Here is a 54,517-nt window from a genome sequence, read left to right on the forward strand (position 1 = left end):
AATTATGAACATTTGCAGAGATTTTTCCATCCAGTAATCAACGTTTAGGATTGCTTTGACAAAATATGCCTTTTCAACCATGAACATTTGCGGAGATTTTTCCAATTGGTGCATGGGGTCTGCTAACTAGGGCACACTTAGAATGTATAAACTACGGACTATGGGGGACTCTTCATGTCTGGCTTAGATCCCAACATATATATATATATATATATATATATGGGAAAAGCTACTATGCGCTCGACCTTACGATAAGCTTCCGTGAGGTCGAGCTATGTGGGCCCCACCGTGATACGTGTCGACCATCAACACCGTGCATTTGATGGGTCCCCTCTAAATTATAGGATATCCCAAAAATCAGCCGTATGCGGAACTCAGGTGGGCCATACCATCTAAAATCATGTGAAGACATGCCAAAAACATATAAAAGCACTTGGTGGGGCCCACCTGAGTTTTGAATGCCGCTGAAACTTGGTCTGAACCCTCATCCAAGTGGGACACACATAATGGATGGGCTGGATTTTCAAACCACATCTCGGTGGGCCCAAAAAATGATTATGAATGTTTTAATGGTGCACGGCCCCTCCCCACTTCTGTATGTGGTGTGGCCAACACAAGTCACGGATTGACTTGATTTTTGAGACCTAGGCCCATGATGAAATGGTGCATCTGACGGATGGGGTAGATGTTCGAAACGCATCACTGTGGGCCCCACACAACTCAACCTCATGAGACAGTCTTGTGAGGTTGAGCGCATATTACCTTTTCCCTATATATATACCTTTTCCCTATATATATATATATGAATATGAATATGAAAAATCCCCCCTGTGGTCGAGCTCATGGGAACTTTCCATGAGGTCAAGCTGTGTGGGCCCCACCATGATATGTGTCGAACATCAACACCGTGCATTTGATGGGTCCCCTTTAAATTATGGGATATCCCAAAAATCAGTCGTACACAGAACTCAGGTAGGTCATTCGATCTAAAATCATATGAAGACATGCCTAAAACATATAAAAGCACTTGGTGAGGCCCACTTGAAATTTAGATGCATCTGAAACTTAGTCTGACCCCTCATCCAAGTGGGACACACATAATGGATGGGATGGATTTGTGTACAACATCTCGGTGGGCCCAAAAAACGATTATGAATGTTTTAATGGGAGGATAACCTCTCAACTTTTGCATGTGGTGTGGCCCACAAAAGTCATGGATTGACTTGATTTTTAAGCCCGAGGCCCACCATAGAATGGTGCATCTGACTGATGGGGTATTATTCGACATGCATCACGGTGGGGCCCACACAGCTGGACCTCATGGGAAGTTCCCATGAGCTCGACCACATAGAAATATATATATATATATATATATATATATATATATATATATATAGAGAGAGAGAGAGAGAGAGAGAGAGAGAGAGAGAGAGAGAGAGAGAGAGAGAAATGGTCTCTTGTGAACCATACTGCAAGGAATTTATGTGCGAGCCTTCATGTAAGCCGTAAGATGAGAACAGCGGCTGGGATTTAGCTGCATTGAGAGAGGGAGAGTCTTTAAAAAATGGAAGAGTTTTCAAAAGACGACGCTCCTATACTCACGGAGACACTCTTCAAATTGCAAGCGAATTTCACGCAAAAGCCTTTCGTTGTAAGATCTTGTGCAAGGATTCTGTGTGGGGCCTACTATGATGTTTGTGATAAATCCAACCCGTCCATCTGTTTTTCGAAATCATTTTAGGACATGCGACCAAAAATGAGGAGGATCTAAAAATTAAATGGGCCACATGAGAGGAAACGGTGGGGATTTAGTGATTTCATTTCATCTAAGTGAACATGACCTTTTAAACAGTTTGGATGGAATATAAACAACAAGGTGGAGCCTACGAAGGTTTCAACGATAAGCATTCCTTTCCCCACTATTTCATCTCGTATGGCCCACTTGAATTTTAGATCCTCTTCATTTTTAGTATAATGTCCTAAAATGATATCTAAAAACAAATGGACGGGTTGGATTTCACACAAAGATCACAACAGGCCCCACACAGAATCCTTTGGCAGGATCTTCATGGGAAAGACTTTAGCAAGAAATCCGTGTCCCCTGGTTTGGGAAACGGACTGGCTACTCCCCTACCACTGGCCACTAGCGGGTGGTCGGTGCTATGTGGGCCCCCCATGATGTATGTGTTTATCTATGCCGTTTATTTATTTTTCTAGATCATTTTATGATATGAGACCAAAAATGGAGTGTATCCCAATCTCAAGTGGACCACATTACAGGAAACAGTGTTGAATGGATGTTAACCATTAAAAAAATTTTGGGGGCCATAAAAGTTTTGGATCAAGCTGATCTTTGTTTTTTCCCTTCATATGGGTCTATATGAGCTAATTAATAGATTGGATGTCAAATAAATAGTACAATGGGCCTTAGGATGATTTTAATCGTGGGCATCACTCTCCCCACTTTTTATTTTTGGTGGTGAGATCTACTAGAGCTTTTGATCTGCCTCATTCTTTGGATAAAGTTATAATATGATCCCTCAAAATGGATGGACGGTATGGATATAATACATATATCATGGTGGGAACCACAAAACTTGGTAACATCACTTCAGCTATTCAACCTCTCATTAGGTAATCCACGCCCCACTTTGAGATGGAAGCGGATTGGCTGGGGTACAACACACCAGCTATATAGCTGGTGTATTAAAGTCAACAAGTTCTATGGGTCCGTCATGAGGCATGTGTTATATCCAAAACATCCATCCATTTGGCAAGCTCGTCTTGAGGCTTGAGCCCAAAGATAAGACAGATATAAAGATCAAGTGGATCACACTGCAAAAAGCAGTTAGGGATTGAACGTCTACCATTGAAACCCTTTTGGGGGTCACAAAAGTTGAAATTTGTTTTTCCTCTTCATTTATGTATTTGTGATCTTATTAATAAACGTTATGGTAGGCCCTATGAATATTTTAACAATGAAAATCATTGTCCTTGCTGCTATTTTTGGTGTGGTCCATTTGAGCTTTAGATACAATTCATTTTTTGTTTAATGGTCTAAATTAATCTTAAAAAATGAATTAATGGTGTGGATATAATTAATAATTCATTGTGGGGCATGTAACTTTCTCCTTTGACCTGTTAGTACAACTCGGAGCTCAAGGAGCATTGGCGCTGACACGTATCTACACCAGCTGTATAGCTGGTGTGTGGTACACCAGCCAATCTGCTTCCCTCCTAGACAGAAAGGGATTGCTTATCTTACAGGTTAAAATGTGTGAGGTCCATCATGATTTATGTATTTTATCTTCTCCGTCCATTTATTTTCCCAGATAATTTTATGGCTTGATCCCAAAAATAAAGTATATACAATGTTCAAATGGACCACACCAAACAGTTGAATTGAACTTCTACTGTTGAAAATTTCTTGGGAGCCACGTAAGTTTTGGATAAGCTTATATTTTTGTTTTCTGTTCATCCATGTCTGTATGATCTTATAAACAGGTTGGATGACAAATAAACATCACTATGGAGCCTAACAAGTTTTCAATGGTGGAAATCATTATCCTCACTTTTTCCCTCGGCATGATCCACTTGATCTTTGGATATGCTTCAATTTTGGGCTCAACCCATTAAATTATATGGAAAAACGGATGGACGACATAGATGAAACACATACATCATGGTGGGGCCCACATAGAACTGACTACCCCCAATTGGCCGGTGGGGGGGGAGCAGCCAGTCTATTTCCCAAACCCAGGGACGAAGATTTCTTGGTAAAGCCTTTCCCACAAAGATCTGCAGAAGGAATCTGTGTGGGGCTCACTATGATCTTTTTTTGAAATTCAACCCGTTCATTTGTTTTTAGATATCATCTTAAGACATTATTTCAAAAATGAGGAGGATCCAAAATTCAAGTGGGCCACTACGAAAGGAATACTTACCGTTGAAACCTTCGTAGGCTCCACCTTGATGTTTATATTCCATCCAAACCGTTTATAATGTCATTTTCAGTGAGATGAAATGAAAACACCGGGAACATAAACCCATACAAAACTTTTGTAGCCACATGAATGTTTCAATAGTGGTCACTAAATCCTCACTGTTTCCTCTCATGTGGCCTATTTAATTTTTGGATACTCCTCATTTTTTGTCGCATGTCCAAAAATGATTTCGAAAAACAAATGGGGTTGGATTTATCACAAACATTATAGTGGGCCCCACACAGAATCCTTGTACAAAATCTTCCAACGACGGGCTTTGTGTAAAATCCACTTGCAATTCCAAGAGTGTCTCCATGAGTGCAGGAGATAGTCTCTTTTTGAAGACTCCCTCTATCAATACAGTTGAATCCCAGCCACTTTTCTCATCTTATGGCTTACATAAAGGCCCGCTTTCCTCATCTTATGGCTTACATAAAGGCTCGCACATAAATTCCTTGCGGTATGGTTCGCAGGAGATGTTACTATATATGAGTGTGTGTGCGCGCGCGCCATGAGGTCGACACTTCCCATGAGGTCGAGCTGTGTGGGCCCCACTGTGATGTGTTTCAGTCATCAACGCCATCAGTCAGACGCACCATTCAATGGTAGGCTACGGCTTAAAAATCAGGTCAATCCATGACTTAGGTGGGCCACACCACATACAAAGATGACAGGGGTGACTCATCCAGTAAACTCGGATTTGGTACTGGCCAATTCAATTCGATACCAAACCCTTGATTCGACGAGTTGGGATGATACTCCCCAACTTAGGATGAGTCGCAACTCAACTTGGGACCAAGCGAGTCAGAAAACCATTATCAAAGTTACCTCATGTGTCTATGGAAACTGAAAAAAACAAGAGAAGAAATGCAGCTGGGGCCATCTCAAAAACAACCAAAATCTCAGTCGATATATCAGGAGTCCTAAGCTCAGACATGCCTACATATTTCCTCCAATGTATGTGTGCTAGGCGCCCAACAAAAGCTAAAATCGCAAAACTTTCTCAAACAAGCTAAAATAAGTACTTGCAGACATTTGAAAACCAACATCTCCCTGGAAACTGGAAACTGGAAAGCGGAAGAATAGCATCATTTCTCTCTGGATACTTTTAAAAGTGGCGTTCCTATCTCTCTTCTATTTCTTCTCTTCCTTCTCGGCTTCAGCAGCCTTCTTCAGCCTTACTCCCACGTGACGCTCATTTGTCCGTTCCAGGCGAAGCTTCTGATATGCATTGAATGACATCATTGCCTCGGTCACCTTCACAAACTCAACTGTTGGCTTCTCAAGAGTGATGGGCATGTATGGACCCTGGACCTGGGTAGCTGAGGCCAGCTCCTCTGCACTAGAATCTCCATTCTGCACATTAAAATAAAAAAATAAAAAAATAAATTAATTTTTTTTTTAAAAAAGGAAACACACACCATTCTTTTTAGTCCATTCTGAGGCAATTGGATGATTATGATCATGTAAATGATGTGTGCCCATGGTTCCCACAGCTCAACATTCATGGCCTGAAAAAGAAAACTAGTTTTTTTTTTTAAGGTGACACTACCATGGATTGAACCGTGGATCACTCACACACTACGCTGACTCCACCAGCTCATCCAACAAGCGGGAGACAAAACTAGCTAATTTTGCAACTGCAATTTCGAAAAAAAAAAGTCTTGGACCCTCCAAATACAAGGGGACTGCATTCCATGATCAGTATGGTAATAGTCTGTAGCCCTGACAGAGGATGGTCCACGATCTGATAGTCCCACAGATTGGATAATCCATGAATGGGATCATCCACGGGAATGGACCCAACCATCTAACAACTAAAATTTTGAGCTGACCCACAGGCTACTGAATTGGTCTTCATCTTCTAATAATGAGCAAAACAACTGACACGTAAAATGAGAGCACGTGTAACACCTTCTGAATTCATGCAGCATGTGGCTTTTGCACCACCCTGACATTGATGCTAATTTTGACAGGTACCAGCCAGTGAAGTAGTGAAACAAATTAACACAAATGCCCTCAGACAGGATGCTCTAGACGAGACTAGTGCCAGAGATCTGGGCGACAGCACATGTCAGAGATCCCAGACGTTCATCAGGTAGGGTATACTGAACATGCTATGGACCAGTTTGCTAATCACATAGGTCCAACTTGCATGAGAAGTTGAGGGGGGAAAAAGGTCAACAGACTTAATTCATAATACATGTTTGGCGGCTCAAAGAGTGCTACCCTGATTTTTGGTATTTGGCATGTTCACTTCACTGTGAACATTATCTGATGAGTGGCCCAGATCTTTGACACATGCACCTCTCATTCAGATCTCTGACACATGTTTGCCCCTCACATGAGGGGCCCCTCGTTGAATCACTACCCAATTACAAACCCAAGTTCCAAAGCCCTTCCTTTCTCACTTTCAGTTTTATGCAGAAGGGAAAAAACATCTTTTCTGAAAGTTGGTCAACAGCATTGCCTTTTCCATCACAAAAAAAAAAAAAAAAGGACCTATTAAAAGGGAGGGGATTATTTACTGACCAAAAAAAAAGGGAAAAGGGAGGGAGTTCTTTATATATATATATATATTGTGTTAAACAATTTCTCCTCCTGAGCCAACATCAGCAAAAATCAAGGTATGACTATTCATCCATCAGGCTCTATCACAGATGAACAGTGACCTAAAAACAACGACATTCAGATGATCTTAGGCCAACAGTCTACATCAATTGACTAAAGACCTCCAACAGAACAGTTAGAATTATTCCACTGGTTTAGTTTTGCACTATAATGCAGCCACAGTTGATCTGTCGATGAAGGGACTGAATATCATGTGTATTTGTATTGCCACATGATTAGAGTAGCGAGAAGAAAAAAGAAGTGTTTTAACATGGCACCCTAGGAATTAGTATGGATGGTATTTGATATATGAGATAGTTCGAGGGCATGGGTGTCACAAACAGCATCAATTTTATTCAGTTTGTGCACCAACATAGTGTTTGTCATTTTGTCAACCAAAACTACAAGCTTTACAAATCAAAACTCACATTTTATTCAGCTCCAAAAAACAAAGGCAATAACATGGTTTCTTGGGTTTAGCTTACCTTGAATTTGCCAGGTCGCCTTGGGAAAATAACCAGCTTGGCCTTATATTCTTTCAATCTTTGAACATTGGCTTGAAGCCCTTCCAATGATCGATTCTTACGACGGTGATCAACAGCAATGCCTATTGTCATGGCCAACTTCTTTGGAATGCCAGCAGCCTGCAAGCACAGACAAGGAGATGGAGATAAACAGAGATTATCACAGCCATCAAGCTGAAAAGAAAAGGGAATCATTCAGCTGAATGAATGTTTTATACACATAAGAGTGTGTCAGTGTGTGTTGAAGAATAATGTTATAAATTTTATTTCATGCTCGAATTAAAAGAAAGGAACTATCCAGCTGCATAAAATTAAACAATTTGAGCAAAATAATCTTGAGGCAACTAATTTACATTTTTTATGTTACTCTAAGCATTGTAAGAAAATATTTGAAATATAATGAATGGCACCCCCCAAAAAAACTGGTCAAATTTACAGAATTTTCTCATTTTCAGAGAGTAACAGTAAAATAATTGAAAAATTTTACGTTAAGAAAAGAAAATAGCACAAATATATATATATATATATATAGAGAGAGAGAGAGAGAGAGAGAGAGAGAGAGAGAGAGAGAGAGAGAGGATGTATTGTATGATCTGATACATATCAACCAGTACCATCATTTTTTTAAAGGAAAAAAAAAACATCATTTATTGTTTGATACACAATGTGCCATCTGATATGAACTCACCCAGTAATTTTTGCTGCACATCATATGGTTCAATACAGAAATTCTTTGGTAAAGTGGTGGGAAGGATGGAGTAGAAATTATCTGGGAAGAAAGGTTGGCTTATTATTTAGGGGTAGAAAATGTTTGATCAAAGCTGCTATTGCTAATATGCTGATGTACTTACCGTCATTATTCACTGTTCAGCCGGCCATCACTCAAAGTCCAGAAGGGATTCGAAGGGACTTTCTATTGCAAGGAGCAGAGAACAAAAACAAGTTCATTTGGTTAGTGGGGAATAGGATTGTAAACCAAAGGAGCTTGACAGCCTTGGGTTAGAAGTCCCAAATTAATGAATTTCACTCTTTTTTGGGTAAGTGGCAAGGAGGCTTAGGAAGGAGGAAGGTAGTGTGTGGGCAGCTGGGCTTAAGTTGGAGATTGTTTAGGAAGGAAACATCTTTCAACCCAAGTGATGGTACTTGAATCACTTTTCGTTTGACCCATGATGTGGAATATGCTTCTACACTCTACATTTCCTAAAATATTCACAGTTGTGATCAAGGAAGATGTTCTTACCTCCCATTATGCCTCGATGGCCCTGTTTGGATACAATGCAAACATTTTGCATGGGCAAGACATTTGCATTTGCTTGGGAAGCAGCAGATGCAAAGGCAAAGCGTTTGCATTTGCTTTCCCCTCAATAGGGGAGTATAACCTTTTTTTCCCTCAAAAAGTCAAATGGAGGTAAAAGAGTTTGCATCTAATGTGTGGTTTTGAATGGCAATTTTGGAGGGAAAAAAGGTTTCCCTTTGTGGTTGCAATCCAAAGGGTTTCAAATGCAAAGAAAATGCATTTTGCACGACTTTTCTGACAAGACAGTTGCATTTGCTTGGGAAGCCGTGGGATGCCAAGGCAAAGTGTTTGCATTTGCTTCCTCCTCGTCAACAAGGGAGCAGAACCTTCTTCTTTTTTTTTTTTCAAAAAGACAAATGGAGATAAAAGAGGTTGCCTCTAATGTGGGGTTTTTAATGGCAATTTTGGACAGAAAAAAGGTTTCCCTTTTGTGGTTGCAATCCAAACAGTTCAAATGCAAGAAAATGCATTTTACATGACTTTTCTATAGCAAACAAACAGGCACAGAGGGTTTGTTTTCCCTAGCGTTGATGTCAATTTACTTCCTGCTTATACATTTTTTGTTTTCCCTTGCATTCTCCGAGTTTACCTTCAATCCAAATAGGACCCAAGGTGGATGATTGTGTTGGACCCCTCGGTTTCACATGAATTTCGCTGACAATGATAGCGCTGATGTTCTTCAACTCATGCTTCTTTTGCAAGACAAAGGTGTATTGTTGATGGACCAGGACAAATGGGTGCAGAGACAACAAGCTCGTACCAAGGGTTTTTTTTTTGGTGGCAAGTCATTTTATGAGTCTATTGCTTCTCCTCCTCACCCCATTCACCATGCCTGGAGTTATGGGGACCCCTTGTGTTTTTGGGTTTGCTTGGCTCATTAGCAAAAATGAGGTCAGGGGGGCCGGGAGGCAAGAGAGCAGTCCTCTCCCCCACCAATCGCGTGTATGAGACCCTCCAATAAAACCCAAAATCTCCTCCAAATTACACCCCTTGAACTGAGGAACCCCCAAAGCTGATAGAATCACCCTCCCTCCAGCACTGAGGAAGGTCATCTCATTATTATTTTAATATCTCACAATTAATTCACTTAGCATAGGGCTTAACATAAATTCTTAAAATTATATTTTATTTTAAAAAAAAAAAAGGAATAACAACATTTGGAGCAATTCAATTAGAGAACTGAAACTTTGTACTAGTAGTAGAAATCAGGAAAATAGAGAATGGCAAAGGAACATGGCACAGTCCCAGATTTCAAACCTTGAGCTCCTCTAGAGAGAAACCTCTGCCTTTCCTGGTCTTCATGTTGTATTTAAGAGTTTGGCAGTGCACGATGGGACGAATAAGTCCTTCTGTTGGCTTGGGGAAATTTTTCACAGCTTTCTTCTGCCGAGCTGCACAGTTTGTTAAATGATCATATGTTTCAAGGTGTCTTTGCTCTACACACTCATCCGACCTGAATAGTAGAAAAACCCAAGAAAAAAATAAAAAAGCTTCAAATGAAGCATGTAAATTTAAGAGAGAGCCACAGCGGGTGAATTCCTTACCAATACGACGCCTTGTCTTCCTTGCAGGTTGATTGAACCATGTCCTAACATAGTTCTGCCAGTGTTTCTTGAAATGCCCATTAGGAATGACATTGTTATGCTTCACCATACTTCACCTGAAGACAAGCAAACTATGAATTGGAATCGGCACAATCCACAGAACTCAGGGAAGAGGGACAAGAATCCAAATTTCTCAAACCCACCCAAAGGAAACCATTCATAGTTAGTTCCTAAAATATGATTCCTGGAAACATTTTATCCAACTACTAATTTTGAAGCTGAATAGCCCCATACCGTCTCCACATGTAGCATGCTTGCCACCACATCTGGGTGGCGGCCCCCACCACCACCATATGCAAAAGCAAGCTCGTCCACTCATCAGGCAATGTGAAAGATTGGATGGTTAAAGAACCAGCCAACAAACTGCATTTAATGCACATGTGACCCACAAATGCAAACCGGACTAATTTTCCAAATTTCCATCATCATGGTATGGCCCGCTTTATACATAACTCAGATGCCGCACATACTTGGCAAGTTCAAATGTGCCGATCAGATCATCTGGAGGGGTAATTGTGTTGCTAGAAAACCTCATTTAGTTGTGCTAAAAGGATGAAAGATTTTAGGGTTCCAAAAAAGCTGAATACTATTAATACAGTTCCTTCATCCTTGCAAGTATGGCCCCTAAACATACAACTACTGTACAGATGTCATGAGATTTCCTCCATTCGTCTCATACAAGTGCAACCAATCCGAATAGTGGACCATCATGATTTACGGGTCGGGCCACATCCACTGTGGTCCAACTTGATGAACGTAGCGGATCTCACACAGATTGCTGCATCAGCACGTGCAGCACATCCTGATTTCAGACTGCTATGAGATCAGGAACATCTATGTAAAACAATACTACCAACAGAGTCTTATTTCGAATTTTTTTCCATCCATGTGACTTACTTCCAAATACACCTCTGAGGACGATAACGTCACCATTCACCTTGTGCATATGGCTGATCAACATGAGTCATGCATACAGCATCTAAGCCGTTGAAAAGGTGGCCCCACTATGGAGATCATCTAGCACTACAAGCAGGCGGATCACAACTTATTAAGGTAGACCACACGTTTGAAAAATGATAAACAGCCAACACTATATAAATGATTGTCGACGAAGATCCGTGTGGCCCACCTAATCTTCGTTCAAGGTGGGGAGAACCTTTTGGACAGCCCAGATTCCGTCCCACGCGACACGTATTTCATGGTCCATTGAGGTGTATTTGAAACGCTCTTCTTTGCAATTTGCTCAAAACAAAATCCAATCCTAATGGCATCAAATCTACCAAACGACGAATTAAAATTTAAAAAAAAAACCTAGCGAAAATGATTTCCACGGAGATTCAAAGCAGCATACGAATTCCAAAACATCAAAACAAGATCTCTCCTTCCAGAAACAAAACCCTAAGATGGAATCCAATTCCTGAAAAAATGAAGACTGAATTCAAAGAATGAAAAGAAAATTAGAGATTTTTTTTTTTTTTTTGGGGGGGGTGAATAAAGTACCTTGTGTTTTTTGGAGAAGGAATGGAAAGGAGAAAGGATCTCGACGCCGCCCAACAGAGAGAACGGGTTTGTGCTCTTATGAGCGGACTCCTATGTCAGTTTTACGGAAGCGAACTGCGTACTGAGTAAATTCCGTGGGTCCAAAGTGATTTGTGTATTTTATCCGCTCCGTCCATCCATTTTACCAGATAATTTTTGTTCCTAAGCCTAAAAATGAAGTATATCCAAATGTAAAGTGGACCACACCACAGGAAACAGTGAGAATTGAACATTAACCGTTGAAAATTTCTTAGGGGTCACAGAACTGTTGGATCAAGCTTGTATTTGCTTTTTTTTTTTCCCTCCGTCTATCTCTTTGTGATCCTACGAACGGTTTGGATGAGAAATAAACATCATTGAGGACCCTATAAAGGTTTCAACGGTGGAGATCATTATCCCAACTGTTTTGTATGGTATGGTCCCCTTGATCTTTTGGTATGCTTATATCTTCGGCTCAACCACTAAAATTGGATGGACAGCATGGATAAATCACATACATTCACGGTGGGCCCAACACAGTTTAGTCAGTACGATGAGAGCCTACTGATTAACTCAGTAAGCAATCCGATTTCCAGTTTTACGCCGATTACGGAGCGAGTAACTCACTACGCTAGCGTACTTAGTAAGCTATGTGAGGTCCAACATGATTTATGTAATTTATCCGCTCTGTCCATTCATTTTATCAGATAATTATAGGCTTGAGCTCAAAAAAAAAAGTGGCTACACACCACAGAAAATAATTGAATTGAATGTCTACTGTTGAAAAATTCTTGGGGGCCACAGAAGTTTTGAATCAAGGTAATGCTTTTTTTTTTTTTTTACGATCTTATGAACAAGTTGGATGACAAATAAACATCACTGTGGGGCTGGAAAGGTTTCAATGGTGGAAATCATTATCCCCACCGTTTCCAGTGATATGATCCACTTGATCTTTTGATATGCTTCAATTTTGGGCTCAACCCGTTAAATCAAATGGAAAAATGGATGGACGGAGTGGATAGAACACATACATTCGAGGTGGGCCCAAATGAGTTTACTCAGTCCGAGAAGAGCATACTGAGTAACTCAGTACGCAATCCGATTTCGCTTTTTAAAAAATGGTTGTGACGCTTCAAATGCACACGTGGCAGAGTATGAGGCAATCCGGACGGTTAAAATCGATGATCCAATCATAAACGAAAATATCAATGAGAAGATACCATTTATTGGTTTTTCTGGATTTTCTTTATCAGTATGCTTTTAGAGATATACCAATCGGCTGACGTTTTGGATGGTCCGGGTAGCTGTAAGTCAGCATCAAATGAGTCACCCCCATTTTTTAAAATGCTACAAAACTAACAGAGAAATCCCGGATGAAATCAAAAGTCGGGGTCATAGGCTCGGACATTGCGCATTGCACGTGTGTTTACATGGAATTCGTGTTTAATATCAGAGCTATTCATCATGTGCCAATCAATCTGAGAACGCCCTGGCCCAGTCCACACATCATGTGGTTAAGCTTGTTTGTGCAATGGACGGTTAGATAGAGAGCAATGGTCGGTATTTAACTTATAACTTTGCTAGGCGCGCTGCGTGTGCAACAAAGCTCATGTACACACCACACGTGTGCCAGCTTGGTACATGACTGGGAGATCTAATCCATCCATGACGTTGGTCCGACCTTGCATATGTTTTCCCCAAAATAAATATAGTCTATCAGAATGTGGGCCTAATATTGGATACAGGTTATCAGGTGGAAAACTTCCCAAGTTTTTCAGTGGCTAACATCTGTTTTGCTGACTGTGGCCCACCTAACGAGTCGATCAGCCTGATTCTTAGGCTAGGGTTCTGATGGATGGATTTGATTCGAACCTATTCTACCATGGTGGCACATGTGTGGTTACCAATACAAGCGTGTCAGCTCGAACCTATTCTAGACTGTGGCCCACTTCACCACCCCCTCTAGGGAATCGATACCACATCTGGGTCTTGGTGTAACTTTCCAAAGTTTACCAATACACGCGTGGCAGCTCGGATGCGGTGCCCTCCAATGTAGCAAGCTTCCGGGGATGCAGATTTCCTCTCAGAGCCTTTTGCATAAGTTCCTGCGCTAGGATGCTAGGTGGGGGCCACCGTAATGTTTGTGAGAAATTTAATCCGTCCATCCATTTTGCTAGATCATGTCATGCTATGTGACCAAAACTTAAGCGGATTCAAAACCGAAGTGAGCCGGGAAATGTGGGGAACAAGTGTCTTACTGTTGAAACTTTCCTGATCAGTCCTAATCTTGATCACCTTTGATTAAATGGTTTAAATATCAGTCCTAATAGATCTCAAAGGCTAAGGGTTTGTTACGCACCATATACTTGAGGGGATTTCAAATCCTCTAGTATGTTTGGCACATAAAGTAAATTGAGCTTTCAAATCTATGGGGTTTCAAATCCCCTTAAAGAGGGGTTTGAAATCCAGGATGAATGCTTGAATCACATGATCTAAAATCCTTTCAAGAGTTACATATGTAACATGTGTATCACTAACCTATTAATATATTGGACACATGGCCCACTAATGATATCCCAAAACAATCAAAATTATCAATCGCATCACTATAATTACTTTAATATGATGATCTCTGTCATCCAAACATTGTTTATGTCAAACAACGGTTAAAAATCATTGGTCAGTCACTCAGACGTGATATTGTGCTTGTTGCCCATCCGATACTTAGAATTTCATCATTTTCGAGTAAAGTATATATTTCAATGGGCTTATTACAAAAATTGTGTCAAACATTACATACTTACACTAATTATGGACATTAAAGTTGATTTAGTTATTAAAATTAAATTCCCTTTACATACACTATACACCTTACTTTTGAATTATAAGGTATTTTGAACCCAAGATGCCAAACACAATAAGAGAATTTCAAATCCAAAAGGTTCCAAATCAGCACTCCCAAACAAGCCCTAAGAACTTCTCTCCTATATTGTAAATTTAAACAGCCAAACAACAAATCTAGAAACCCTCAGTGAGGTTTTCCTTCCAAAATTCATGATTCCAAATGCAGTGAAACCAAACGCCTATATAAAATCATTTACCACTGATATTGTAAGATTGCAATCTTCTCTCTCTCTACTCATAAAGATCAGAGCGAAGGCGTGGACTGAGTAAGACTTCCACCGCTGTTGATTTGGGGTTGCCAACGGTTAAGCTCTCAATATCCATAGCTGCATCCGAAGGGCGAGCTGGTTCGAAGCCATGAAGCACGCGTGCAAGTGTCAAATGCATGACTTGCATTGCAAAGGAAACTCCCGAGCAAGATCGTCTACCAGACCCAAATGGAATGTATTCAAATTGCTGGCCTCTAACGTCTACGTTCACATGGCTAGTGAGAAACCGCTCCGGTCGAAACACCAAAGGGTCCGGCCACACACGTGGGTCCCGATGCACCTTCCAAGAATTCACCAGCACCCGCGTACCGGCCGGGACATGGAAGCCTCCGAGCTGGCAATCTTCCATGGCCTCGTGCAATGGTAAGAATGTACTCACAGGGCTTAACCGTAGCGTTTCTTTGAGGATAGCTTGGAGGTATACTAGGTTCCTGATGTCCGACTCGTCCACATGTCTGTCCTTGCCAACGTGGATGTCCAGCTCATCTTGGGCCTTTTTTAACACGTGTGGATTGTTGAGTATGAAGGAGAGGGCTACTGCTAAGTTGACTGCTGAGGTGTCTGTCCCACCTATGATGAGTGACTACAAATAGAAGTTATATTAGTAGAATGAAACGCAAAAACCATCCCAATTGATTTGATCAAATTACAATTGACAAAAAACCCAATCTCTTTTTTTTTTTGGCCTTGTTCGCAAAAATCTGATTCAACAAAAAGGTGGGCCATCCCATGATATTGGAACCTCTAAATTCACAAATTAGTTTTGGAATATTATAATTTATTCTTTCATATCCTGATGAGGCAAATCAGATGAATGGATTGGATGGCATAAAAACAGTACATTTGGCCTTACACAAGGCTAATTGTGGGGTCTCATTCCAACTGTTTCCCATGGTGTGACCTATCTGAGTGTTGGGTCATCGTAATTTTTGGGTTTTATGATGAAAATGAGGCAATATACCCGATTGACGGAGTGGATTTTAACAGAGTAAAGTAGATGTGGCTTATCATCGTCCAAACGCCATCCATTAGATGATGGTGCATGGTTAGCTAACGATGTCAGAAATTTGCGGTCGGTGGCAATTTGGACCACTGTTTGGCTAGTGACGCTGCCAGTAGCCAGGTGGCTAGTGGTAGGTGGTATGTGGGCCCACCATGATCTATGTGTTTTATCCACACCGTACATCCATTTTTTGCACGTAATTTTAATAATTTATTCCATAAATGAGGCAGATCAAAATCTCAGGTCGACCACACCATGGGAAAATAGTATTGATTGAACATCTACCATTAAAAACCTCCTAGGGCCCACTGTAATGTTTATTTGACATCCAACCTGTAGATTAGGTCATACAGGCCTGAACGAAGGCAAAAAACAAATATCAGCTTGATCCATTACTTTCGTAGCCCCAAGAAGTTTTTAACGGTGAGAGTTCAATCAACACTGCGTGGCTCACTTGAGATTTTGATCTACCTCAGTTTTGGGTTCATATCATAAAATTATCTGGAAAAATGGATGGACCGCATGGATGAGACACATACATCGTGTTGGGGTCCACAGAGCACTGACCACTAGCCATTGGCTAGTGGCAGGGGAGTACCCAATCCGCTTCGGATTGATTGAAACTTTCCACCTAATACTCTCTGACTTTTCTGCAGTGACCAAAATGCACATTTTGAACAGTCATTTGTGGCCGTTGATTGTCCTAAATGGCCATCTGGGCACCCTTCCCTAACAAAAACTTAAAAAGTCACATACCAAGGTAGTTGCCTTGATGGTGGTATCAGGATCGTAGGAAGAGAATTCATCATCATCGATGATCGACAACATCACGTCCATGAAATCCTGATCACTGTGGGCCCCATCAGACAATCTCTTCCGACGGTGCTCCTCCAGATACACTGAGATGATCGAATCCAGCTCCTCAGCAACTCTCTTCATCCCTCTCTTGTGGCCCTTCCAATCCATCCACTCAGTGAAAGGAAGCAAATCCGATGCAATGAACATCAAGATATATTGCAAGAACCGATCGATCACATTCCGGAACCGTCTCGACTCACCATCCGCACCGTCCGTGCCGAATCGCTTCCCGACCACCATCGTCACAACCACATCAAACGTCAGGTCTCCAAACCAGTTCCTCATCCCAACCAAAACCGGTCCCCCATCATTCTTCGCCCATAGACCATACAACATTTTTACATGTGCGTCGATCTCTCTGTCCTGAATATGCTTGAGCGCATCCAGCCGTGCATTTGATAGAAGGTGGACCGTGGTAATCTTGCGCATGCTACGCCAGTAGGGTCCATAAGGAGCCATGCCGAACATGGAATTGTCATAACACATGTACTTCCCAGCTGCGGTATTTGGACGGGTGGCGAGAACCTTGTCGTTGGTAGTAAAGCACTCTTTCACAACCTCCCAACTGCTCACTACAAGTGTTGGGTGGATGCCGAGCCGGAGCATGAAGATGGGCCCGTACTTATCGGCCATAGCCGCGGCCGTTTGATGGAATGGCTGTGGCCCACCTAACAAACGAAGGTGTCCGATCACAGGCCAGGCGGATGGCGGCTCAGGTGGCTCTATTCTCCTAGTCTTCTTACTCTTGCTCCTTGCAATACATAGCTTGTATGAAAATAGCAAGGCAAACAGTGCAAGGAGTGCTTGGAGAAGCATAGCTGGGTTGGTTTTTGAGGTCTATGAGATTTCTAGATGGGTTCTTGTGTATATATAGATCATCTTAAGAATGCTAGGTGTATCGCCGAGATTTTGAAAATATCGAGTTTATGTCACAAGGAATATAAATATCTGAGGATTTTAGAATATTACATTTTTATTACAATATTAATTTCATAGGACGCGGATTGCCTACTGACAGCCTTAGCAACGAGGTGGCTACTTACATTGCTCCACGGGCCCACCATAATGTGTGTTCTATACATGTCATCCATTCATTTTTCATGATCATTATAAAGCATGAGTTCAAAAATAAGGGTGATCGATCCAAATTTGGAGTAGACCAGATCACAAAAAGAAAATAGTGACAATTGAATAGTCGTAATGGTTACCCGGGCTCATTGTAATGGTTATTTGATTATGCCATGCACACCTGAAAAAGCTCATGCAATAAAGTAGTATGAAAAAATGTATAGATGGTATGGATAGGACACATAGATGATGGCGGGGCTCACAGAGCAGGAAGCAGGTTGGGTGATGTACCACACACCAGCTATATACATATAGTGGGTGTATTGACCATAGCAAGTTTTGTGAGTCCCATCATAAGGTATGTATTATATCCAAACCGATCATTCATTTGGCGAGCTCATCCTAAGGCTTGAACAGAAATATAAGACAGATCTAAGGATCAAGTGAACCACACAGGAAAAACCAGTGGGGATTGAATGTTTACCATTGAAACCCTTTTTAGGGTCACATAAGTTTCAGATCAATATGAAATTTGTTTTTCCTCTTCATCCATGTATTTGCGACCTTAATAATAGATTGGATGGAAAATAAATGTTATGGCGGGCTTTACAAATTTTTTAACAGTGAAAATTATTATCCTCGCTGTTATTTTTGGTGTGGTCCATTTGAGATTTGGATATGATTTCATTGTTTTTGTAATGCTCTAAAACAGTATCGAAAAATGGATGAACAGTATGGATATAATAAATACATAGGCCATGTAACTTTGATATCGTTTGAACTGTTTGTACAGCAAGTGTACGTCCACAATTGTCTTCGCATGGCACGTATCTCTATAGGTGTGGTACACCAACCAATGGAAACGGATTGGCTACTCCCCGTGACACCAGCCCCGGAGCTGGTGGTCGGTGCTCTGTGGGCCCACCATGATGTATGTGTTTCATCCATTCCGTCATCTATTTTTGCTAGATCAATTTATGCATAATACCCAAAAATGAGGTATATACCAGTCTCAAGTGGAACACATTACAGGAAACTGTGTTGAATGAACTTCGACCGTTAAAAACTTTTTGAGAGCCATAAAAGTATTGGATCAAGTTGATCTTCGTTTTCTCCCTTCATCTGGGTCTTTATGACCTAATCAACGGATTGGATGTCAAATAAACAGTACAGAGGGCCTTAGGAGGATTTAAATGATGGATATCCAATCACTATTGTTTTCCTGTGGTGTGATCCACTTGAGATTTATATCCCTCTCATTTTTGAGATAAAAACATAAAATGATATTTTAAAATGGATGAACTGAATAGATGAAACGTATACATTATGATAGGGCCCACAGAGCACCGACCACCAGCTCCGGGGCTGGTGTCAGGGGGAGTAGCCAATCCGTTTCCCCAACCAATACGCTTCCCCTGGATGCGGATTGGCTAGTGTACTACACATCAGCTATAGCTGGTGTAGGTACGTGTCCTAAGAAGACGAAGCTGCAGAGACGAGCACTAACGCGTCTTCCAAACCCAAGTTGTGCGAACAGCTCAAAGGAGATCAAAGTTACATGCCCTGCAGCCATGTATTTATTATATTTACACTGTTTATCTATTTTAAATAATTATTTTAGAGCGTTATTTAAAAAATGAATCATGTTCAAAGATTATTTGGACAACATCACAAATAGTAACAGAAATAATGATTTTCACTATTAAACCATTCATAGAGCCCAGAATAACATTTGTTTTCCATCCAATCTATTCATAAGGTCACAAAGGCTGGAAGGAAGAGAAAAAACAAATTTTATATTGATTCAAAACTCCAGTAACTCTAAAAAGAGTTTCAACTGTGGACGTTCAATCCCCCACTTCTTGTTGCAGTGTGGTCCACTTGATAATTAGATATGTCTTATTTTTCATGCCAAGCCTCAAGATCAGCTCGCCAAATGGATTGGTGATTTGGATATAACACATACCTCGTGAACCACGTGATCAGACCCATGGATCTCGATGACGTAGATACAGCAGCTATGCAGCTGGTGTGAGGTACACCAGAAAATCCGCTTCTGCTTCCCCGTGGCAGTGTCAGTAGCGGAAAACGGATTGGCTACTCTCCCTGCCATCAGCCAATGGCCAGTAGTCTGTACTTTGTGGGCCCCACCATCATGTATGTGTTTCATCAATACCGTTCATTTATTTTTTTAGATCATTTTATAGTATTACACAAAAAATGAGGTATATCTCAACTCAAGTGTACCACATTATAAGAAATAATGTTGAATGAACGTCCACTATTAAAAACTTTTTGGGGCCCGTAAAAGTATTGGATCAAGCTGATCTTTGTTTTTTTTCCTTAATCTGGGTCTTTATAACCTAATCAACATATTGGATGTCAAATAAACAGTACAGTGGGCCTTAGTAGGATTTAAATGATGGATATCCAATTAGTATTGTTTTCCTGTGGTGTGGTCCACGTGAGATTTATATCCATCTCATTTTTGGGATAACGCAGTAAAATCATCTTTAAAAATGGATGAATAGAATGGATGAAAAACATACATCATGGTGGGGTCCACAGATCACCGACCACCAGCCCCATGGGAGTAGCCAATCCGTTCCCGTCAGTAGCTACCTCGTTGGTTACGCTGTCGGTTTGCAAATGCACGTCAACCCCAATGTAAAGAAATTTGTTCATTGCGTGACTGTTTATTTATTTATTGAATAATTTATAATAAAATATTTTTAATAAGATTTTTCCCAAAATATATTAAGGAAAACCTCAAATCTTAAATTTCTCCCGAGAAATTGCCGAGAAGGAGATTTGTCAATATGATATAGACATTTTAAAGAATGCTATGTGTGTTCTGCCGCTTGAGATGGACGGACGGATTAGGCATGTGCCGATGTGGCAGACATGTGCTAGATCTGGTACATTCATCAAGTCTGATCCACAATGAACATGCCCTGATCAGAAAATCAAGATGGTGCGATGGTTGGGCTGTCAACATGTGTACGTTTAACATGCTATCTTAACCGCCCTTTTTTTTTTGTACATATTTTTGCTCAAACAATCTCGGAATGGCCTGATTTTTGGGTTATAGAATTTATACGGTGGGACTCACTTGATTAACGGATTGGATCTCAATAACAAATTCAACGTTTCCGTACGTGAGAGGCGAGGTCAGTAAAAGTGTACTCGCTCGAGTTCACATGGGCTGTCATGTAAGTTCGAAGTGGCAGACGTAGGTCCTGACGCCCGCCGAAGCGGATGATTGACACACCTACCGGGCGCGGATGAGATACTTCGTGATGTATGGATGGTGTGGATGAAAGTCATACGTCATGGTGACTCCACAGTGGCCCTCAGGTCCTCCGCCTTTCCCGCGAACAGGCGGGGTAGTACCAAATCAGCGCCCCCACCTAGCTGGCTGGTGGGAAACGGATTGGCCCCTCCCCTTCCTCCAGCCAATGGCTGATGGTTGGTACTACGTGAGCCCCACCATGATGTACGTGTTTCATCAATCCCTCCTATCTATTTTTCTAAATTATTTTATAGTACAAGGCCAGAAACTAGTTATATCCCAATCTTAAGTGGACCACATTACAGGAAACAGTGTTGAATGAACGTCAATCGTTAAAAACTTTTTAGGGCCATGAAAGTTTTGGATCAATCTGATATTTGTTTTTTTACTTCATATGAGTCTTATGACCTAATAAATAGATTGAATGTCAAATAAACAGCAATGTGCCTTAGGAGGATTTTAATGGCATATATTCAATCACTATTGTTTTCCTGTAGTACGGTCCACCTGAGATTTATATACCTCTCATTTTTTTTTCTCAAGTCTTAAATTAATATGTAAAAATGAATGAAATATATACATCATGGATGAGCCCACGGAGCACTGACCACCAACCACCAGCCACATGGCTAGTAGCAGGGGGAGTAGCCAATCCCTTCTTTGGCTTGTGTGGGTACGTGTCGTGGGATGATGGGAAGCAGAATGGAAATGGATTGGCTACTCCTCCGCCATCGTCCTTGTGGCTGGTGGTCAGTGTTCCGTGGGCCTCACCATGATGTATGTGTTTCATCCATTCTGTTCATCTAATTTTAAAGATCATTTTAGGTCTTGATCCCAAAAATTAGAGGTATATAAATCTCAGGTGGTTCACACCACATGAAAACAATAGTGATTAGATATCCACCATTAAAATCCTCCCAAGGCCCACTGTAATGTTTATTTGATATCCAATCCATTGATTAGGTCATACAGGCCCAAATGAAGGTTAAAAAACAAAAATCAACTTGATCCAAAACTTTTATGGCCCCAAAATGTTTTTAATGGTTGACACTCATTCAACAATGTTTCTTGTAACATGATCCACTTGAGATTGAGATATACCTCATTTTTAGTATCATACTATAAAATGATCTATAAAAATAAATGGATAACATGGATGAAACACGTACATTATGGTGGGGCCCAGAGACCACCAGCCATTGGCTGGTATTAGGAGGAGTAGCCCATCCGTTCCCAAGCAGGTTCGCTGGTGCACCTCACACTGGCTATATATCTGCTGTAGGTACGGGTCCTGTGAAGATGGGCACTGACGCTCCTCCATCTCGAAGTTGTACAAATGGTTCAAAGGAGATTAAAGTTACATGGGCCGAATAGTGATGTATTTATTATATCTACACCCTTCATCTATTTTTAGATATCATTTTAGAGCATTATTCAAAAATGAATCATATCTAAAGATCAACTAAACCACACCACAAACAAAAGCGGAGATCATGATTTTCACCATTAAAATATTCGTAGGGCCCACCATAACGTTTATTTTCCATCCAATTTGTTCATAAGGTCACAAAGACCTGAATGAAGAGGAAAAATAAATTTCATATTGATTCAAAACTTTTGTGATCCCAAAAAAGGTTTCAATGGTAGACGTTCAATCCCCCACTGCTTTTTTTAGTGTGGTCCACTTGATAGTTATATCTTTCTTATTTTTCATCTCAAGCCTTAAGACTAGCTCGGCAAATGGATGAATGGTTTAGATATAACACATACCTCATGATTAGACCCACAAAACTTGCTGACAATAATAAAGCAGTTATATAGCTTGTGTGAGTTACACCAGCCGATCTGCTGCGGGGAAGGCGCGCTTACGCTCCTCGAGCTCCTGCTCTCTACTAGCTCTTGCTCTAGCCTTTGTCCGGTTCAAATGAGATCAAAGTTACGTGGCCTCGAACTGAGGCATTTATTATATTCATACGGTTCAGCCATTTGGAGAGATCATTTCATATCATCAGCCCAAAAATAAGTCGTATCAAAATCTCAAGTCGACCACGCTACAAATAGTAGTGGTACAATGATTCTCACCCGTGAAACATCCATAGGGCTTATTATAACGTTTATTTTTCATCCAATCTATCCCTAAGGTCACATAGATATGGATAAGGTCACATAGATATGGATGAAGATGAAAAATAAATATCATTTTGATAAAAAAAACTTATGTGACTATTAGAAGGATTTCAATGGTAGACGCATTCGATCTCCCACTGATTTTTTCCGTATCGTCCAATACGATCTCTAAAAAAGTACAGACGGTTTGCATATAACAGATGCCTCGTGTTAAGACCCACAAAACTTGGTGACGTCAACACATTAGTGAGGTTGGTGGTGTGTGGTACATCAGCCAATCACTTCCAAAGCCGGCTCTGCGGCGAGATTCTTTTCATGTCTGATGTGTCTCGTTTTTTCTTTAATGGATAATGTGACCGTCCGGCCCGGCTTTGGACCGTTGGTTTTCGTTTTTTTTTTTTAATACCTATTTTGTTTTCAACCGATGGATCAGGGTCATTCACCTAGGAAATATGGATCAGGTGGGCCATGTCATCCGGGTCGGGCTCAGCCCCATTAATTTTTTAGCCGGGTTGGGCCATGGCCTTGTAGTGTTGGGTCAGTCCAAATTCGACCCACTGCCATCCCCATGTGTTTTATGCATTCACTTGTGATTGAGAACCTATCCATGATAGATCCATGGTCCCAGGATTGGATTATTCATCAGGTGGGCCACAATGGATGTTCTACAATAAGGAAAAATTGCTATTTTATGGGATACTTGAAGGGGCTCACCTTCCTGACGGATTGGATGTGTGCCCCACATCTCTACGGACCCCACACATTCTTGCAGAACAAGCTTGTTCTACAATGCTGTGGAAGAACCGGCCTCAATATCAAGTTGATGACTATTTATCAGTAGAAAGAGACATCTCCAAGCGAACATGAAAATAACCGCCGTACGGTGGGACCCACTACCTCCAACCTGTCTTTTGCGACCTGTTTGGTTCGATAATCAATCATAGTCATCATCGCACTTTGTCATCTTAGACTAGATCTGGTCGTTGGTTCCCAGTGCCTCAACGGACAGGGATGTAACATCTGTCTTTCCTGGGATAACAAGAGGTTGGGATCAACGGCGAATTTGTCCTGCCGATTACCAAATGTTCGGCTTACTCAGCCCGGGGATTCCATGTTTGTGAGACCATGCCTCGGAGATCCAGACCGTTGATTTGATAAGACCCGTGGATAAAGGATGCCCCATGAAATCTCCTTAATCGTAAGATCTGTTGGATAGTTGAACATTTTCTTTTTTACTGATCAGTGAGGTTCGAACGGTTGGAACCTTCGAAGCTGGAAAGTTTTCAAGGCATGGCCTATGCATGGTGAGGCCCATTTCAGATCAATGGTTTGGATCACAGAACATGGTCCCACGTGTAAAGAATCCTGTGCATCAACAATCTATAAAGTCCATGGTGGATAGCATTCCATACTGTGGTATGGCCTACCTAAGCTTTGGATGATCATGATTTTTGGGTTCAAACCCAAGGCAGTGACCTGTTGGACTGGGCAAATCTAATGAAAGTTCCACCCACTTAGCTTTCAGTTCGAACTGCTCGCGAGTTGACCTGACGCACATGGATCTATAATAATAGGACTGATTGTACAATTTATTTAAGGTTGTCAAGTGAGGATTAACTTAGGTACTGATCATAGGCAAGGCGTCCTTGACTGGTCACTTAGGGGAGTGAAGCTATGTATTTTTTATTTTTTTAGGATTTAGGATTTTAGGTTTAACATTTATATATCATTAACTACTTAGTTGGCCATTGAAAAAATTGGAGATGCATTTATAACTGATTATTTAGTCATTAGACATACAGCCACGTTGTTGTCATAAAATACATTACCTGGCCCCTTTTTAATAAATAGTGGTTAGGACTTTCTAAAGATATTTATCAAATGTAGATTCAGGTGGGTTTGATTTGAATCCATTCAGGCATGTGTCTAGCTTGCTTTGTGATGTAGAGCGGGTCGCGGACAATTTCATGGCCAAGATGGAACAGAAAAGGCACAGTCGACGACAGGAGTGATCCGGACCGTCGGACTTTAGATCGGGCATATCTCACAATTTGGAATGAGTTATCAAGTGTAAAATATATGATTTTGGGGTAGAACGTGCTACTTTAGCCAACCAACTCGGCTATGCTGGGTTATGCAAGCCGAATTTGCGAAATACCTCTGGATGGACGATCATTTCCCTGCTTTAATTTCGTTTTTACTATAAATAGTAAGTTTTAGTTTGATTTTAACTCTTCATCCGTTGGGCTTTAGGAGTTGCATCAAATATGAAAAGATCTTAAAATAATTAGGAGAACAGTTTGGTGAAGAAAAATAGGACACTTACTATTTTTGGCCGAAAACCTTGCGCACTAGTAGACATCACGACCATATATTAAGTTTACTATTTATAGTAAGTCATGGATTTTAGGAGTTTTAGTTATAGTTTGAATCTGATTTTTTTCTCATTGCTTGGAACCCCTATTTAAAGGGTTGTGAACTCGTTTTTATGGATTAATTAATCAATTTTGAATTTACTAGAATTTAAATATATTTTTTACTTTTTTTCCTCGTGGATTTGAGAAGTCTCTGTGAGGAGTCCAAAGAAGCTCCGTAGAATCAGAGTAGTTATCCTCATCACGTTCATCCCTGCGTCACTTTGGGATGAACCTTGAGGCCTGTGAGTTCAATCTCGGATCAAGGTATACACTTGATAAATAACCAAGGGGGCTCCATGTAAAGGTGGAAAATGGGCCTAGATTGACAGATTTTAGCTATCAATGGAAACTCTGGACCTTCAAATGAATAGGACTCGCCACAATGAAAGTTTGCCTTTGAGTACTGAATCCTAAGGGGTCGTTTGGCACCATGGATTTGGGGGAATTTCAAATCCCCTAACCGTTTGGCAGCATAAAGTAACTTTTCAAATGCATGGGGTTTCAAATAGCTCGAAAAGGGTTTGAAATCCACAGTAAGAGCTTCAATTACACGGAAAATCCTTTCAATAATTGCATGTGTAATATGTGTTTCACCGTACTATTATATTATTGGGTACATGGCCCACTAATGATATCCAAAAACAATTAGATTATCAATTGCATCACTATAATTACTTTAATATGATGATCAACACTGTCCAAACATTGTCTGTGTAAATCAATGGCTGAAAATTGTTGGTTAATCACTCGGACGCAATCTTATGCTTGTGGCCTATCCGAGACTTGGAGTTTCATCATTTTTAGGGAAAGCATATATTTCAAGGGGCTTATTACAACCATTGTATCAAACATTACAAGCGTCTCTAATTAAATATATTAAAGTTGATTTAGTAATTAAATTCAAACAGCTGTAAATACATCATGCATAGCTACTTTTGGATTAAAGTTGATTACTAATCCAAGGTGCACAATAGGAGGATTTGAAATCCAGGGGTTTCAAATCCGAGTGTTCCGAATCCAAGGGTTCCAAATCCACGCTCCCAAACAGGCCTGATTGTGTTTGGATTCCACCCATTTTTTTTACCAACATGCATATATGCGATATTTCGACGATCTGAGCCGTTCATCAAGCATGGAATCACCGAAAAACAATTACGCTTAAATTTCAAGCCTACTGGACTGCTGAATAGGCCATAATCCTATCATTGGTATGCTTCAGTCAGCAAGCTCCTGCTGGGAGAAAAAGGCGTTAAAACTCATTCTCAGTGGCACCCAAACACACTTAGGGACACCCACCCGGGCATTTTTTAGGCTCAGACACATCTATCAGACAATCTTAGTAGATGGGTCTTCCAATTGGACGGTTGAGATGGTTGATACTCTGAGTTTGGGATTATAGCTTATCCAGCTTATCCATGTGTTAAGTGGTATTAGACTTGTCTAATTTGTTTATGAAACACTTGACTTTCAGCCAATATACAAATAATAGTACTTTAATCCTTCCTAAAATACCCAACTGCAAAAGTCTATCTAGACATTTTGTTATTATTACAGAACATCTAGTAGTCCACGTGACCATACCAAATTTGTACTCCTTCAGGCCCCAACACTGTATATGGGGCCTGCCTTTGTGATCGGAACCATTCATATGGTGAAAATCTCCATGGATGGCCCACCATTAAAAAATTCTTAACAAATTGTGGCAATCTGATGAGGATTTTTGCGTGTAGAGAAAGAACCATTGATCTTTTAGTTTTAATTGTTTGTTTTCTAGAAACACCTGGACCCACTGGACCACCATCTAGTCCATGGGATTTTCCTGTACAATGGATTGATCTGTTCCAATCATAGAGTAGGGTCCACATGTATGGTCGAGGCGCTGAGACTAGAGGTGACCATCTGTCCTTTTCTTGTTATGGGACTTCCCATGATAAAATATCATACCATGAGGACTGCCGCTCACCTCATGTGGACCCAGCATTATATATATATATATATATATATATATATATATATATATATATATATATATATAATAATATATTATATATAATATTATATGCATTTTATATATATATATATATATATATATAGAGAGAGAGAGAGAGAGAGAGAGAGAGAGAGAGAGAGAGAGAGAGAGAGTGTGAGTGTGTGTGTTTTTGGGAAATGGTACTATGTGTTCTAACATCTACTCCATCAGCTAGATGGACCATTACATGGTGGGAGACAGGCTTAAAAATCAAGTCAGTCCAAGACTTGGGTGGTCCACACCACATACAACAGTTGAAAGGGGTTATCCTCCCATTAAAACATTCATAAGCATTTATTAGGTCCACTGAGATGTGATTCACAAATCCAGCCCATCCATTATGTGTGTCCCACTTGGATGATGGGTCAGGCCAAGTTTCAACCGCATACAAAACTCAAGTGGGCCCCACCAAGTGCTTTATATGTTTTAGGCATGTATTTACATGGTTTTAGATGGTATGGCCCACTTGAGTTTCCTATATGGATTATTTTTGGGATATCAAATAACCTAAAGGGGACCCATCAAATACACGGTGTTGATGTTCGATGCACATCACAGTGGGGCCCACATAGCTCGACCTCATGGAAGTTCCAATGAGGTGGACCGTTATGTGCATCTAACATCAACACCGTGCATTTGATGGGTCCTCTTTGTTATGGGATATCCCAAAAATAAGCCCGTATAGGAAACTTGGGTGGGCCATACCATCTAAAACCATGTGAAGACATGCCTAAAACATATGAAAGTACTCGGTGGGGCCCATCTGAGTTTTGAATGCGGCTGAAACTTGGTATGACCCCTCATCCTAGTGGGACACACACAATGGATGGGTTGGATTTGTGAACTACATCTTGGTGGGCCCAACAAATGATTATCAATATTTTAATGGGAAGATAACTCCTCTCAACTATTGTATGTGACGTGGCCCACCTAAGTCATGGATTGACATTATTTTTAAGCACGTGGGCCACCATGGAATGGTGCATCTTAATGATGGTGTTGATGCTCAACACAAATCAGGTGGGGCCCATACAGCTCGACCTCACTGGGAGTTCCCATGATGTCGACCTCATAGTACCATTTCCCATATATATATATATAAAAACACACGCACACACGTGTTGAGCCATATTTATATATATACACATGTATGTGTGTGTGGTGGGCCCAATACAGATGGATAATAACCCAAAAGCACTTTCTAAGGGACAATCCTAACACTTCCTATGGCAACTTGCAAGTGGGATGATCAAGAGAAGGAATACAACAATGGTCCAAATCCGCTCCTAAGATAATCCAATCTAAAATAAAAAATAAAATTGGCCCATCATCTATCCACAACAGGCCTATCTTACCAGTGATTTAGATGAGTGAACCAGGGGCCCCACATGAAAAAAGCCAAAAATCTAAACCTAACCTAACCCTAAGCGCTTCAACTGTTTGTATCTAATCGAAAGATTGCAAGTTCCATAGATAGTGAGGGAGTTATTTGATACTCTGGCTGTGCATGCATGCGTGATTCTTCAACTGTTTGTATCTAATCGAAAGATTGCAAGTTCCATAGATAGTGAGGGACTTATTTGATACTCTGGCTGTGCATGCATGCGTGATTCTTGTTAGGTAGGCACTTAGAAATTATTTGCATTAACATTAACTAACACAAATTAAACAGATTAAATTGGGGAAATCATTGCGCATAAGGGCCTATTTATTAAATCTGAACCCTGAAGCCTGAATATGTAATCTGAGCCTGAAGTCTAAAGCTGAAGTTGGAAAACCTGTCTGGTAAGTTTGAAAATTAAGTATTGAATCTTAAACGACTTGTTTGTTAATAAACATTTGAAATGTCTAAAATATGTTAATTTGTCAGGTTTAGCCCTGTCTCCACCAGAAGTAACCATGATTGAATTCCAACAACTAAAAACTTCATGGATTCCACTTGAATGTTTATTTGTCATCTGAACTACTAATATGTCATAAAGACCTAGATGAAGAGCACACAAATATCATCTTGATCCAAATTTATGTGGCCCATGAGAAATTTTTAATGGTCAAGTACCATTGTTTTTTGTACTATGTTCCATATGAGATTTAGATCTACTTCAATTTTTGGAACATGCATTAAAATGAGCTTTCAATACACATGTACGGCATGGATGTAGTCGCATACATCATGGTGGACCCCACATTTAGGGGTCTCACCAACCTCATTGGATCGAAGGACGTGGATTGCATGCTGAGGATGTCAGAGTGGGTGTGTATGGGGGTATGAGGTCCGTGTGTGAAGAAAAAAGAAAAAAGCCCATAGCTACTTAGGAGTTGTGTGGTCCTACCATAATGTATCCATTTTATCCATACAGTACAACCATTTTCTCGGAATGATCCCAAAAATGAGGATGATCCAAATCTCATGTGGACCACACCCGAGGAAACGATGGTGACTGAATGCCCACCATTAAAAGCTTCTTGGGAACTTTGAAAGTTTTGGATGAAGCTAATATTTGTGTTTTTCCTTCGTCCAAGTCTACTTGACCTAATCAACAGGTTAGATGGTAAATAGACATTACAGTGGGCCTATAAAGTTTTTAATAGTGGGCGTTCAATTACCATTGTTTTCTTGTAGTGTGTTCCACTTGAGACTTAGATGTCTTATTTTTGGGCTCATGCCATAAAATGATCTATAAAAATAGGCGGACGATGTGGATAAAACACATGCATTATGGTGGGCCCACAAAACACCATTGAGTCGAATCCAGGGAAGCGGATTGCGTGGAGTGCTCGGTGGTGTGTTAACATCATCAAGTTATGTGGACCCATTATAATTTATGTTGTTTCTACACCGGGCATCCATTTGGCGACATCACTTTAGGTCATGAGCTAAAAATATTCAAAGCTCAAGTAGACCACAAAATAGAAAGCATTGGGGACAATGATTTGGTTGAAACCTTCTTAGGGCCCACCATGATGTTTATTTGTCGTGAAATGTGTTCATGAGGTCACAAGACCTGAATGAAGGGAAAAAACAAATATCATATTGATTCAAAACTTCTATGCCCCAAAGAAGTTTTCAATGGTAGACGTTCAATCCCCCTTGCTTTATGCGGTGCATTAGAACTTAGGATCTGCCTCATTTTTGGGCCCATGCCCTAAAAATAGCTCAAAAAATGGGTCGACGGTATGGATAAAATACACATATCATTGTGGGGCCCACATAACTGGGTGACGTCAACACACCTGGAAGGTCGGTGGTATGCAACAATATTCCAGCAGGGATTGGGTACTACCCCACGAGCAGCCAGCAAGACAGATGGTGTTGTCAGGGGTTCTGTGGAGCCTACCATGATGTATATGTTTTATCTATACCGTCCATCCATTTTTCCATACCATTTTAGGCTATAAGATAAAATGTAATGCAAATCTAAGGCCCAAGTGAGCCACGCTATAGGAAACAATGGGAATTGGGCACCTATTGAAAACTTTTTGAGGCCACCGAAGGCTCTGATCAAGTTGATATTTGTTTTTTCCCTTCATCTAGATTCGTGTGACCTTATGAGGAGGTTAGATGGCAAACAAACCTCATAGTGGACCCTAGAAAGGTTTCATAAGTAGTTGTTCAATTCCCACTGCTTTCGGTGGTGTGGTCTAGTTGAGCTTTGGATGTGCCTTATTTTTTGGGCTTATGCAATAGAATGATCTGGAAAAGTTGATGGACAGTGTTGATCTAAGACATAAATTATGGTGGAGCTAGAGAAGTTTCACACATTAAAAGTTGGGTAGTGTGTTAGGGAGAGAATATTCATGGCAACATGCATAGTAGCAATTTTGGCATTAACAAACATGCCAAGCGCTTTCCAAATTCCACATTAATAGATTTTTTCTAACATTAACAAACTGGCCCTAAGTCAAAGTTTCAAAATCAAATTTGATGAACGACACTAACCTATGATTCTTGGATAGTTATTTTTTAAAATATGACCATTTTTTTCATTTATAACCAACCGATAATCGTTCACGAATTCGAATCATCGAATGATAAAATAGGACCATCAGAGTTCTTACCATGCAGAAATTCTCATAATTGAGAGCTACCTCTAACTAGGAAATGTGATTAGCCCATCCCATCTTTAAATGAAGAATACAATGCTCCATTTCAAATGTATTGCATAACTAGGAAAAGAATCAAGAGTATGAGATTCAGAATGCTCTAGAATGACGGGGTAAAGAATGGTGTTGGCAATCATTTAGATGCTCAATTCAACTAAAATACAACAATCTAATTCGGACCAAAGTTGAGCAACACCCACTACATTCAAAATGAGGGACTCGCCCCCAAATGTGCAATTACTATAGTTTCAAGTTCAACGTGAAAGTTGAAACATAAAAATTTATAATTGCAAGTTTGGTTGTCATTTTGAATTAGAACGGTGCGCCCCCACTTTGTTCCTCATTTCCTATACGACTGACCAAATGAATTGCAATTTAGTTCATTTTGGCATCCAAATGCAAGTTATTTCGGGGCATCTTGAAACAACCTAAACATGAAATCCTAGCATCCATTCTCTTACAGAAGAAAGAAGAATAAGGGCATGTTTGTTACGCTGAATTTTTGCACTTAACGCAGAATTAGAAAAATATTTCATCCTTGGTGGTGTTTGTTAATGCGTCGTTAACGCGGAAGAAGGAAAGCTCTAAGTGGTTTTTCATTAAATTCTTTCCGTGATAGGAGTCTGGCTTAATGGTGAATGCGAAATGCGCTTAGTGAATTTTTCATTAAACAAAAATTTTTGCTTCCAAAATTATCCCTTTTCAAGTACAAAATCAACTTTTAACATACGAAACTTCTTTATGCCCCACCATGATGTATGTGTTTCATCTATTCCATTGATCCATTTTTAAAGATCATTTTAGGGCTTGATACCAAAAATGAGAGGAATATAAATCTCCGGTGGACCATACCACAGGAAAACAATAATGATTGGATATCCACCATTAAAATTCTCCTAAGGCCTAATGTACTGTTTATTTGACATCCAATCTAATGATTAGGTCATATAGACCTAGATGAATGGAAAAAACAAAGATCAGTTGATTCAAAACTTTTATGGCCCCCAAAAGGTTTTTAATGGTCGACATTCATTCAACATTGTTTTCCTCTAATGTGGTCCACTTGAGATTGGGATATACCTCATTTTTGTTCTCATACCATAAAATGATCTAAAAGCATAGATGGACGGCATGGATGAAACACATACATCATGGTAGGGCACACATAGCACTGACCATCAGCCATTGGCTGGTGGTAGGGGAGTAGCCAATCTGTTTCCGCGAACACGGATTGGATACTGACAAGTTGAGTAACGAGACTCGTTACTCAAGTTACGTCACCAAGTTACATGGGCCCCATCATTATGAATGTTTTGTATTCACGCCGTCCATCCATTTATAAATATAATTTTAGGTAAAAATTCAAAGAATGAGTCAAATCCAAAGCTCCAGTGGACCTCACCACAGAAAACAGTGGGGAGGGTGACACCCACCATTAAAAACTTAAATAGGCCACACAAGTTTTTGATCAAGCTGATATTTGTTTTTTTCCCTTCTTTCATGTCTGTGTTAACTTGTGAACAAGTTGGATTTTAAATAAAAACCACGGTGAGCTTTAGGAAGGTTCAATGGTAGGCATCAATCTCGTTACTGTTTTTTGTGATGGGATCAACTACCTATTTGGATCTGTCTCATTCTTTAACTAATGCTCTAAAATTAAATCTCCAAATAGATGGACGGTTTAGATAAAGCACATACATCATAGTAGGCCCACATACATCATAGTGGGCCCATGAAACTTGATGACGTCACTACGGTAGTGAATCTGGCTTTTCAACCAGTCAATAGCTACTCCTACTCCGTGTCCAAATAGAATGCGGATTGGTTGGTGTACCTTACACCAGCTATATAGCTGTTGTATTGACGTCAACAAGTTATGTGGATCTCATCATGAGGTATGTGTTATATCCAAACCATTCATCCATTTGGCAAGCTCATAAAAAAGGTTGAGACTAAAAAAAAGCTACAAAAAGCAATGGGGGATTGCACATCTAACATTAAAACCCTTTGTGGGGTCACAGAAGTTTCAGATCAATATGAATTATTTTTTTCCTTCTTTATACAGGTATTTGTGACCTTATGAACATATTGGATGGAAAATAAACTTAAATAAGCCACGGAAGTTTTGGATATGTTTTCACTTCTTCCAATTGGGAATGACCTTATAAAGGGTTTAGACAACATGTAAATATAAGGTGGGCCTTATTTGAAGGTTTTGTTGCTATTGGTGTTCAATCCTATACAACACATGGTGACAATCTTCCCACTAAGAAGAATTGAGGGCCTTATGGTGATATTTTAGTTTTTTATTAGGTATTTTAGTTTATTCGAATTAAATATAATGATTTTATTTTCATTTAATAAAAAATAATATCTTTATAATGTAAAATATTTTTGTTATGAGGAAATCTGAACAAGGATAATCAGAGTCGATCCGAGCTACTCGAGTCAGTTATTGAAGCCTCGGGAGAAAAATATCACATCGAGTGTGAGTCAACCTCTAGGTTACGACTATTAGCAGCCGAGGCGAGCTCTCGCCCTCTTTTCATCCCCGTTTGAGGATGACATCCCATGAACTCCGACCCCAGGCATTCCGACGGTAAACTCCGACTGCTCGGTCTCAAGCTTAGACAAGACGAGGGCAAGCCTGGGCTGACACTCTGAATACTAGAACTCAGCGTCGGGTCTAAACAGGTTAAGGGCGAGCCCGGGTGAGGGCACTCCATGTGTCGAGGCTGAAGACTAGCCTAAATAAGGACGTGACCAAAGATCTTGTCCAAGGATATGCGCCCTCAAGACAGGATATGACCCAAATATTGTGGATAATATCTTTACGATTACAGTATCTACGTGATTGAGTAAATTGTGCTGAGATTAACGGACGCGATCCTCTCTACCCATGAGTATAAATACCCGGGGACCCCATTGCTACAGGTACGCAAGATCCCACACCCTCTCTCTATATATAACTTAGACCCAGATTCCCTAGCCTGACTTAGGCATTGGAGGGTCACCTGGCTTAACCAGGGTCTCCTTTGCTTACCCTTTTGTGCAGGACTAAGGTTCGTCGAAGGTCCACCACATTGAGTGGAGGGTGATCTAGATTTTGACCTCAACATGTTTTGGTGCCGTCTGTGGGAAACGCAAACGAAAAGCTAGAAGGTTTTATCAGAAATAGTGAGGGGAAAGAAAAAGGCGATAGTGGTGGAACCCGAACCTAGCAGGCAACACCAGTCCTCTTTGTTATTGCACACCGAGTCGGCTCCGATAGGACCGTCTCAATGGACTCGGAGCCGAGGAGGAAAATACAAGGCATTGCAAAACGAAGTTCAGATACTGAGAGACGAAGTCAGCCGAATGAAGGCACAATAAAATCAACAGCTTCCATTAAACCTAGTGGAAACCACTCCAATACTAGAAGTACAACCACAACCAGTCAGCTCTCGGGCCAGAGGATCTCAAGCACGGTTTGCACGCGCTCTCGACCCCACACACAACACGATGCCCCAAGAGTGATCCGCTCGAATCCCAGAACCCGTTCTGGACATGGAACAATCTTATGTGTCTACCACATTGGCTCTAGCACCTACCGACCTCCGCCATCGGCTGGAGAGAAGCAGGCGTGGTAGAACATCCGAGGTGATGGGTGCCTCTCAAGAGACAGTAGCCAAGAATCAGAACCCTTTGGAAGCATAACTTAAGGAACTCCGAGATCAGTTTAAGGCGTTTCAAAAGGACCAGCAATCTGCGTGTGTTTCAATTACAGTTCAGATGATGATGGAAGAGACTGAACCTCCTTTCACCTCTGCAATCATGGACGAGGTGATGCCGTCGAGGTTCAGGATGCCTCCTGTCATCCAATTCTTCGAATCCGGAGACCCTTCAGAAATGTGGAATCATTCTGTTCGTGGATGCAGATCCAGTCGGCCACGAATGCCATGATGTGCCGAGCCTTTTCGATAACTCTCTCCGAGTCTTCTCAGAGTTGGTATCAACAACTTAAACCGAAGTCAATCAACTCCTTCGCGGAGCTCAGTAGATTGTTCCTTACCCAGTTCATCTATGGTAAGAAGAGTCAGAAGCTGACTACTCATCTGTTCACCTTCAAACAAGGGAACAAAGAACCCATGAGGGATTATATTGCCCGCTTCAAAGAGCAAGCGTTGTTGGTGGAAGATTATGACGATAAGATGGCGCTCTCAACCATGTTCAGCGGCCTCAAAGAAGGAAAGTTCACCTTCTCAATTGGGAAGAATCCACCCACTACCCTGGCTGAGCTCATTAGCAGGGCTCAGAAGTACACCAATGCCGACGAATTCTCCAACTCCCGTAGGAACATCCAAGTTACTGAAACATCATCAAAGGAAAAAAAAAAGGTAAAGGAACGAAGAACCTCAGTCGTCTAACAAAAAGCCCGATGACCGGGCCCCTCGTGATCGCCGGCTAAGTCAAAGACCCAAGGGCATATTTCGTTCTTACACCCACCTCAACACCTTCGCAGAGCAAATCCTGTTAGATATTAGGGATCAGAGACTCTGAACTGGCCTGTCTACATAAAGACCGATGTTAAGAATTGGGACAAGCGCAAGTACTGCTGGTTCCATCATGATCATGGCCACAACACGAGTGATTGTGTAGACCTCAAAGATGAAATCGAGACCTTTATCCACAAGGGTCACTTGTGCTAATACGCTAAGGAGGATAACTTGGTTCGGAAAGAAGAACGGCCAAGCAAAACTACTGAAGAACCTGTTCAAATCCGAACCATCTATGGCGGTTCATTTAGTGGAGGCGATTCGAACAGAGCTCGCAAAGCCCACTCTCGGAGTTTAGACCACGAGCACTATGTCCATTTAACCGAAAGGCCAAGGAAAGAGCTCCATCTTAGCCCCTGCAGCTTGACTTTCACAGAAGATGATGCGCGTGGAATCCAGCATCCGTACGACGATACTCTTGTGGTGGCTATGACCATAGCTAACTACAAGGTCTTCTGCATCCTGGTCGACATGGGAAGCTCATTCGACGTCATTTACTTCAAAGCCTTCTAGAGAATGGGAATCAATAGGTCACAACTCTGACCTGTGAAAACCCCCTACACGACTTTGCCAGAGATAGGGTGATCTCCAAGGGAGTCATTACTCTTCCTATGACAACCGGCGAAGGACAGCACCAAACCACACTTCTTGTGGATTTTCTTGTCGTCAATGTGTCATCGGTGCACAACGTCATTCTGGGCTGACCTTCCCTTAATGCAATGAGGGCGGTCGTATCCACATACCACCTGATGATGAAGTTCCCTGCCGAAGGAGGGGTCGAATACCTCTGAGGGGATCAGCATGAAGCCCAAAGATGCTATGCGATAGCTGTGAGGAAAGGGTCGGTAAAGTAGGTCCTTACCATCAACACCCTCGACCCTATGGAGGATCCCCCCTAGGACTTAGAGACCGTCCCGCTCGAGGAAGCCGACCCGAGCAAAACTGTTCAGCTCGGATCTTCGCTGAATTCTGAGCAGAGGTCTCAAATGATAACTTTCTTACAGCTGCACAAGGACGTCTTCGCTTGGTCGCACGGGGATATGTCAGGCATTTCTCCCGATGTCATGGTCCACAAGTTAAACGTGGACACAGATCATAAACCAGTGAAACAGAATAAAAGAACATTTGATGCCAAAAGATACACAGCCATAGCCGATGAAGTCTTCAATCTACTCAACGTCGGCTTCATCGAAGAAATACATTATCCAGACTGGATCGCCAATGTGGTCCTGGTGAAGAAAGCGAGCGGGAAGTGGCGGGTCTGTGTCAACTATCCTGATCTGAACAAAGCCTGCCCCAAAGATAGTTTTCCCTTACCTCGAATCGATCAACTAGTCGATAGTACGGCTGGTCACGAATACCTTTCCTTCCTGGATGCCTATTCCGGGTATAATCAAATCCCTATGCATCCCTCAGATAGGCAGAAAACTACATTTTTCATAGACAAAGGGCTCTACTGTTACCGAGTCATGCCTTTTGGCTTGAAGAACGCTGGGACAACATACCAGAGATTGATAAATCAGATGTTTGCCAAACAGATCGGACAAACAATGGAAGTTTACGTTGATGACATGCTCATCAAGAGCGTTAGAGCATCCGACCACCTCGTCGACCTCGGAGTGACGTTTTCAATCCTCCGGGAGTATCGCATGAAGCTGAACCCAGCCAAATGTGTCTTCGGCGTCGATTCTAGCAAGTTCCTTGAGTTTCAAGTCAACCAAAGAGGCATCGAGGTGAATCCTGAGAAGATAAAAGCACTGCTCAACGTGAGTTCCCCGCGAACAACGAAGGAAATCCAATGCTTAACTGGTCGAGTAGCAGCGCTCGGACGATTTATCTCCAAAGCTACCGACAGATGTCTCCCCTTCTTCCAGCAACTAAAAGGTCACAAGAAGGCTGGGTGGACCTCTAAATACGAGCAGACATTTCAAGAGCTAAAGCAATACCTGGGTTCGCCTCTTTTGTTGTCGAAACTGAAAAAACGCGAGCCCCTATTATTATACCTGGTGGTCTCGGCCTCGGCCATCAGCTCTACACTCATCAGGGAGGTAGGAAACAAACAGTATTCGTTTACTATACGAGCAAAGCGATGGTGCCCGCAGAGACTAGATACCCGAGTATAGAAAAGTTGGCACTCAGCTTAGTCTTTTCAGCACGGAGGCTTCATACGTACTTCCAAGCATGCACCGTCATCGTCCTAACCGACTCCCCACTCAGGCAGGTCCTTCAAAAACTAGATGTCTCCGGACGACTTAAAAAATGGGCAATAGAACTCAGAGAGTTTGACATCCAATACCGTCCGAGGACTGCGATCAAGGGCCAAGCTGTGGCTGACTTCATAGCCGAATTCACTACCCTGAATGGCGATACCAAAGTAGAAGCAGCCTCGACAACCCCACCAGGTCCATCGCTTGCCAAAGATCTGGAGTCGAAACGGAGTTGGATCCTTTATGTCGACGGGTCTTTGAACGCCAAGCGAGCTAGGGCGGGAATTGTCTTGGTCGCGCCCGACGCTATGACCATCCAGTATGCCATCAGGCTCGGCTTCAGAGCCTCCAATAACGAAGCAGAATATGAAGCTCTGTTGGCAGGACTTAGACTGGCTACAAGTTTAGGGGTTCAGTCCCTTGAAGTGCGATGTGATTCTCAACTTGTGGTGAACCATATCTCCATCGAGTACGAAGCTAAAGAGACCAGGATGGTGGCTTATTTAGCTGAAGTCTAGAAATTAATCGAGGTGTTCTGGAGTTATGCCATCAACCAAATTCTAAGGGTGGAGAACTCTTGGGCCGATGCCTTAACAAGGTTAGCCTCAGCCACAGAGGGAAAGATTCCTCGGATCATCCCCGTAGAATTCATAGAGAGCCCAAGCATCGACCAAATGGAACGAGAAGTGGTCAACACCATCGAAATCGCACCAAGTTGAATGGACCCGATCTACGACTACCTTGTATCTGGTGATGTCCCCCAGGATAAGCTGGAAGCTCGACGCCTGAAGATCAGAGCAGCCCGATATACTATCCTGGATGAGGTCTTATACAAGAAAGGGTACTCGCAGCCTTACCTCAGATGCCTTCGACCCAAAGAATCGGATTACGTGATACGAGAAATCTACGAGGGCATCTGCGATAATCATTCCGGTGGTCGAGCCTTAGCTCTGAAGATACTCCACCAAGGGTATTTCTGATCGACCATCCGAGAAGACTCGAAAGACTATGTTCGAAGGTGTGTCAAATGTCAGAGGTTTGCAGTAATACCGAGGCAACCCGTGGAAGAAATGACTCCTATAAGCGGGTCGTGGTCGTTCGCTAAGTGGGGATCGACATCATTGGACCTTTGCCCACGGGGAAAGGACAGGTGAAGTTTACCATTATTGCAATCGATTGCTTCACCAAATGGGTCGAGGCCGAACTCGTGGCTAAAATAACCGAATTGAAAGTGGTCGACTTCATCTAGAAGAATATCATTTATCGATTAGGAATCTCGCGCACCATCATTTCTGACAATGGCAAGCAGTTCGACAATGATAAGTTCAAGGGCATGTGCAGAGGGCTCGCCATCTCAAACACTTATTCCTCGCCTCAACATCCGCAGTCTTATGGGTAAGTGGAAGCTATAAACAAGGTCATCAAGCACCACCTGAAAATGAAGTTAAAGAAAGTGAAGGGCAATTGAGCTGAGGAGCTCCCATTGCGTTGTGGGCATATCGGACCACGACCCAGTCATCTACTGGGGAGACCCCCTTTTCACTATCCTACGGCTCGGAGGCAATCATCTCAGTCGAGATCGGCCTCCCAACAGCTCGGGTCAGAAACTATCAAGAAGATCAGAATGTGGAGCACATCACAACAAGCCTCGACTTGCTCGAAGAAACCAGAGATATCGCCGACTTTGAGTCGCTGCTAGACATCACTAACTAACATGATTCTATAACTCAATGGTCAAGATAAAGCGTTTCCGGCCAGGGGACTTGGTCCTCCGTTGCGTCTTTTAAAATACGACAGAACCGGGGGCTGGGACACTCGGGCCCAACTTGGAAGGGTCCTATCGCGTGATCAGATCAACCCAGCCAGGCTCCTATCAATTAGAAGACTTGAGGGACGTCCACTCCCCCATCCTTGAAACGTCGAGCACTTAAAGATATACTATCGGTGAGAATCTATTGGCCATTGAAGGCCCTCAATGAATGTACTACTCAGAGCTACTAGCCTTTTAAGGTCTCTAATAAAAGTTTCTCCTTTTCTACATAAGCAATCTACAAACGGAAGAAGTTACCTCTCACAAGCAGAGGCTAACTTAATGGACCGATCCCTTATAGAAGGGGTAGGGATGTTAAAATCCATGAAAATCTACATGAGGATTCCCTCACACGTAGGGAAAAAGCCCAAAGACGACTCGATTCCCTAAGAAAAGGGTCGGCTCGTTGCGCAACAGTTGGTCTATAAAAGCAACTGAGCACGCCATTCGTGGGGGGGTTGGCCCCTCAAGGGGTCGGTCCTTGAAACAATAGACATCTAAGAATTATCACAACAATCAACACACGCAAATAAGCCATCTGCCAATAATCATCATTGATATAAAAAGAAATCCATTTATACTGCAAAAAAAGAAAAAGAAAACTTATCATTCCCTCCGAGTAGACGGACTGGTTACCGAGCTAGGGGGCTGAGCGTCGATGGTGGCTTCGGTGACAGGAGCATCTGGGGCAATTTTCACAGCAAGAGGGGCGTTCTCGGACTTGTCTACCATGACAGGCTTGGCGTCATTGGCGGTGTCTTCCGTGAGAGCGTTAAGGTTGAGAGTCGAATAAAGCCTTCTAACCTCGACTAGGTAAGCGTCAAAGCTAGTGTCGTAGCCGAAGTAATACAATTTGTCCAGCTCCTTGGTCCTTTCAGCCGAATCCTTGTATTCAACCACTGCCACGTCCGCCTGCGAGACCGCTTGAGCCTTAAGCTCTGCCTATAAAGAAGCCTTCTCCGTAGACGTAGCAGACTTAAGGACCCTCCGTTGTTGAACCAACTGGTTCGCCGCCATCTCCCGCTCTACCTCGAACTTCTCTCTCGCCGCCTCGAGCCCCATCTTGACTTCGATAGCCCTAAACTCCAGGTCGTCATTAGCCTAACATAAACGCCTGACTTCAGGTTCAGCCACATCCAAGCGAGCTTGGAGTTGGTTGACCTCGCCCTGAAGCGCGAGTTCTCTTACATGCCCCTTCGCAACAACCTTCTTCAGCTCCTCCCACTCCGTTACTGAAGCTTCCAGCTTCTTCTCGAGCTCAACCTGCAGTGCATCTTGCTCTACCATCTCAACCACAAACTTGGCCCTCTCTGCCTCGAGCCACTCCATCTCCTTCAGCCTCTCCTTCACCTCCACCATCATTAGCAGCGAATGGTAACATATAGCCACATAGTAGTTCATGAAGCTAACGTGGCGGCGGGAGAGCATGTTGGCTATCCGCTTCTTTGGCGCATGCTTAGCTGCCCAAGAGTTCAGCTGAGCTATGTGAAAACCAAGAGGTAGGACCCCTGGAGAGGGTGCGGAAGCTCCTCCCCTTGGAGAGGGTGAGGAAGCTCCTCCAACCCCGCTGGCCGCTGAAGCTTGGGCAGCCGCTTCGAGAATGTTCGCATACCTGACGAGGATGTCACCTTGACAGACAAAGGGCTTGGCCTCGGCAGAACAAGGGGGACTGTAGATCATACAGAGACAGCCATGTCAGGGGTCTCCCCTCTTACTTCTCTCCTTACCCTAGAAGGACCCGCGACCGCCAAAGGGAAAGCTTTAGAGACCTGTTCCTCCGCCTCAGTAACTGGAACCTCAGGGCCAGGGGTCGGAACAATGGTAGGAACGGCCTCAGAGGGGTTGCGATAGGCCCAGCTCCAGCTAGTCTTATGGCCGGGGTAGCCTCGGCCTCGACTTCAGAAGCCTTCCTCCTCTTCGTCTTTGGTTCGAAGAAGAGGACAACGTCCATCGGAGGGCGCATGGGCCTTCTCCTCTTTGAACCGCCTGCCTCCATTCCTGTAAAAGAAAGAGAGATCAACACCAGTAGGATTCATGAAATGGATAAAAATCAGCAAATTAGTCTCCAACGGCCCTGACCAATCTCACCCAAAGCAAAGAGGGTGGGCTGAATTCTACAAAAGCCAGAAGATACCAAGTTCTCCCGACTGATGAGATCAAACCAAGCACGTTGGTTCGCCGGGAGCACTCAGACTCGGTTGACTTGTCGCTTCTGGAGGATGAGAGGTCAGGGACCCTCTTCAGCTAGACTGCAAGTAGAAGCAAAGAGCGAGTTAGATATAGAAAAATGAATTAAGTATGCAAGGTGATTAGAAGAAATGTCCGACTTGGATTGGTAAATCGGGTAGGGACTCGAATCCGCAGTTGGGCCAATTTGGAGGCAGGAGCCTCCCATTCTCCCAAGGCTCAGAACCACTTCCCCTTCCAGTCTTTGTTGGACGAAGGGAGTTGGGTCACCAGACCCGGAAGGCATGGGGGCTTAGCCGAGAAATACCACCAGGCCTTATCCGTGTTATCATACTTGGCCATGTACAAAAATAAAAACTCATCTGGTGTCAGCCTCTGGTTTCCTGCCAGATGTCAGAGGACAAAAGTGGAGGCTAGGATCCTCCAGGAATTCGGGCCTAGTTGCCCCGGCGCGATTTTCAGCCGCGCCATCAGCTCACGCAAGAAAGGATAGATGGAGAATTAAAGCCCGCATTAGAGGGCGCAAACGAAGACAATAATCTCCCCCTCAGCCGGAGATCCCACTTGATCTATGGGGGCAGGGCTCAGATGTGAACCAAGTAGGGGATCTGATAATCTTCACAAAGTTGGGCCATATGGGACTCGATCATGACCGATCCCCTAGGGACTGATGGTTTCATTCTACCTCCCTTGGGGCTCACCTGTGACCACCCCGCGGGATCTCTGTGGACACTTTTCGACCCTTTACCTCGACTCTTGGTCCTCTGACTTGCGGCTCCTCAAGGCGGGGCTGGAGTGTAAAGGGGTATGGCCTTGAAAAGGCCTTCAGATTCCCCGAGCCTCGAAGCTAAAGTCTCTGGTTCAGACTCTGAACCGGCTCCTTGGACCATGCCCTTCTCATCAAAGTCGCTCGACATGAAGGAAAAAATGTGTTAAAGTATTGTAGGACTAGCAAAGTTGCAGGCAATTTCCTCCGGCAGAAATTTTATTACCTCTAATGTCTTCCGCTGGGCTGAATCTCCCCTCCGATGGTCGGGAATCCTCAATCCAGTGATCAAAACGCTTTTCCGGCAGAAGGCGATTTCTGGTGATGGGCAATTTTCGACAGAAACAGTTTCCAATAGAAGGCGATTCGAAAGAAATGAGCAGAGAAAATGAGAGCGCAAGAAGTGTGAGAGCAAGGGAGGAAGGGTTTATATAGCCACCTCATCGCTCGATGCCATCATTATTAGCGACCGTGTTAGAAGCCGATACGACTCGGCACTGGCGCCGAGGGACACGTGGAAGAGCACGATACATCCGAACCCATGCTTCGAGGTCAGAATCTTCTCAGCATTTAATGTCATTAAAGATGCAGGCACCTCCTTGGTCCTCCAACACACGTGGCGCAACCTCCTTCGCCCTGCCGTTTGCAAATTGTAACCGTCACCACGTGTCCCTCCGCGTGCAGCCGTTACATTGTACGCGGAATCAGAGGTGTACGAATTGCATTGAATACGCCCTGATCACTCCAATCGCCATCAAGAGTTGGGGAAGGGAGTCGTCATTTCATTTCTCCGAGTATTTACTCTCTAGATCCAAGCTCAGGCCTAGAGAGTAGGGGGCTTCTATTATAGGGAAATCTGAACAAGGATAATCAGAGTCGATCCGAGCTACCCGAGTCAGTTATTGAAGCCTCGGGAGAAGAATATCACATCGAGTGTGAGTCGACCTCTAAGTTACTACTATTAGCAGGCCGAGGCGAGTTCTCACCCTCGTTTTTATCCCCGTTTGAGGATAACATCCCATGAACTCCGACCCTGGGCATTCCGACAGTAAACTCCGACTGCTCGGTCTCAGGCTTAGACAAGACAAGGGTAAGCCTGGGCTGACACGCTGAATACTAGGACTCAGCCTCAGGTATAGACAGGTTGAGGTGAAGCCCGGGTGAGGGCACTCCGTGTGCCGAGCCTGAAGACTAGCCTAAATAAGGACGTGACCGAAAATCTCATCCAAGGATACACGCCCTTAAGACACGATACATCACGCAACTCAAAGATTGTGGATAATATCTTTATGATTACAGTATCTACGTGATTGAGTAAATCATGCCGAGATTAATGGACGCAATCTTCTCTACCCACGAGTATAAATACTTGGGGACCCCATTGCTATAGGTATGCAAGATCCCACACCCTCTCTCTATATATGACTTAGACCCAGATTCCCTAGCCTGACTTAGGCATTGGAGGGTCCCCCGGCTTAGCCAAGGTCTCCTTTGCTTACCATTTTGTGCAGGATCAAGGTTCGTCGAAGGTCCACCGCGTTGAGTGGAGGGTGATCTGGATTTTGACCTCAACAATTTTCAAATCTGAGATAGGGGAAAATGTGTAAAATTAACATATTTCAGACATTTAAGATGTTTGTTAACAAACAGTTTGTTTCAAATTCATTACTTAATTTTTTGACTTTAGCCATAATTATCAAACAAGTTTTTTGTACTTCGGATTTCATATTTAGGCTTTAGATTTCAGATTCAGGCTTCAGATTTCAAATTCGGTCTTTAGACTTCAAATTTAACAAACGGGGCCTAAGATTAGTTAAGATCAAACACGATAATAAGAAAATTCTGCGAGGGACTTTGAACAAGAAGGAAATTAGATTAGTGTAACTATTGTACTTGTGGCACTTGCAAATTGTGGTCTAGAGATTTGATATGGTGGGTCATATAAAAAAAAATCAAGGGGCTTGAAATTAGTCTGACATAATCAAAATAGAGCAATGGTACATAAAGAGAAAGATAAAAGAAGTGGACTAGCAATCCATATTCAATGGGAGATAAGCCAAAGATTTGATGGCTAGAATCTCCAATTATGAAGCCTTTTGGGGAATGGTCCATCTAAGGTGACAATCGAATTTGTGAAAGTTGTGTGTTTGACAAACATCATCGGAATTCTTTGAAGGCTAGATCATGGAGAGCAAGTCAACCACTCGAGCTAGTGCATGCCGACATATGTGGTCCAATGCAAACAGGCTATCACATCAGTGTGCTACAAATCAACCTGTTTCAAATATACAACATGGATTCTGACAATGTAATGAATTATGTTAAATGCTTCTTTAATCAAATGAACCATATAATTATTTTTATTTCAATATGGCTTAAATTGAAAGATGATGCTTGTTTTGTTTTAGAAATATAATCTTATTTATTAGAAGTCAACTCTTCCTGTTGTAAATAAGAACCTGCTGAATCATGTATAATTACGTGCCTACTTATAGTCTTGCTTAATTTATATTTTTATCGCTTCATTTATATTCTTTTGTAAAAGTCCAACTTGTAACTCTTTAGAACACGCTCTGCCATATCGTACTTGCAATTGAGAATGAAAATAAAAAACATGTAATATGTGTGTGTGTGTGTGTGTGTGAAAATAATTATCAAACCGAAGTAGATTTTAACAAAATCATGCCCGTGTCAAGACTAAAAGAAAAGGAACTCCTTATGTGCCAAGTTAATTATTTCTCTTGCTTGTTGTTGGACATTTGAGGTTAGTGAGCACAATCGTAGGACTTCATTCATGACCCACCTCATCTACATACAAGCACATTGGATGGTCCGATCAATGACATTGATTTATTTCACTAAAAGCATGCATTAGAATTTGTTTATTCACTTTAAACACATTTAGTTAATAAGGTCCAACCATCATCTTAACATCTAGTCACTTTAAACGCATTTACTTTGATTTTACTCGTGAAAACACTTAAATACATTTTTTATTATCAAGAATTGACTTGATTATCTCATTTGTTGCATAATGATATCATTAAACAAGAAAGCATGGATGGACAAACATACGTTAAGTCTATAATATTTGGATGAACTTGTGCATTTTATTGAGCTTACAAAGAACAACAGTGGTGGATTTGATCATTATTCCTATCCGTGTGTGAAATATATAAATGGGAGTGGGATCACTCTTGGAGAGATTCAAGAGCATTTGCTCATTAACGGTATTGATGAGTCATACATACATTAGATTTTCTACCGTGAAAGTCTTGTGAAAAGTAACGAGAAACCATCATCATCGGCGTTTGATGATCAATCCAATGATGCGTATCATAGAATGAAGGAACTTGTTAATGATGCATTTAGAAAATTTGAAGAACATATTGATACTCTTATGGATGATCTTAAAAGGAATAAAGATTGTCATAAAGACTTTGATACATGAAGATACAAGGGGTCGAGTTCGAGGTGTTGGAACCACCATTTCCCGAACACGAATAAGGGGATCCGCTGCAACTCTTGAAGAATGTCTTCATATAATGGGAAAATAGATGATCAATTGTCTCAATTTAAGAGCTATCGTCTAAAATAGATTTTCTTACGCGATGTTGGGGGTATCAAAGAGATGATACAGGTCATTTTTTATTAAAATCTTTTTTTTTATATCTAAATAGTAATAATTTTTCTTCAATTATCGTATATAACACATGGTGAGAAACTTTATTATAGCAGCAGCGCATGGCTTCAAGCTTCGAAGCAGACACATCGATTCAACCGGAAAATCCACAATGGACTGGTGGACCTTCAATTGGGAATCATCAATGAAGAGTTGTACTCTTAGCATAGAGAGCTCATTGCTCAAGGGATAGTTGTTTTCACAGATGGGCCCCATGGCAAACCTCTTCGGGAAGATTCATATAAGGTTGTCATTGATATCATTGTAAAAGGAGATGTCGAATTGCCCAAGTCAGACGAATATCATTCGACTTTAGTCGAAGTTGGAATTGGGTCATTTGTTGCATGGCATCATCACTTTATTGAGTTCACTTATTAGGATCTATTGTACTTTCTGTTGGAGTTAGACAATTCATCTTTTTGGACAATTGTTATTTAGTTTCTATATTTATGTTTTAAAAAATAATTTTAGTTTCTCAATCTTTGGCTCATGTCTTTAACTGATTTTAACTATATTGTTAGATCTTTTTACATATCTTCTGTGGAATTTCTCTTGTTCTTATTCTCTCATATTTAAGCTCTTTTAGTAAGCACTTGTCTTCTCTCATGATTATAAAATTTCAATGTATGTTCTTCGTTTGTTTGATACTTAAGTTTGTAATTGATAGTTACTTTCATTTTCAGCAGAGTACTGTATTCTACTGATTTGTGTGGGCTGGTTGTTTATAACTACTAAAGGCTATGATCCTCAGGTATTCACATTGACTTGCTTGTTTTCTTATCTGCATGCATTATTCAAAGTGGCAAGCCAGCATGTGTTAGTATGCTAAGTCATCCCCCAAGTTTTGTTCCATTTTTTCATAGCTAGTTACTTGTGATGACAGTGATATCCACAGGCTTGAACCTGAGATCTACAACTCAACAAGCCAACATAACCTTTGGTTAATTATGCTCATTTTTTAAGGAAATAATAAGCTTAATTTGAGCTGATGACTATCTTTATATGTTGCATTTCTTTGGATTTACGCTTATGATGGAAATTTTGTGATAATGTAGTGGTAGATGTTCTAGGTCTGATCTGTTTTGATCTAAATGCAGCTTATGTCTCTCGATTCTAAGAGATTTCATTGGATTTTGATCTGATTCCTGCTGAGGGATTTGTAAAAAGATCCATTAGCAGAGCATGGTTTTTCTATAGCTAATTGGTAATCAGGAAGTCACAGTCTATTACCATCATCTGAAAAATGTGATTGTGGATTATGATGCTGGCAATAACAAAAGAAAAATAATAGTACTTATCGGAGGACTCAATTTATGCGACGGATGGTATGATACCCAAGATCATCCCATACAACTGTTAATTAAGAAAATGATTTTGAAAATAATGCTTGTTTTGTAATGAGACATGGTTGTTGTTTATTTATAACATTTTTAAGTATAATAATATTGTAATGAAAAAATGTTCATTTCTTGTAAAAAGGTTTTTCCATTGAGATCCCATTACAACTTACAAGGCTCAGGCATGTTTGTTTTCCTAGTAGATACTTCTCGCTTCTATAAAAACCATATTTGCAAAATTCTCAAATTTCTTGATGTTCTTCTGTTTACAGTGAAAACAAAGTCCTTGAATATATCTAGTGAAACAGAATTTCTTTATAAAACCATTCTAAATTTTCTTTTTTGTACGATCTTCTGTTATTTTTAGATTTCAATAACTCTCAATATATTCAGTAATTATAAACAAGATAAGAAATGTTTTAAAAAATGCAAAATAGAATGTTCAAGCCTTCGTTTACTCCATTCATACTGGACACTATACGTTTGTACCATGATAGAGAATAAATGCAATGCTTACTTGGTTTGTTAGCTTCCGCAAGTAGGGAGACAATTCAATGATCAATCCTCTGATATAATGGGCCCGAATGTAGATGGCCCACACACTAAAATCTCCCAATTGAAAAAAATCTGGCCATTGGTACATTTATCAAATATTCTTGATGTAATAGAGAAGGTTTTGACTTACCATTGACATCAAGCTCATTTCATTCAAACAACCAACTGAAATTTCCTCAAATTCATAAGTGAGCCCCTCATAAGTTCATTCTCACATTCTCTACTTACAAAACTAATAGTGAGCATAATTTGCCAATGTTTTGTGTGGGCATGATCTGGGACCTTCATCATGAGGCACCCACTAGGTAAGTGCCTGAGCCATAAATCAGGTGATTTGCTCATCAATTGGGTCATACATGCACAAAACATGAATGATTACAGCCTGCCGCATTCTGACCAACTCAATGAGTGGTTGAGCTTGATTTACGTTTTTCCATCAGTGGAGAGACGGATGTCATAATGCCAGTTCCATCCACCGGATATAGTATTGAGACTCTCAACCTTACAGCTTTGTCTCCTTGGCATGCTTGGTACCATAAAGGACATGCATGATCTGTTTTCATGGAAATTTTCTTTCAAGTACATGAAAATGCATTGTTTTTCCTCGCATAATCATTTCATATTTCTAGAAATGACCATAAATGCATTCTATTAACATTTTAGGGATAGATGGTATTGGAATCGTAGAGGTGTAGCATTGTGGGTTATGATTTATATATATGGCATATTAGAATTGAACTTACAGTTTCAGACTTTAATTGTAGGAATTTGTCTATTGTTTTTAAAGAAATCCTAGAATAAACAATTATGTGAACAATCAAATATTGTACGTATAAAAGCGGATTTAGCTATGTAAGCTATGAGTTGTTATGGACATTTTGCACGAAGCATGAGTGAATTTGGGTAAAACAGTAAAGATATTACTATTAAACTTTCAAGAAGTGAGAGCTCCTAGCAATGTCTATATGAAATGACATTAAAGAATATAATACATATTTATATATAAGGGTTCATTTGGTTGCACCGAATATCATAAAATTTCATGATATATTGTGTCAAATTTGATTGATTAAAAGATCATAAATTTCGTGATATTTTGTGCAACCAAATGCATCCTAAGATATAAGTTGAGTTAAGAAATGTTTTAACTATCTACTTAATTGTTTTTACCTCTCTCTCTCTCTCTCTCTCTCTCTCTCTCTCTCTCTCTCACACACACACACACACACACAAAAGTAGGATTGATCAACATATGATGCCCACACCAACTTTGAGGAGCGGTGAGCTAAGGCTTCAAAATCCCGTGGTATTGAAAAATTGACGAGGTCATCATATGATGATGCATTGCTTAAGAATGATAGGATTCCTGACATCATTGGGGTGCATAATGCTCCATGTTTAAATGATGATGATCCAGAGACTTGGCATGTGCAAGTTAAGTAAAATGTACTAATCGGTGGAGTTTGCTTTCACACGATTCTCAAACAAGTTTATATTCATTTGGTCACCTCCCCAACTTGTGCAAGCTTTCCATTTTATTGATTCAAAATTAGTGAAAGGCTTCCGAAAAGACCCAAAAGATGCTACTAGTAGGGTAAGAGAAAAGCTTTTAATTGTAATTGACAATCTTATTTACTTTTCACAATTTCTTCATTTTTCATGTATTAACTTCTACGTTTAATGAAACATAACTTGGTTTGCGAGAAAAATGTATTGATTGATATGAGCATTCATTCAGCTTATGTAAAGGCTATCTGAGCAGCGCAACCTTTTATCTATATGGAGAATCAATACTTCCTTAGATTGTTATATAATTGGTCTTCAAACAATGGCTTAGGTGCAGATTATGACCTATGTGGAGTTGATTTTCTAATAGAGAAGGCTATCTTTGTCTATTACATTGTGACAAATGAATTAATGTTTAAAGTGGTATTTTATTGTTTTCATGGCATTTCTTATTGTTGGTTATATTGTTTCCAAATATGTAGTCCTTAATCAAATCACATAGATTATATTATGCAAGCAGGGGCAGCTCAAAGGGGTAGGCAGGTGAGGCAATCGCCTAAGGCCACCTAATTATGAAGGCCCTATATTATAGTAAAATTAAAATTTCTTAATTATGAAGATCCTATATTATAGCAAAATTAAAATTAAGAAGAACAAAAAAAGCCTAAAATTTTTGAAATAAAACTTATTTGAAGGCGCACAAAATAGGAACATCTAAAAATTAGTTTACAAATTTGAAATTGAAAATAAAAAACAAATCCTAGAAACTAGCACTATCAATAATAACAGTCTAACTCTATCGTCTCTTTTCAAAATAATAGCATCATTCCCAATAAATTCTTCTCCTAAAACCTAGGACCACAACTGCCTACTTTATTGCTAATTAAGTTCTCAAAAAATTAAATTCTAACGTCATTTTTCTAAATTAAATTCTAACTTCATTTTTTTAATGGTTTGGATTTATTTTCAAAATTCTGAACAATTATGTGTCAAAATAGATTAAACGGTTTAGCAATTTTATCTATCGAAACTGATTTATTGGGTAAACTTGAATTCAAAAGTTTAATTAGTAATTTTGCATCTAAAAAAGCGAAAAACAAATTTATGGTTTAATTTTGAATTTATTAATTTTTTTAAAAAAAATTAAACTAAAAGGCCTCATTTTTATGACTTGCCTAAGGCCCCCAAAAATGTTGAGCCGCCCCTGCATGCAAGGAGATGCTTAATGCTTGATCCTGAGAAGGCAAGATAGTGCATCTTCTTAAAACTGTAAATCTCATGTTCTTGACAACTTACACTTGAAGTTTCAAATTGGGAATGTTGGTGAACGTTAATATACGGTTTCAATGAAAACTGTGCAATTGAAAATGCAAAAGTTCTGTTAATTCATCATGATGTTGAAGTGTTACTCTGTATTTTGTTCATGTTTTCCATTATAGCATATGTTTTTCATTGGTGTATTTATATGAGGATATTTGTAAGTAAATATTGCTTTTGCCGCTATTAAAAACTCTAAATTCTTTTGTTTAAATGATTGGTTGAGCATTTTATAATTTGACTAAATTTTAGCACATTGTCATATTTCTAGTTCTCGATTTTAAAAGACTCAAGAGGAATTTTGGTACTTGTGTGGATGCCAACAATCTAATACTAATGGAAATTGCTCTTAAAATCTCAAACAAAATCAAAGCAAGTGAGAGATTTTCAGCCTACATAGTTATTCCAATGTGGCCCGAGGGTGTTGTTACAAAGAAACATTTTCAGAGGATTCTTTTCTAGCAAAAATGCTACCCAGCTCCCATCTTTGAATTCCGTTTTTTTATCTGGTATCTTGAATTGTGTGGGATGTTCATGATATAGTTCTGTAAGAAAACGTCATACATCAACATGATAGCCATCAATCAATAATTAGGGCAGTTAGAACGGTGCGGCCTTTACCGACCCCTCCATGGGCAGGAATAATATTTGCAGTTGATTTGTGTGACCCTGTTGTTTTCTATGAGATTTGGATTGTTCATACTTCATACTGTGCTCTTGTCCATTTATGAGGTTGACATACACTACATTGAAAAGAATATATATTTTGCTTGCCTGCCTGATCTAATGAGCAAGCTAGCTTATTTTATAGGATAATAGGACATGTACCAAGGGGACTGTTTGATGAACATTCCTGATCGATCTTGCTTCTAAATCTAGTTTTATGTTTGTGGTTTTGCAGCTCTCGGGTTATCGACTTGATCCTTCACATGACATGATGCAAGTAGGCATGGAAGATTTGTGACTTGCTTTGATGTTTATTTTTGTTTTATTCTTTTCATTCAATCAGTCTTGATTTATATGAGATGGTGGTGGTGCTACTCTCCATCCAAATAAAAAGTTTTTACCATGAAATTTAATGCTAAACTATTTGTGGTCGTTGATTTGACAACAGGGAAGGAGGCGTACCTCATATTTTATGATAAAAGCCACAAATTCTTAGGACTTTTTATATGGGATCATTTTTATCAATATTTTGTATTAGGTTATTTTTATGTTTATTTGATTTTTGGTTAAAGTGTTTGCTAGCTTAGATGGGTTGTGTTTCTTGCTGTTGAGATTACGTGTGGTGCAATATTTGGTTTCAATCGGTTGAGGTCAGCCCTATCTCACTTAAACATGAGCATAGAGCTCATGTGTATGAGCCATCACACTCCAGCTAGAGTATGAAATTACTCATTTCTTGATATTTTCATCAATCAAATATCCGGATTGGATGATCTCTCGATCTTTTTATCAATCAAATATCATAATTGGACAAACAATCCACTAAATAGTGGTTCGGATTGTTTACGGGGAGTTTGGATCAGAGTTTAGATTAGCTACTTATGACACAGGTAGTTTATTTTGATTTATATTTATTAAGCAGGTAAGTATGTTTGGTAAACAACATACTCATCTGCAAAAAAAAAAAAAGTAAAAAAGCATGTTTACTTTCCAACATCACAAGCATTTATCCCTAAAGTTTGTTTAGTCCCCCTCACATCCACCATCCATCGTATGGGGCCAACCTTTTCTATAGACCATTCATTGTAAGGGCCTCAACTTTGATGTAAGCTATTGATTATGCAAGGCCCACCTTGGATATGGGCCGTTCATCAATATTAGGGGCCGACATTTAATGTGTAACCTCCATTATATAGGGCCCACCTTTGATGTTAGTCATCCATCATCCGGGGCCCACCATCAATGTTTGTCCATCATGTGCGGCCTATCTTCAAATCCATTGTCCATCATGTGGAGCCCACCTTTGATATAGATCATCCATTATGTAAGCCCCACCTTCGATGTGGGGCATCCATCATGAGGGGCCTGCCTTAGATATGAGCCACTCATCATTAGGGTTGACCTTTGATGTGGATTTTCATCATGTGGGCCCAACCTTGATGTGGATTATCCATCATGTGGGGCCCACCATTATTAATTGCCCATTATGTGGAGCCCACCTTTGATGTGGATTGTCCATCATGTGGGCCCCACCTTTAATGTGCGGTTGCCTAGGGCTCGCCTTGGATATGGACCATTCATCATTAGGGGTTGACCTTTGATGTAGACCATTCATCATTTGGAGTTGACCTATGATGTGGATCATTTACCATGTGGGGCCACCTTGATGCGGGCCATCTATCATGTGGGGCCCAACTTTAATATCCATTCCCATCATGTGGAGTTCACTCTTGATGTGGACTATCCATCACGTGGGCCCTACATTTGAGTGTGGGATGTCCATCATACCCGTCAATTTTGGATGTGGGCTATTTATCATTAAGGGTCAACCCTTGATGTGAACCATCCATTATGTAGGCTTACATTAATATGGGTGATGCATCATGTGGGGCCCTCCTTTGATATAAACCATCTACTGTGTTTGGGCCCCACCTTTGATGTGGAGAGTCCATCATGCGAGGCCTCCTTTAATGTGTGGAGAGAGAAGTGGAAAAGTTAAAAGTTAAAAAAGTCAAAAGGTAAGAACTCATATGTGTAAGTAGCTTTAATAATAAAAGTTATTTTTGTAATCATGTTTCCTAAACTAACTTAAGCGATAAAAGTAATGTGGGAGTATTTGGATTGAAAGTTACTTTAGATAAATTACTTATTTCTTAAGTAGCTTATCTTGGTTTCTACTTGGTAAATAAGTTATTTTGGCAAACAATGCACTTGCAACATAAAAAGTAAAAAACTATGTTTTGTTTTATACCCTAGGTAAGTATTTATCCCTTAAGTTTGTTTGTTCAACCCTCACATTCCCCGTATATCATGTGGGGCCAAACTTTGATATGAACTATCAT

General features: G+C 40.9%; 2 protein-coding genes across 2 annotated transcripts; both read right to left on the reverse strand.

Moving 5' to 3' along the window:
• Window positions 1-4,867: 4,867 nt before the first annotated feature.
• Window positions 4,868-27,637, reverse strand: LOC131236885 (large ribosomal subunit protein eL13z-like). Its single transcript, XM_058234403.1, has 5 exons — window positions 27,627-27,637; window positions 9,959-10,076; window positions 9,672-9,805; window positions 7,079-7,237; window positions 4,868-5,339 (listed from the first exon to the last, which is right to left on the reverse strand). The coding sequence occupies exons 2-5, from the start codon at window positions 10,065-10,067 to the stop codon at window positions 5,118-5,120; spliced, it is 624 nt and encodes a 207-aa protein (XP_058090386.1). The 5' UTR covers window positions 10,068-10,076; window positions 27,627-27,637; the 3' UTR covers window positions 4,868-5,117.
• On the reverse strand, window positions 14,556-17,457 carry LOC131236884 (cytochrome P450 CYP82D47-like). The gene is made up of 2 exons (XM_058234402.1): window positions 16,469-17,457; window positions 14,556-15,292 (listed from the first exon to the last, which is right to left on the reverse strand). The coding sequence occupies exons 1-2, from the start codon at window positions 17,384-17,386 to the stop codon at window positions 14,672-14,674; spliced, it is 1,539 nt and encodes a 512-aa protein (XP_058090385.1). The 5' UTR covers window positions 17,387-17,457; the 3' UTR covers window positions 14,556-14,671.
• Window positions 27,638-54,517: the final 26,880 nt, after the last annotated feature.

The sequence above is a fragment of the Magnolia sinica genome, chromosome 2, assembly GCF_029962835.1.
Source record: "Magnolia sinica isolate HGM2019 chromosome 2, MsV1, whole genome shotgun sequence".
Taxonomy (NCBI): domain Eukaryota; kingdom Viridiplantae; phylum Streptophyta; class Magnoliopsida; order Magnoliales; family Magnoliaceae; genus Magnolia; species Magnolia sinica.

What these genes read in the sequence shown, in the direction of transcription:
- LOC131236885 (XM_058234403.1), bottom strand. Translation starts at nt 10,067, where the DNA reads ATGGTGAAGCATAACAATGTCATTCCTAATGGGCATTTCAAGAAACAC. An exon ending in TCTCTCTAGAGGAGCTCAAG is followed by an intron (nt 7,238 to 9,671) that starts GTTTGAAATCTG and finishes CTGTGCTTGCAG; the next exon opens with GCTGCTGGCATTCCAAAGAA. An exon ending in GGCGACCTGGCAAATTCAAG is followed by an intron (nt 5,340 to 7,078) that starts GTAAGCTAAACC and finishes TTTAATGTGCAG; the next exon opens with AATGGAGATTCTAGTGCAGA.
- LOC131236884 (XM_058234402.1), bottom strand. Translation starts at nt 17,386, where the DNA reads ATGCTTCTCCAAGCACTCCTTGCACTGTTTGCCTTGCTATTTTCATAC. An exon ending in CCATCAAGGCAACTACCTTG is followed by an intron (nt 15,293 to 16,468) that starts GTATGTGACTTT and finishes TTCTATTTGTAG; the next exon opens with TCACTCATCATAGGTGGGAC.